The sequence below is a fragment of the Malus sylvestris genome, chromosome 2 (assembly GCF_916048215.2).
Source record: "Malus sylvestris chromosome 2, drMalSylv7.2, whole genome shotgun sequence".
Lineage (NCBI taxonomy): Eukaryota > Viridiplantae > Streptophyta > Magnoliopsida > Rosales > Rosaceae > Malus > Malus sylvestris.
Genome location: NC_062261.1, coordinates 23,142,517 through 23,214,605, shown reverse-complemented (window position 1 = coordinate 23,214,605; position 72,089 = coordinate 23,142,517). Strand labels below are relative to the sequence as shown.

At 36.0% G+C, this 72,089-nt stretch overlaps 1 long non-coding RNA gene across 1 annotated transcript; it reads left to right on the top strand.

The window, feature by feature from the left end:
* Positions 1–16,882: 16,882 nt before the first annotated feature.
* On the top strand, positions 16,883–36,922 carry LOC126613833 (uncharacterized). Its single transcript, XR_007620201.1, has 3 exons — positions 16,883–16,895; positions 28,734–28,867; positions 36,887–36,922. It is a non-coding gene; the product is annotated as an uncharacterized LOC126613833 (long non-coding RNA).
* Positions 36,923–72,089: the final 35,167 nt, after the last annotated feature.

The following is a 72,089-nucleotide window of genomic DNA, read 5'->3' as shown; positions in this document are numbered from 1 at the left end:
CTCAAATGAACGCTACAACCTTGTGAGACTTGAGCCTAAACGTTTATTTGGAGAGTTAATAATCTGTGCATCATTGTTTTCTAAAGTCGTTGCATGATCTCATTATTCTTTGCTTGGTTGCTACTTAGAAGGCGTTTCATCATTTAGTTCGAAATGCTAGAACTCATGCCTATTTCATTCAAAGCATGCTACTGATTTGCATAACACATATTCAAGATGAAGTTGTGTAGTGACCACCAAAGCCAAATTGCCGTGCCCCTATTTCATTATGTGTTTAAGTTTGACCCCGTTGAGCCTTGTTAAGCCTATGTTCTTTGTTAACCCACACTATCCTTACCTAGCCTAGTTTTAGGATCATCCATACCCTTGTTCTTGAAGCATAGTAAAGCATGACCTAAAATGAACTCCTTTTTTATCAATGTATTGCAGAATGCAAGTGTGGGGGAAGTGATTCTTGTGTGTGTGTGTACCAAAGTCCTTAATAAGGCACGGGTAGAGAAAAGAAAATAAATAAATAAATAAAAAAGAAGAATTGAAAAGAGTATGAAAAAGAGCTCTAAAATGTTGTTTGTTAAAAAAGGGTCCAAAACATTGAATTCGGCCCTAAGTGTTGCATGAATCTTCCCTTTGTATGTAAAAGTTGATTCTGCATTCTAAAGTGAATTCCAAGTGTCTATTTCATTGTTTTGCTTGCTATCGCTTTAAGAACGTTTGTTATTCCTATCATTTCTTTGTTAGCCATTACCCCCAAGCCCTGTTACAACCCTTGACTTCAATCTTGAGTGTTGTGCATTTCAATTTGTGGAGTTCGAAATTGGTATGAGCATATGGTGTCACTGGTTCTTGTATCTAAGTAGTAGCATACCATTCATGAGATCATATCTAAACATGTTTAATAACTCCAGAAAATTGCTTCCTTTGGTATAACATATGTGAGTCCCAGTCTCTAGTGTAGGGTGTGTAGTCAGAAAATGTGTGTGAAAATAGAGAGTATCTTGTAAGGAATTGAGCAAATTCTCTAAGGCATATTTCTACATTCAAAACATTGTTTTAATTGGTTAATTGTGAACTAGTAAGTAGTGGCTGTGATTAAGTTTGTGCTCAAGTGTGAAGATAACCAAAATCTGTGGGAATGATGATTTTTAACATGTCATGTGCATTGGAAATCCCTGAGGCAAATGTTGGAAGGTTAGGTTATGTTTTGTTTGTTTTGTTTCGTTTTGTTTCTTTTGTTTTGCTCGAAGACTAGTAAAAGCTAAATGTGGGGGAATTTGATAGGAGCATATTTATGCAACTTAGTTAGCTTGTTTCTTGCCATTTACTTAGTTTAATTCTAGTTATTTTAGTACTTTAAGCTATTTTCGTGTGTTTGTAGGTTCAAATAACAAAGTTGGCAACAAAGTGCTATTTGGAGCATTTTGGAGCATTTTTGGGCCAAGATTGGATAGTGCAAGCATGAAGACATGAGGATGGACATTTTTGAAGATTAGAAGGCTAGAAATCAGCTTGTGTGTGTGCAAGTGTGTTGACCTACAACTACAAACATCCATCCACTACACCCATTACATCCACTCATTACCAAACATTCACCCACTACACCCATTACATCCACTCATTACCAAACATCCACCCACTACACCCATTACATCCAGTCACTACCAAACATCCATCCACTACACCCATTACATCCACTCATTACCAAACATCCACGGGTGGGTTGACAAATGCTAGATGCATCAGCGGGTGGGTTGACAAAACCCCAATTGCAGCCAAGATCTTAATAGCCAATTGAGCCTTGAATGCACAACAATACGAAGGAATTGGACAAAGAGACACCCCATGGCAACATCAAGTGAATGAGGTAAGTGCAATTTCCGAACATCAATCTCAAATGCCCAATCTCACTGTTATGTTGTCACAGTTTGTTGAAGGATCGAAAGTGCAAGGAAATACAACTTATGGCGTGTGCTCTATACAAGGACACCTCTCTGAGAAATGCCCTCAATTGATAGAAAATGGGGGATGGGAAAGTGCCAACGCCATTGGGTTCCAAGGCCAACATCAGCCACAATATAATCCATACGCCAACATTTACAATCCGGGCTGGAGAGTGTTGGAAATATGCCCTGAAAGTCAATCTTTGGAAGAAATCTTTCAGGACAAATGAATCGATGTATGGATGATTCTTATACATCAAATGGCAAAGATACTAATTAGGACTATCTCAATAAACGAAATATGTCCTGAATAGTGAATCCATGGACAATGGATCGATTGAAGAAGTAATCTAATGATGTTAGACTACAGAGACCTTCTTCACATAAACAGATGTCCAAAAAGGTTCCTGGTCATTGGATTGTCGGAGGGATACTGACAATGCGTAGACCGGTACATACTATGTCTGCTTCAATTGGAAGGATGGAAAGTCTCATCCCATTCGTGTTGTGACACTAAGACAAGTATGTAGGTGCTCATTAAGGGAATGAGTTCACTGAACACAATCGAACGGGAGTACTTGCATGGAGGTCTACTCACATGTCAAGCAAGTAACTCTAATGGTTGGAAAGATGTAAGTAATCCTTAGACCTGAGGCATCGTCGTTGTCTTGTGGTTAAGTACTTAATCTTTGATTATGTCAAAGTCTCCCCATTCGAGGGTGTCCACGGCATAATTGGGGTTAAGCCACTTAGTCATGAAGGCAAGTGTATGCGCAACAAGGAATCTCTAATCCTCGATAAGAGAGGAAGAATACTCTAAGATATGATTCGGGAATCTTCGGCCGAAGTATCGAGCGTAATAAAGGAAAGCGTTCCTAAACGACTCAATTGGATCATATAAGAAGGAATAATCACATTAGGGGTTTGACATGATATATCCATACCCTAATGATGTGATTGAGAGTATTGTATTAGAGAAGGATTGAATTACATTGTAATTCCAACTGACTAGGTTCTCCGAATAAACTTCTACATTAGCTTGGGTAGCTATGACATATGGTTAGATGTCACTCATAGCTTGTGAGTTCTTCTAGATGATTAGATGTAGTCGTCAAAGAAGAAAGGTGAATTAAAATGAGGTTTTAATTCACTAAGTGATTGAATTAAATATAAGCAATTGGATTAATGCCAATCACCTCACTGCCTTGCTAATTAGAACCTAAAAGGTTGTTCACCAATACACTATTGTAGTGAGTAATTAATGGATGATGGAAACAATTAATTGGATTAATTATGTGTTGTGATTAATTTAGAAAAGTCTAAAGAAATCATAAAAGCGATAAAGATCGTTTTGGGCTTAAAGAAACGTTCGGGTTTAATTAGGCCCATTGGGCCTAAACCCATTGGGCTTTTATTCAAGCATTGGATGACTTGAAATAATAAAAGCCCAAAGCCCAAAAACAACACAAAGGGGCCGGCCACTTTAGGTGAAGAAAGGAGAGATATTTAGTCAAGTGTTGACTAGGTTTCTTTTGTCTATATAAGGAACTTTATAAGATATTGTTCATTAGGGTTTTTGTGAGTTTTGAACAACAAAAGAGGCAAAAGAAAATAGCTCTCTTGAACCACAAAAGCCGGCCACCAAAGGGGAGTTTTTACTAACATCTCTTACACCCTTTTGGTTATTCCTTCATCCTTCTCACTACACTAGTGGGTGAGGATCTTTAGAGGTTTCCTACTTTGGGAACTTGAAGAGAACCTAGGAGCACTCATTGTAACAAAGTGGAGGAGGCAAGGAGGGAAGCTAGGCTCAAGGATTTCAAGGAGCAAAGGCCTTGGAGGTGGTCCATCCTTGGTCTTAAGTCTAGATCAAGAGGTATAAGACTAACCTTCACTTTGTTCTTGATTCTAAAAATTGTTTTGATGCATTATATATATAAACCTATGAACCTTGAAGGGGATTTGCATGACTATAGCTTTGATAATATGTTATAAATGCTTCCGCTGCTTTCGTATATTAAATTTTGATTTGTATATGCATGATAGTCATTATGAAATCCCATGATAGAATCTCATAATTTTCCCTTCAGAGAGATCACCCAAACATGAAGTGGAGGGAGCCTCAACAACCTCAACAACAAAGAGGATTTCTACAACCACCCCCTATGATGTTTCAAAGGCCATTCGTACCAATGCAACCTCAACCACAATCTGCCCAACTAAATTCAGGTTCGTCAATGGATAGTGATACAATTCTTAAATTACTAACCTCTTTGACGCAGAGTGTACATAATCAAGCCAAAGAGGTGGGCGAATTGAAAAATCAAATTGATGGAGAGGTGCGCGAAATGAAAAATCAAATAGGGCAAATAGCGGAATTCATGGGACAGTTTAGAAAACAAGGCAAACTGCCTAGTTCAACAACTGTGAATCCGAAGGAAATATTTGAAACTGCCAACGCTATCACATTAAGAAGTGGCAAGGAGGTTGGAACCAGCCCTAAAATGTCAAAATCTAGCTAAAAGCAGGATGAAAAATTGCAACAAGAAGAAGAAACATTGGATAAATCCACGGCAAGGGTAGAACAACCCTTGCCGCAGCCTCCTAAGCCTTTATACCCTCCAAAACAACCAAGGTAAGTTCAAATTCAATTCCTTCTAACGTTATTCCACCAAATGTGCCTTTTCCTAGTAGATTTATGCAAGCCAGGAATGAAGAGGATGAAAAAGACATTTTGGAGACGTTTAGGAAGGTGCATGTCAATATCCCGCTCCTTGATGCTATAAAGCAAATCCCGAAGTACGCTAAGTTTTTGAAGAAGCTTTGTACAACAAGGAACCAAATTCGAGAGAAAGAGGTGGTACATGTAAGTGAGAATGTCTTTGCAATGTTGCAAAGAAAGTTGCCAACTAAATGCAAAGATCCAAGTAGTTTCACTATCCCTTGTCTAATTGGTAATACAAGGTTGGAACATGCTATGCTAGATTTAGGTGCATCAATTAATGTCATGCCATATTTTGTTTATGCATCTCTAAATCTAGGAAAGCTTAAAATGATGGTGTTATTATCCAATTAGCCGATCGATCTAATGTATACCCGAAAAGAGTGTTGGAAGATGTTTTAGTGCAAGTAGACCAGTTGATTTTTCCTGTAGATTTCTACATGCTTGACATGGGGGACTCAGGCCACTCTTCATCATTGCCACTCTTGCTTGGACGACCTTTCATGAAAACTACCCACACCAAGATTGACGTAGCCAAGGGAGCCTTAACTATGAAGTTTGGTGGTAATATGATTAACTTTAAAGTTTTTGAATCTATTAAGAATCCTAATGATGTTCGTCCTTATTTTTCCATTGATGTAATTAGAAATGTAGGGCAGAAACATTCAGCACCAATCACGAAGGATGTATCTAGAACCACCAATGAAGAGGGAATTAGAGTGGAGCACAAGGAATACGCCACAACCCTCAAACCATCAAATATGGCCGAGAGCACCCCTTGTGCATCTGTTGACTGTGCTGCTGATACGACCAATATTGCATACATTTTAATGCCCTTTAGTTTAGATTTTTGTTATGTTTTTGAGTGAATTTAGTTTGTTTCATTTAGTTTTATGTTTTTCTTAGATTTGAAGAGTGAAGATTAAGAAAGAAGAAAAATGAGCATTTTGGCGATTGAAGTGAGTTATGTGCCCTGGAAGCAGAAGCTGTTTGTGCAGATCATCCAACTTGACGGAATAAACTGTACTTCCTCAGAATGAACCAGCTGTTGAGCCTTATACCATTGGAAAGATATGGATGTTAGCTTTCAGAGGAATTTTACGGACTGTGATTTCGAGTTTCCTAGACGATGTTATGAAAGTTTTTGTACAAGACGTCGGTCAGCCAAGTCTACGCGGAAATTGCAAAGTCTGTTGGGTTTTTTCAAGTCATAATTCAGTCGAAGCCCAAAGCCCAAGATAGAAAACGTTGGAGATGATTTTAGTCCTATTTCAAATGGGTCTGGAGTAATTTACTTGGGAAACTTACCTGCCACATCATCAATTATCCAATACAAATGAGGAAAAGATTAAAAAAAGACCTAAGGATGCTAGGATTTTGACGAATCTATAAGGGAGAGATTGTAGGAAGCAAAGGGGGGTTCTCTGTGGAGGGATTCTCTGCGTGTTTTTGGAGGAGCAGCAGCCGCTTTCCATTTTTGCCTAAGTTTTTCATGTTCTTAATACTTTTAATTATGTTTTCTTATTTTATGAGTAACTAAACTCTTTTTCTTGGGTTAGGATGATGCCCTAGCATGAATGTCTATGGTTTTTAATGTTATTCATTGGATTTCTAGTTTCTTTTAGATGAATGCTTAATCACTGTTTGAACTGTTACTGTTTGTTTGAGTTCTTTGATTGATCACCTTAGGACTTTGCATCTAGTAAGATTGGAAGATGAATTTGAGGCTGAACTAGCAATATAATTCAATTAGCTTCTTGTGGTTAAGTGTGGTAAATTACATTATTGCTTGACAAAGAATAATGGTTTGCTTGGTTCCCTTGTTTTCTAGAGCGTAAAGAGTCCTACTTGTTAAATTTATGCCTTAACCAGGATAGACTGCATGTTAGGATATACGACCTCTGCCTGAACTAGGAGAGAATCATTCACTTAAGGAAAACTATGGTCTAATGTGCCTGACAAGGACTTAGATACGAGAATTATCATCTAAAGAATTGAAAGATCCATTGAATGCATTGAAACCTAAATTAGATTGCTTGTGGTTGATTCCGAATCCCTAGACTTTTCATCACTTGCCTTAAAACACAACATTTTCTTCTCTTTAATTTCAGTTTTTACTTAAGGTTCTGTTTTTGTTCGTTTATAAAATCATCACAACAAATTCTTCACATCCTTGATTGATTTTATTAATTAAGATCGAGTCTAGTCCGTTGTTTGAATTTATAGTTTTGTGTTTGTGTGTTATTAATATTATTAGATTTGGTTTAGTTTATCGAATTGGAGATTGAATTAGAATCCTCGTGGGAACGATACTTGGACTTGCAAAACGCTATATTACAACTACTTTGTGCACTTGCAAGTTTACACCAGCTGCCACTTCATCGTAGCACATTGGTGAGCAACCTATTCGCATTCCAATTCCCATTTCAAATAATAGGTTGTTACCTCCTTTGGTGCAGGTACCTAATCAAATTCAAGGTGGTTGGAGAGTTCACATTGACTTAAAGAAGCAAAACACCACAATCAGGAAGGATCACTATCCTTTTCATTCAAACATCCAAAGTATAAAGTGTTTCGAGGGGTAGGTTGTGGAGGAAATACCCTTCCATGCCGTGGGCTCCAATGAAGCTTAAAAAGGATGTATCGTCCAGCTGGAAGATGTTAAAGCAAGCACTTCTTGGGAGGCAACCCATGCGTTCAAATAAAGAAGACCTAGGAATCTTCGGCTCCATAACTAGATTTGCGTTCTTAAACTCTACTCTTTATTGCTTTTATTTTGCCATAATTGTCGTGATTGTTAGTTGTGTTGTTTGCTTGCTTACATGTGAGTTTATGTTTGAAACATTGAGGATAATGTTTGGTTTAAGTGTGGGGGGGGGGGGGTAAACAAGCTGTTTTTACATGATTTTCGTGGGATTTTACCACCTAGCACCACTAGGGTTGTTTCTCACTATTTTAAAGTGTTTTTAGTGTGTTTTGAAGCATTTTAGTGTGTTTTGAAAGAAAATACGAAAATTTGAAAAAAAAAAATAGAAAACGTTTTGAAAAACCCAAAAAGAGTCATTTTAGAGTCGTTTTTGTGTGTTTGTTTGTGTCTTAGGGTACCTTCCAACAAAATGATGAGGATTTGGTTTTTAATTACATGACTATTAAAGAAAGTTACAAACATGGATGGAAGTTTGATATGCTCTTTGGTTTATGCTTGGTTTTAGTTGTCATTTACGAATTCACATGTAATCACAAAGGAAAAAAATCAGTTTTAGTAACCCTGAGAGACTTGAGCCTAAACATTGTTAGGAGAGTTATTAATCTTTGAAGTTCTTGTTTTCTAAAGTCGTTGCATGATCTCATTATTCTTTGCTTGCTTGCTACTTAGAATTCATTTTATCACTTTAGTCCCAAATACTAGAACTCATGCCCGTTTCATTCAAAGCTTAAAATTGAATGCGTAACATATAACGAGATGAAGTTGTTTAGTAGTTACCAACAGAGCCAAAAAGTCTTCATCCCAGGCATTTGTTTTGTAGGTTTAACCTCTTTGAGCCTTATGTAGCCTATTTTCGTTGTTAACCACATTACCCCGACCTAGCCTAGAATAGGACTATCCATACCCTTGTTCTTAAAGTATAGTAGAGCATGACTTAGAGGGAATTCCTTTTGATCAAACATATTGCAGAAATCAAGTGTGGGGGAAGGATATGTACACGGGTAGAAAGAAAAAAAAAAGAAGAAAAAAAGAAGAAGAAAAGAAAACGTGAAAAAAGAAGAAAAAGTGGAAAAAGGAAAAAAAATTGTGAATATGACCCTAAGTATTGGTTGTTGAAGAAAGGGTCCTAAAAGTTTGAATATGACCCTAAGTATGTACGAAATCCCCTTAGTGTTTCAAGTTATTTGCTGCATTCAAGAGTGAATTCTAAGTTGATTTCATTGCTTTGCTTACTATTGCTTTAAGAACGTTTGTCTATCCTTACCTTTCTTTGTTAGCCAATACCCTTAGCCTCGTTACAACCCTTAGAATTTTATCTTGGTTGTTGTGTGTTTCAATATGTGGAGTTTAATATTGGTATGAGCATATGGTATCCCTGGTTCTCGCGTCTAAGTAGTGGCATTTTGTTCATGAGATCATATATATATATGTTTGTACCATACTTGACCAATCCCGAAACTACTGAGCACCAGTCAACGTTATACCGTCAAGGACTCAGAAGAGTTTCCCTCTAACCAGGAGGCTAATCACAACGCAACATGTGTCGACATCAGAAGCCAATCATAGTGCAACACGTGTCAACATTAGAAGCCAATCATAACACGACACGTGTCAAAGTCAGAATGAAACTAGAAACTCTCTTCTATAAATAGAGATCATTCTCTCACAATATGTCCTAATGTCATTGGTAGTAAATCATTCACTAGTACTTACTAAAGGAAAGCTTGAACCTATGTACTTGTGTAAACCCTTCACAATTAATGAAAACTCCTCTACTCCGTGGACGTAGCCAATCTGGGTGAACCACGTACATCTTGTGTTTGCTTCCCTGTCCCTATCCATTTACATACTTATCCACACTAGTGACCAGAGCAATCTAGCGAAGGTCACAAACTTAACACTTTTTATTGTACCAAAGTCCTCACTGATTTTGTGCATCAACAATATACATGTATTAATAATTCCAGAAAGTGCCTTCTTTGATTATAACATATGTGAGTGGCTAGTCTACATGTTTACATCAATCTTCTCACATATACCTAGTATAGGGAATGTGGTTAGAAAATCTGTGTGAAAATAGAGAGTATATCCGGTGAGGAATTGAGGGAATTCTCTAAGGCATGTTACTACCATCAAAAAAATATTTTAAATTGATTAAATGCGAGCTAGTGAGTGGTAACTGTGATTAAGTATGCACTCGAGGGTAAGGATAACTAAAATCTGTGGGAGTAGTGATTTTTAATGTTTCATGTTGCATTGGAAATCCCTGAGGCGAATGTTGGAAAGTCTAGGTTATGTTTTGTTTGTTTCGTTTTGCTTGAGGACTAGCAAAAGCTAAGTGTGGGGGAAGTTGATAGGAGCATATTTATGCGACTTAGTTAGCTTGTTTTCTTGCATTTTCATAGTTAGTTTCTGTTTTTATAGTGATTTAAGCTATTTTCGTGTGTTTGTAGGTCCAAATGACAAAGTTGGCAAGAAAGTGCAATTTGGAGCAACTTGGAGCAGTTTTGGGCCAAGAATGGATAGCACATGCATGGAGTTTTGGAAATGTGCCCTAAAACCAATCATATGATGATACTTTACGGACATTTCACATGTTAAACTAATCTAGTTTAATATCAAGGGCAAAGATTATTATTTAAGCCGTCTCATATAAATGTTATATGCTTAAACGATAAGTCCAAGGATTATGTGATTGGGAGAATACGATCTAAAGAAGTTAGATTCATGAGACCATTCTTTCGTAGACACATCCTAAACGTTCCTGATCATAGGATTGCCAATTGGGCATTGACAGTCCGTTAAGATCAGTACGTGCTGTGTCTTCTCTCAGGGAGAGTGACTAGTCTCGAGTCATTGGTGTGTGTGACATCAAGACAAGTACGTAGGTGCTCAATAGAGAATGAGTTCACTGAACACGATCAACGAAGAGTTCTCATATTCATGTCACATGAGAACTCATGGTTGGGATAATGCAAAGTAGTCCTTTGACCTGAGGCATCACAGTTATCTTGTGGTTAAGTCCTTGATCTTTGATTATGTCAAAGTCACCCCATCCGCGGGTGTCCACGGCATCGTTGGGGTTAAACTACTTAGCCATGGAGGCAAGTGAGTGAATGCGCAACAAGGGATCTCTAACCTTCAAACCGTTTGAGGGAGAATACTCTATGATATGATTAATAATCTTTGGCCAAAGTATGAATGAGATTTAGGAAGGCGTTCCAAATCACATTCAAGGTAATCATATAAGCACACGAATCACATTGGATAGTAGACATGAATAAACTATCAAACCAAACAATGTGGTTAAGAGTATTGTATTAGAGAAAGACCATATTGCATTTGTAATCCTAAACTGAATAGGTTCTCCACCTCTTCTGATTAGCTTGGGTAACCATGATATGCTGCTAGGTGTCACGCATGGTTTGTGGAAGCCCTAAACGTGTATAATCACTAAAGGGAGAATTGAAAGTAAGTTTCAATTTACAATCGATTTGAAAGAGTTTTAATCGCCCACTGCCTCGCTAAAAGGAACCTAATGGATCGTACACCGTGTAAGGTGGAGATTGAAGAAACAATGGAGATGAGTAAGAATAATTAAAGGGTTTAATTATTTATGGCAAGGATTAATTAATATGTTAATTAATCAAACGAATAAGTTCGTTAAAGACCTCGGGATAGTTTTGGACCTTAAAGCCCAATGGGCTTCGAACGTCAAGCCCATTGACTTAAGTTGTATGACAATTTAATGAATAAAGATTCACAAAGGCCCAAAAGCCCAAATCCCTAATGTGGCCAGCCATATGTGTTGAATTAGGGTTTTTTGGTTCTTTAGGTTATTTATAGAAGTGACTATATAAAGAACTTTATAGCCTAAAATTCATTAAGGGTTCTTTTGGAGAAAATTGGTGAGAACTTGTCTCTCATTTTCTCTCTAGGAGGCCGGCCCCCTTGGAGGGTGGATCTAGCAATCCCACTACTCCAAGGTCACTCATTCCTTCTCCAATCTCTCCTTGGTGTGGAGACTTAGAGGTTCTCAATTTTGGGAACTTGGAGAAACCTTTTCATCCATCCAAATCCAAAGATTTTAGATGCAAGGAATGAAGGCCCTCTCCTTGGGTGATTAGCCTTTACTTATGCAAAGAGGAATCTACAAAGGTATAAATCTCAACTCACTTTGTTTTGAGTTGATTCTTGGTTCACCAATCTACTAGGCTTTGAATTTCATGGGTAATGTTTTGTTTTTGAATGCATGCAAGCATGATTCCGCCTTTTAATTGTTAAATGCATGCTATAGATGTTATTCAAATGAACATGTTTTCACAAAATAATCCTTCATGGAGCACTTTGGATGGACATTTTGAAGTTCAAAAGGCTAGGAATATGCTGAAGAAATGAAGAAAATAAAGTCAAAACAAAGAAGATAAGGAATCAGCCAAAAAGAAGGAACATTATCCAAAACCTTATCCAACCTTATCTTATCCTATCCTAATCTTATCTTACCTTATCTCCAGCTGCAAAATGAGTCCTTATCCTATTCTAAATCCTTCCCATCTGAATTTAGGAGTCTTAATCCATCTAAACACATTAATTCTTTTCCTCGCTAGAATCTGATGAGAAGTGTTTTCTTTCCTTGCTAATTTGGAGTCCTAATCCTCTTCAATGACTTAAGGAAAATCTAAGGGTTAATTAGTGCTTTTCACGGTTAATCTGGGGCGTCGAGGTTCATGGTTTATTGGAAAAGCAACTGGAAATCAATTTGTATGCAAGTGTGTCATGTGTGGAGAAGAACCCTCTAGCTAGCCATTCACAATCACCAATTTCGTCCAAAGTTATTTAGAGTCTTAAATCTGTTTAGTTTTACTTTAAATTCATCAAAAATCCAATCCCCTTTACTTTGTTGTGTCAAGTTAGTTAGAAACTGTCCAATTTGTGTTTTTAAGTGTGAGTCAAGTTAAAATCAATTTTCGTCCAATTCACCTTCTAGTTTGTAGTTTGAGTCTATTTGATTGTTTTGTGCTGTTTTAAGTAGTTTGAGTCATTTTTGGGTTATAAGAGTCTAGTTTTGTGTTTTTGAGTCCAGTTTAGTGTTTTAGAGTTTAATTTGTGTAGATTAGCAGCCCTTCTAATCCCCGTCCTAAAACGATCCTTACTTTCATATACTACAATCATAGGGTTTTAATTTGTGTGTCAAGTAATTTTCACATCACAGTGATTTCTATCAAAAATTGACAAGTGTTGTGCAATTGCTTTACAAGGACTGGTGTCAACTTATCATGTTTAAGGGTCGCTGGTTTGATACAAACCCACGTTTAGTTCGGGGTGTTAAGGGAGATAATGGTTTGTTATCAGTCAACACTAACAGATGTTGGTATAACGATGACCCCTACATTTTGGCAACGATGGTGAAACAAATTTTCTATATAGATGACCCTAAGGGCAAGAAGGGATGGGAAGTAGTTGAAAAGACTGAGCACAAAGGGTTGTATGATATTTTGGATCGAGATCCTGCTGTCGATGACAATTATGTTGACGTTGCTAACCAACAATTGGAGACTTCAATGACAACTGGTGCAGATACACTATGAGATATGACTATTGTACAAGAACCGTATCAGGTAGCGGAGGTCTTGAAATCGAAATACCGATCGACTCCATTATGATTGACCCCGGGGATCTACCGCGATACAATGTACCTGAGCACGCAAACAACTATGTTGACATGCCTACAGACGAGGAGGAATGGGAGTCTGAATCTCACGATAATGATGATATTTATTCTAGTTTAGACGAGGATTAATGAAAAATTGTGATGTAAATGTAATGATATGTATGGAATGGTATTTCTTTTGTGTATACAAACAAAAGTTTCATTTAAAATTTGTAAAAAAATTATTTAATTATTTAAACCAAAAAATAAATTAAATTTACAGTTTTGTGTGACGACGTTTTATAAATGTTTGTCGTGCAAATATTTTAAAATTCATTTTTTTTTAACTAGTGGCACGGCGAAAGTTTAAACACCCTCGTCGTGCAAACATGTAAAAATTTGATTTTTTTGCCAAAATTGGGCGCGTTTTTAATTCAGCACCTTAATTAACTATCTCTTTCTCTATCTCAGACTCACTTAATCTCTCTGTCAATTCTGTTTGCTTCTCTCAAGCTCCTCTCTCCCTCTCTCGCTCGATTCTCTCAAGCTTCTCTCTCCCTCTCTCGCACTCTTTCTATCTTATACTCACTATCTCAAGCTCATTTTTCCCTCTTTCACACTCTCTCTGTTTCTTTGTCTCTCTGTCAATCTCCCTATCGCATCCGCCGTACTCCAACTCACACCCTCTCTCTACCGCCGCAACATTACTAAGTATTCCTAACTTTGACCTTACCTTTTTGGCAATCAAATTCGCATGCACAAATTCAACTTGTTACGAAGTTACAAGCTCAAGCAAGGAAGATAAGATTCGTCTCAAATCTAATCTTACAAATTCACTCTTTCACTTGATTCCTAGGGCTTGCTCTCAACAAGTATATGGGAGTGAGGTTATGTAATGGAAAGCAAAATATTCTCACACATAATTCAATTATAAACAAAAGAACTTTCTGGACAAGATCTCATGAAAGGAATCAAATACTAAGAATAGGATAACACACATACTTACTAACACCCATGAATACATCCTTAAAGATTAGCTAGGTCTTTCATAAGGTTGTAATGTAAGGTTTTTAGGATAAGGGCTATGAAATGATGGATAAGGAATAATAGAACTTGAGATATACCAAAGTGTCTTCCTTACAAAACCAGCATGTTTTCCTCTTGAATTGATCATCTTCACTTGTTCTCGACATCCAGAACCCATGGATTTAGAAATTGCATCTTCTTCTCTCTCTCTTTTTTGTTTTTTCTCTTCTTAAAACGTTTCTTTTTCCCATTTTTATTTTTTTATATTTTGCAATTCCAACCCATGTTACCTCGGTACATGCCACTTTCTTAGTTTAAAGCTCAAGCATTTTGTCCTCATCACTTTGGTATTCCCAAAGCTATAGGGAATGGCTATTATGGGGGAAAATGGGTGTAGGGTTTAGTGTGGGTGATGAAAGATATGGCTGTGTTTGGCTTCAAAATGGGTAATGTCTCACACAACAAAAGTAAGGAATTAGGCCATTTACTAGTTAAAACATGCGTAGCCTAACATCGTCTCAATGAATTTATTCATGGGTGATAATAAGCACAAGTATCCACAAAAGAGAATAACTCGTAGTTTTCAATCAAAAATGAATAATGAGATCATCTGAAATGAATTTGAAAGAAAAGTATAGGAGGAGTAGAAATAGTTTAATCCCTCTAAAAGAAGCAAATAGGCACAAAATTTCACAAAAGAGTCTCCACTATCGTTCTTCTAAGGATTGAACTAGTAACTTTTCACAAGTATTCTTAGAACTAAGAGCAGTGGTATTATATAGCAGATACAACAACTTTCAAAGCATAGCCAAAGTTACAATTGCAAGACTAAGTTAAACATGTACATTCCCATTATTTAATTTCAAATAGCTCTAATCATGACTCAAAAAGACTAAAAATTCAATACCACACACTTTGTAGCTGCTCTAAAGCAATGGGCTGTTTTAATGGATTGAAAGACATACAACTAAAAAATAAATAAAAAATTTAGTTAGTAAGCTAAACTAAAAGGAATTACAAAGTTCTTTAAGCGCAGTCCCCGACAACGGTGCCATTTTATTGAAGTTCCTTTCAAGTGCAAATATAAGGATAGTATAGCGGCACAAGTAAGGGTATCGAACCACAGGAACTGAGAAGCTGATGCGAATTTTAACTTAACACACAAATTAAACCCTCTTGTTGTCAAATTGTAGTATAAATGCAAGTAGGGATCGTTCTAAACCGGGGATTATGAGGGCATGCTAAAACCTCTAAACTGACTTTAAAACATATAAACAAAGTTAAAAACACTAAACTAGACTCAAAGAACTTAAAACAAACTCAAAGGACTCAAAACAAGCTAAAAACGATCAAATCTGCCTAAAAACACAAACTGGGCAGATTTGGACTCTAACACATTTTTGGGACACCTAAAAACGCAAATCAAAATAGATTTTGACTAATAAAACACTTTAAAGTAAAGGGGGTTTTGGTTTTGACGAATTTGAAAACAAAACAAGTAAATTAAAGAACTAATGAAATCTGCATGAATTTGAGTAAATTGAATGGATGGAAGGCTAGCTAAGAGGTTCTTCTCCACACATGACATACTTGCACATAAACCAATTTTCAGTTGTTCTTTCGATCAATCATGAAACTCAACACCCCAGGTTAATTAAGTCCGCTTAAATTAACCTTCAAGTTCTCCTTAAGTTATTGAATTGGATGGGAAAGCGCATACAACAATTCAAGGATTCTTCAAAAGTTCTTTACGTGAACAGCACAATAACGATACAATCAAAGATCATTAAGCATTATGAAAACTATAAGTATTGACGAGGCATTCGTTACTATGATGAGCATGAAACTCATGCCAAGAATTTATTTAATGCGATCGTTTATAAGCGACCTCCACTACTTGTGAATATAAGTTTGTAACTATTAGGTGAAACTCCCTTATACTCTAACATCATATTCATGCATTTCTTTAACGCGATCGTTTATAAGCGACCTCCACTACTTGTGAATATAAGTTTGTAACTATTAGGTGAAACTCCCTTATACTCTTGCATCATATTCATGCAAGCAAGCTAAGTGTGCACTCTTAATAAACATACACGAATAAGTTATCAATCAAGCAGTTAAACAAATTGAATTCACAACTTATGAAATCATAACTGAAGGTAATCAAATCATATTGCAAGCATGAACATGGTTTCGAATTCCCCCTAGCTAAGAGGGGTTTAGTTCTTCATACTCACAAAGCAAAGATAAACAAATTTAGACATTGAAAACAAAAGAATGAAAACACCTAAAAACGCTCCAACAATCCAACTTGAATTGCAAGCACGTCCAAGGGTCCTCCTTCTTCTCTTTGTTGCAGCACAAGGTGTGGTTTGATGGATGAGTGGTAAATTATGGTGGTGGATGGATATAGGTGAGTTATGGTGAAGGGTGGATGGGTGGATTGTGTTCTCCCGGCCAAGGAATGAAAGTGTAAGTGTATGGAGTTGTGAGATGTGAATGTAGTGTCTTTTGATGAATCTTTTCTCCTCCTTTGCTCTTGTTATGGTGAAGGGTGGATGTATTTATAGGCTAGGGAGAGGACTACCATCTAATTAAGGTGGTAGTGGTGTATGTTGTGGTAATGAGTGGATGTAATGGATGTAGTGGGTGAATGTTTGGTAATGAGTGGATGTAATGGGTGTAGTGGATGAATGTTTGGATGTAATGGGTGTAGTGGGTGAATGTTTGGTAATGAGTGGATGTAATGGGTGTAGTGGATGGATGTTTGGTAATGAGTAGATGTAATGGGTGTAGTGGATGGATGTTTGGTAATGAGTGGATGTAATGGGTGTAGTGGATGAGTGTTTGGTAATGAGTGGATGTAATGGGTGTAGTGGATGGATGTTTGGTAATGAGTGGATGTAATGGGTGTAGTGGGTGAGTGTTTGGTAATGAAGGAAATTTTGTGAAAAACATGTTGATTTAAGCAACATCTATATAGCATGCAATTAACAATTAAAGGCGGAAACATGCTTGTATGCACTCAAAACAAAACATTACCCATGAAATTCAAAGCCTAGTAGTTAGGTGAACCAAGACTCAACTCAAAACAAAGTGAGTTGAGAAATTTATACCTTTATTGATTCCTCTTTGCAAAAGCAAAGGATAATCACCCAAGAGATAGGGCCTTCATTCCTTGCTTCTTAGCTCCATGGATTTGGATGGAAGAATTGGTTTCTCCAAGTTCTCAAAGTTGAGAACCTCTAAGTCTCCACACCAAGGAAGGATTGATGAAGAAATGAGTGACCTAGAGGAAGTAAGATTGCTAGCTATGTTCCTCTAGGGTGGCTGGCCTCTTAGAGAGCAAAGAGTGCTTTTGTTCTCATCTTTTCTCCCAAAAGAAAACCCTAATGAAGAAAAGGCTATAAAGTCATATTTATACCTACCTTCATTGGAGTGGCAAACTTGTAATAAGTCCAAAACCCACTCCATTATCAATATGGCCGGCCATAGGGTGTTATTGGGTTGTTTGGGCCTTTGTGAATATTTAGTCATAAAGTTGTCATACAACTTAAGTCAATGGGCTTGACGTTCGAAGCCCATTGGGCCTTAAGGCCCAAAACTAACCCTAGGTCTTTTAACGAATTTTATTTGTTTGATTAATTAACATATTAATTAATCCTTGCCATAAATAATTAAACCATTTAATTATTCTTACTCATCTCCGTTGTTTCTTCAATCTTTACCTTACACGGTGTACGATCCATTAGGTTCCTTTTAGCGAGGTAGTGGGCGATTAGAACTCTTTCAAATCGATTATGAATTGAAACTTACTTTCAATTCTCCCTTTAGTGATTATACACGTTTAGGGCTTCCACAAACCATGAGTGACACCTAGCAGTATGTCATGGTTACCCAAGCTAATCAGAAGAGGTGGGGAACCTATTCAGTTTAGGATTACAATGCAATACGGTCTTTTTCTAATACAATACTCTTGACCACATTGTTTGGATTGATAGTTTATTGATGTCTACTATCCAATGTGATTCATTTACTTATATGATTACCTTGAATGTGATTTGGAATGACTTCCTAAATCTCATTCATACTCTGGCCAGAGATTCTTAATCATATCATAGAGTATTCTCCTTCAAACGGTTTGAAGGTTAGAGATCCCTTGTTGCGCATTCACTTGCCTCCATGGCTAAGTGGCTTGACTCCAACTAGGTCGTGGACACCCTCTGATGGAGTGACTTTGACATAGTCAAAGATCAAGGACTTAACCACAAGACAACTATGATGCCTCAGGTCAAATGACTAATTTGCATTATCCCAGCCATGAGTTCTCATGTGACATGAGTATGAGAACTCCTCGTTGATTGTGTTCAGTGGACTCATTCGCTATTGAGCACCTACATGCTTGTTTTGGTGTCAATCGCACCAATGACTCGAGACCAGTCACTCTCCATGAGAGAAGACACAGCACGTACTAATCTTAACGGACTGTCAATGCCCAATTGGCAATCCTATGATCAGGAACGTTTAGGATATGTATATGAAAGAGAATGGTCTCATAAATCTAACTTGTTTAAATTACATTCTCCTAATTACATATTCCTTGGACTTATCGTTTAAGCATATAACATTTATATGAGACGGCTTAAAACAATAATCTTTGCCCTTGATATTAAACTAGATTAGTTTAACATGTGAAATGTCTGTAAAGTATCATCACATGATTGGTTTTAGGGCATATTTCCAACAATCTCCCACTTGCACTAGAGCCAATCAGCTTGGTCATCAGTGATGATACCTCTTATTTAGTCATTTCAAAAATGGCTAAGTAGTAGGCCTAGACAATGGATATCTATATGTTATCCATAGAAGCAACCTTGAGAATAACGACGTCACCATTATACATGATTCTCAATCATGTGGTTCAATCTCTCATTTGAGTTCGGATCTTGATGAGACCTTGATTCCCTGGCTTGAGCTATCGCCCCATTAGTGTCGTAGTGTCGGTACACTAGAGACACTTTCTGGTTGGAACCGAATAGAGAGTTCATGAATGAACTTTCTCATCCGAACAACATTGTTGTAAGCTTCTATATGGCAATATATTTTGCATTCACAATGGAACACACTAAAGTCATTACTTTTAATGTTTCCATCCAAATATCTCTTTAGTCATAATAAAGAGATATCTGATTATCTCTTCATTCATAATGAAAAAACATCCAATGATGGATTAGATTCATAATCTAATACATTTACGCTTCCATTACGTTATTCTAATTCTTCCTCATTCTGTGAGGAATCTATCCTTTAGTATTTCTTAAATACTTAAGGACTCACTTGACATTTGCCATGGTTCTGATCCTGGGCTTGCACTAATATCGTCTTGTACCTTTCTAGGTACAACTCATATCAATGTTTTCATACAATATGAAATACATAAATCACCTTTCTGCGTATGTATAAAGGATTCTATTTACGCATTATTTCTTTGGGAGTCAAAGGGTATGTTCCCTTTGAGAAGAGCTACCTCCTAGTCTTACTAGCGTTGTTCTTCTGATTGAAGTTTATCATCATATGAGAAACTTCCTAGCATCTTTTGTCTATCATTAGGGCTTGATATAATCCAATTATATCCTGAAATCTATCATTATAGATTTACATCCCATGTTTATAGACTATGTCTCCCATATACATTCTATCGTTGTAGAATGTTTAAAGTTATAACTTTAACGAAGAAGTATTCTTTTTCATTTCCAAAATTAATATATCATATATTTGTATATATATATTCAAATTTAGGAACATGATTAACTCCCACTAATCTTTTGTAAACCTAGTAAACAAAAGATTCATTTACATCTTTATGAGAAATCAAACGATTTGATCTTTCTCTCATAAGACATTTATATAGCTCCCACTAGCTTGCTAAGATCCATGATGGATGGATCTCTACAACTTACATGTCTTGTGATTCATAGTTTTAGACATATATTATCAAGACTATCTTAATAATGGTTTCGGAAACCCATATTTTGTCCAAACATTGAATCACCATTTAGTTATAACTAGCAATCTTCGAATTAATTGAAACCAAGACTACGTCAAAGATGGTTTCTTCCAAGTCAACCAATCTCTTTAATTGTAGTCACCTTAAGCTACCAATTAGCTATAAAGGTTTCATTATTTCGGGTCAAATGGTACTTTACCATTTCCTTGAGTATATGTCGTATATGAACTTAATGTAGTCATAAGGATTTTCATTCTTATTTCTTTCGAATTAAGAGGTGTAACTTATGACATAGTCATAAAGTTCAAACCATTCAACTGAGACAGTTTATAAATCCTTATCGACTACCTTGGAGCTTGTGTCGTAGGAACTAGGTTGTTATATTTGTTGATTATCATCTTGTCTCTCAAAGAACCCATTCTTTGAGTTCTATCTCTCATTCATTTGCGTTAGGCAAATCATATTGTAGGATTACAATGAACTACCCAACAAACAACATTTGTTAGTTGGTTTATAGAAGTGATATTCAAATGTTAATTTAAGGATACCCACAAGATAATTCTTTAAAAAAATATTGCTTATTAGCACACAATCCCAAATCTTAACATGATTAAGATTTGTCTTTCTTTCCAACTATATCCTATGGACTCATGAAAATTTTGGAAGATCTTCTAATTGACAATCATATTGTCTTAGAATTATATATCCTATATATGGGCAATTGATAACATCCAACGAACTAAATCTTATTTCGAGTTCGTTCTTCTCTTAATGGAGAAATCCATTATCATATGATGCTTCTTTCCTTGATATCTTTCAAGGAAACTGTTCTAAAGTGTTACCTTTCCTTGGATCAAATATAAGGAGGTAAATACTTTAGACATCTTACTCATCAACTTACATTTCTTGAATTCTTTGAAACCTTTTGCAAAGTATTCGGACTTGTGTTTATTCAAAATAAATGATAGTCCAACCGAGAGCGATCTTCGGTGAATGTCATACAACATGAGTAGTATTATGTTGTGGACAAGTGCCACTAACATCTAAGTGAATTAACCTCAACAACTTTGTGTTTCTTTCTTCTGATGCGAAATATATAAGCACACAAATTAAACCCTCTTTTGTCAAATTGTAGTAGAGATGTAAGTAGGGATCGTTCTAGACCGGGGATTAGGAGGGATTGCTAAACACTTGGAAACTGACTTAAAAACTCAAAAACAAAGTTTAAACCACTAAACTAGACTCAAAGAATGCAAAACTAAAGGTTAAAACACTTAAACAAACCTAAAACTCAAAACAGCAACCTAATGACTCAAAACTGCCTAAAAACCACTTTCTGGGCAGTTTTGAGAACCTAACAAGAACTTGGACGAATTTGAGTGAAAACTTGAATCAAAACACTTAGAAACACAAATCAAAACACTTTCTAACTAATCTAAGACTTCAAAATAAAGGGGGATTTGTTTTGGACGAAAATTGAAAACAAAACAGAAACTTAAAACTAAACAGATTGTAAAACGTTTTTGGATGAAAAGGATGGATAAAAGGCTAGTTAGGAGGTTCTTCTCCACACATGTCACACTTGCAAACAAAACGATTTTCAGTTGTTCTTCCAATAAATTATGAATACTCAACGCCCCAAATTAACCGTGAATTGCACTAATTAACCCTCAGTTTTTCCACAAGTTATTAGGTTGGATGATTGCATACGACAACCCAAAACATTCCCTACAAGTTCCCTACATGAATTGCATAATAGAGATACAAGCACGAATCATTACGTTCTATGAAAAACATAAGCATTGACGAAGCATTTGTTACTATGAATTGCATGAAACTTATGCTAATAATTCATTCAACGCGATCGTTTTCAAGCGACCTTCACTACTTGTGATTATAAGATTGTAACTATTAGGTGAAACTCCCTCATAATCTAGCATCATATTCATGCATGAAAACTAAGCGTGCACTCTCAATCAACATACACAAATAAATTATCAATCAAATAGATGAACGAATTAAATCCACAACTTATGAAATAACAACTGAATGTAATCAAATCATATTGCAAGCATGTACATGGTTTCGAATTACCCCCCAACTAAGGGGGTTTAGTTTCTCATACTCACAACACAAAATTTATTGAATTGAAATATCGAAGACATAAGAAAGATTACACCTAAAACGCCCAAGAATTCCACTTTGAATTTCTGCACGTCAAGCTCCTCTTCTTCTTCTCCTTGCTGCGGCAGAGATGGTTAAGGGGACTTTTGGATGTGATTTTGGTTTAGGAAGGGAATTAGGATGGTATGGTGGTGCGGCAAGAGGTGTGGATGGTGTATGGAGATGGAGAATGGTGGCTGGAGTAGAGGGATGGCTGCGGCAAGGTGTATGGGTGTGGCTGGAATGGATGAAGGCTGCGGCAAGGTGTATGGGTGTGGCTGGAATGGATGAAGGCTGCGGCAAGGTGTGGGAATAGGGTTTAGACGATTTCTGATTTGTAGAATGGGAGATTTTCGGCCAAAGGAGTAAAACACACATATATAGGCACCTAAAACCCTAATGAAATCAAATTGAAACAATGGGCTAGGGTTAAGGTTTGTAAAATAAGGCTTCTAGGATGAAAAGGTGCGGCATGGGCTTAGGGTAAATAATCAGATTTTTGCATGTGAACAAGACCTAGGTGCGGCTGATTAAGTGGCTAGGGTTAGGGTTTAGGTGCGACATAGGTCCAAGAAGTAAGGATGGGTCATCCAAAAGCCCAAAGCCGAGAATAGAAACTCACGAAAATGGAAACCTCCAAGAATAGAAACTTCCAACTTTAGAAACTTTGGTTGCCAATTCCGATTTAGGAAAGATCAACCCAAAATGGAAACTTTTAGGCTTAGCTTTCCTACTTCAAGTAGGAAACCTCAAATCTTCAACTCTTCAATTCCATCCCAACCTTGTGTTCCAAGCATGTCCTTTTCAATCCAAGCTCATATTTTGCTCCAAAAGCTCCAACTTGCATCATTTCATGTAATATGTCCTTTAAACCTAAAAACACATGAAAGTAGCTTAAAAGACTACTTTAACGAAGAAAACATAACAAAGATGCATAAGAACTAGCTAACTAAGGCGCATAAATAAGCTCTTATCATCTTCCTTTCCAAAAGAATAAAGATTCGAACATTTCGCCTCTATACAATTTTAATAAGAAGGTATTGGATCCGAATCTAACGATCCAAAGCATCCATCTATGACCAACTTGTAATTTATGTTTTAGAGGTATCATAACTCAGTTGGGATTAGTCACTACCTTGCAACCTTTTGGGTTTTAAGCATCGTTATTTTCTAAACAGTTAACACTACCATATCATCTCTACTATAGAGACAATCAATTAGATTACAATAATCTAATCATTCATTAATAAAGAACAATGTTTTGTCAAACAAAACATTCATCCATCCCTTAAAGTGATGGAATTAAGTTCCTTAAAATTGGAATGTAAAGACAATCTATGGTTTTTCCAATTTCTTTGGTAGTTCATATGAGGAAGTAAGTACCATCTGCTTTCGTAGAGATCTACATTTGATTCACATTCCGAATGTGAAGTACTTTCTCTTCTCTCATTAATCTTCTACTTTTTATTAGCCACACTTTTACAACGATTGTAAAACATAGTTACTAATACGGAATCAAGCATTCAAGTAGAAGAACCAACTGTTTTGAACTTTTCAAGAACAATTTACAACACCTTCGAAAGGTGTGTTCTTGACACTTGCAAGACATTTCTTGCAAATACCCTTTCCAATGTCCATCCTTTCATAAAGAAAGTTTGTTCCCTTGGAGTTTATTTCGCTTTCTTCATTTGACTTCTCCTTTGACTACAATAGTCATGGTCCCTAAACTTCCACTATCTCTCTTGAAACTTATTTCAATTGTGTTATACACATCAAACGATTTGGAGAGTGTGTGGTTATTGTTCACTATATAGTTTACAATAAACTTAGTGAACCATTTGGATAGGGACACAAAGGTGAAGTCCTTGCCTAGTTTCCGTTTCTAGAAGTGGTTTAACACTTCAACACTCAATGATTCAAAATCATCATTAGTCCATGTTGATGGACTATTTTTTTCAACCAATCATTATGTTCTAAACATAATTACAAACTTTCAAGAGTTGTTCAAGGCAACTCTCATTTCTTCATACAACAATTTGTAAGTGAAGAATCATGGCACATAAAGTGTCCATGCCCTTATGCTTTCTTCTCAAGTTCTTTGTTCATTTAACAAAGAAACAAGCACTAGTGTTTGCATTAGCTAAGGGTTGTTCAAAGCAACTCTTATTTCTTCATACAACGATTTGTAAGTGAAGAACTATGACATTAAAAGTGTTGTCCTCTTTATAATAGACTTATGTAACATGTTGTTCCAATGATACATTATCAATAGGAAGATTGTGAGGATTAGACTACTTAGGTACATATACAATCCATTTAAGACAGTCTTTGGGATTGTGGTACCAAGTCCTGAAACTAAAGCATTTGGCTTTTCTTTGTCAAGTTTTGGATAGCGTTTGCAAATATATTGGTAAACAAATACATAACGAATATAAATTGATTGATTTTAAGCCATTTGATTCGGGTCTTTAAATCAAATAGCACCACCCACTATTTTTGGCAAATTCCATATCCCTCATCGGAATTCGAGAGTTTTGGAGGAAACTCTTAGTAGGGTATGGGAGACTCATCATTACCAAGCCCACCTCACAATGATATGATGTTGGCTAGCATCAATAATAATGAGAGAGTACACTTACTCGTTGGCATCTCTTGCAAGTACCCATCTTATTTGGCCTCTAGAGAATGAAGCCTCACAATGATATGATGTTGGCTTCATTGCATTTAGTTAAGTCATTCCCACCATGCAAGTTCGAGTAGGGGTTCAAGAACAACCTCACAATGATATGATGTTGGCTATTCTCATTGCCTACCTTCACAACATCATGTATGCATATAGAACTCCTCCTGAGTGTAAGCACGCACTTTGTACTCCCCCATGATAGGGTGAAGTCGGTGTATGAGTCACAAACGATCGGAGCCTACCACGGTGGAAGGCCACGAAAGAGTGTTCAAAGCACTCTCACGCTTATCAACTTAATAATAGTTTGGTTGAGGGTTTTAGGTCTCATCACATATAAACATACATTTTAATCTTATTAAAACAATTTGGTCCTATTACAACTATTGGTCCATGTGATTGATTTAGTAGTATATAATACTCCCACTAAGCTTGTAAAATGGTTTTTAAAGCAAGAGTATATGGTACTACTAACATAAGGTTTGCATTCATTGAGGGACTATATAGTTACCTTAGGGCCTTAGGATGACTATGAACCTTTGATTAGATCCAACACGAGTCTAGTGTTGAATCTTGGTCTAGGGATGGTGATTGATTTTAGTTACGCATTTAACCATATTAAGGCGTGTTTTTCCTATTGGGCGTTGGACCCAACTACTCCAATTTCATGCATATCAAATAAAACAAGAAAATGAGTACTTCAAAGTAAAGAAGAGCTTATGCTCTTTTACAACATTTGATCAAAACAAATTACTTTAAAGTAAAGAAGAGCTTATGCTCTTTTACAACATTTGATCATATCAAATTACAACCAAAATCTAATCTACACATTCCCATGGTTCAAACAGATTTGAGACGGCCTTTCACATAGCTCAATTATCATAGGCTTAGGTTCATAATCACCCTTTAATTAATTACCGCTTTAACTAATTAAACTTGAATGCAACATTGTCATTTGGTTTTTATATCCATAGAATTGATTTAGATGGAGCTAAATGAAATGAAAATCCAATTCTCATTTAAAGAGACAAAACCATTTTGTTCTCTACCTAATTTGGGCCGAAATGCAATAACCTCAACTTTTTGGGCTATATTGCAAAACATAAACTTTTGGGGTCACTTTGTAAAAACACAAAAGTCCACTACTTCATGTAATTACAACTAGAACCCAAAAATTTCAATAAATTCAAAAACTTCATTAAAGGAACAAAACAATTTGTCCTTTAGTGATTTTGGGCCTTTACGTAAAAACGTAAACTTTTGGGTCAAACTGCAAATACACAAAAGTATCAAAACTTTATGTAATTGCATAAAAGCCCCAAAAGTACCCTACTTGTCGGGTGGCCGGTTTTGGTGAGAGTGAAGCCACAAAAATTTTGAAATTTTTTTCAACAAAGTCATAAAGCCATGCAAGTAGAAATGGGTTGGTGGGAAACATGTGTGTAAGAAAATATATCAATTATGTACATAAATTCAAACACTCTATCAACATTTCAATCACCTTTTCAAATAAATGTCTTGTTGATAGATAATTCACACCAACCAACACAAAACAAAGACTCTATGAAATTAACTAAACTTTGAATCAAAACAACAAACTTTTTGTTATTGTTAAGAACCTCAAGAACAATGAAGAACATTCATGAAAAACCCATAAGAGCTCCATGAACATTTTCAATCAATAAAACTCAAATTTTGACTACTCAAAATGGGGTTAACATCCTAGGGTACTTAGGGGTTCCAAAAGTCATCTTAAAACACTTTTAACAAGACAAACAAGAACCCAAAAATCCACCCTTTGGATTTGGCCGAATTTCCCCAAAAACATGGCACCAAATTTTAGCTCCAAAATTCATGCTCATATGAACTACATCTACAACATTTGAGATGGCAAATGTTCTAACAAAATTTACATTCAAAAGGCAAGAATAAGGCTTGTAACAATTACAACATTCAAATCATAAACTATGAACTACAAAACCCAAAAGGATTCACCAACTACTAGACCTAGGCTCTGATACCACTTGAAGGAAATTTTGTGAAAAACATGTTCATTTGAGCAACATCTATATAGCATGCAATTAACAATTAAAGGCGGAAACATGCTTGTATGCACTCAAAACAAAACATTACCCATGAAATTCAAAGCCTAGTAGTTAGGTGAACCAAGACTCAACTCAAAACAAAGTGAGTTGAGAAATTTATACCTTTGTTGATTCCTCTTTGCATAAGCAAAGGATAATCACCCAAGAGATAGGGCCTTCATTCCTTGCTTTTTAGCTCCGTGGATTTGGATGGAAGAATTGGTTTCTCCAAGTTCTCAAAGTTGAGAACCTCTAAGTCTCCACACCAAGGAAGGATTGATGAAGAAATGAGTGACCTAGAGGAAGTAAGATTGCTAGCTATGTTCCTCTAGGGTGGCCGGCCTCTTAGAGAGCAAAGAGAGCTTTTGTTCTCATCTTTTCTCCCAAAAGAAAACCCTAATGAAGAAAAGGCTATAAAGTCATATTTATACCTACCTTCATCGGAGTGGCAAACTTGTAATAAGTCCAAAACCCACTCCATTATCAATATGGCCGGCCATAGGGTGTTATTGGGTTGTTTGGGCCTTTGTGAATATTTAGTCATTAAGTTGTCATACAACTTAAGTCAATGGGCTTGACGTTCGAAGCCCAATGGGCCTTAAGGCCCAAAACTAACCCTAGGTCTTTTAACGAATTTTATTTGTTTGATTAATTAACATATTAATTAATCCTTGCCATAAATAATTAAACCATTTAATTATTCTTACTCATCTCCGTTGTTTCTTCAATCTTTACCTTACACGGTGTACGATCCATTAGGTTCCTTTTAGCGAGGCAGTGGGCGATTATAACTCTTTCAAATCGATTGTGAATTGAAACTTACTTTCAATTCTCCCTTTAGTGATTATACACGTTTAGGGCTTCCACAAACCATGAGTGACACCTAGCAGTATGTCATGGTTACCCAAGCTAATCAGAAGAGGTGGAGAACCTATTCAGTTTAGGATTACAATGCAATACAGTCTTTCTCTAATACAATACTCTTGACCACATTGTTTGGATTGATAGTTTATTCATGTCTACTATCCAATGTGATTCATTTACTTATATGATTACCTTGAATGTGATTTGGAATGACTTCCTAAATCTCATTCATACTCTGGCCAGAGATTCTTAATCATATCATAGAGTATTCTCCTTCAAACGGTTTGAAGGTTAGAGATCCCTTGTTGCGCATTCACTTGTCTCACTGGCTAAGTGGCTTAACTCCAACTATGCCATGGACACCCTCTGATGGAGTGACTTTGACATAGTCAAAGATCAAGGACTTAACCACAAGACAACTATGATGCCTCAGGTCAAAGGACTACTTTGCATTATCCCAACCATGAGTTCTCATATGACATGAGTATGAGAACTCCTCGTTGATCGTGTTCAGTGGACTGATTCACTATTGAGCACTTACATGCTTGTCTTGGGCTCAATCACACCAATGACTCGAGACCAGTCCCTCTCCATGAGAGAAGACACAGCACGTACTGATCTTAATGGACTGTCAATGCCCAATTGGCAATCCTATGATCAGGAACGTTTAGGATATGTATACGAAAGAGAATGGTCTCATAAATCTAACTTGTTTAAATTACATTCTCCTAATTACATGTTCCTTGGACTTATCGTTTAAGCATATAACATTTATATGAGACGGCTTAAAACAATAATCTTTGCCCTTGATATTAAACTAGATTAGTTTAACATGTGAAATGTCCATAAAGTATCATCACATGATTGGTTTTAGGGCACATTTCCAACAGGTAATGAGTGGATGTAATGGGTGTAGTGGATGGATGTTTGGTAATGAGTGGATGTAATGGGTGTAGTGGGTGAGTGTTGTGGTAATGAGAGGATGTAATGGGTGTAGTGGGTTAGTGTTTGGTAATGAGTGGATGTAATGGGTGTAGTGGATGGATGTTTGGTAATTGTAGGTCAACACACTTGCACACAAACATGCTGATTTTTAGCCTTCAAATCTTCAAAAACGTCCATCCTCATGTCTCCAAGCTTGCACTATCCAATCTTGGCCCAAAAATGCTCCAAATAGCAGTTTGTTGCTAACTTTGTTATTTGAACCCACAAACACATGAAAATAGCTTAAAGTACTAAAATAACTAGAATTAAACTAAGTAAATGCCAAGAAACAAGCTAACTAAGTTGCATAAATATGCTCCTATCAAATTGCCCCACACTTAGCTTTTGCTAGTCCTCGAGCAAAACAAAAGAAACAAAACGAAACAAAACAAACAAAACACAACCTAACCTTCCAACATTTGCCTCAGGGATTTCCAATGCACATGACAAGTTAAAAATCATCATTCCTACAGATTTAGGTTATCTTCACACTTGAGCACAAACTTAATCACAGTCCCTACTCACTAGTTCACAATTAACGAATTAAAACAATGTTTTGAATGTAGTAACATGCCTTAGAGAATTTGCTCAATTCCTTACAAGATACTCTCTATTTTCACACACATTTTCTGACTACACACCCTACACTAGTTATATGTGAGAAGATTGATGTAAACATGGAAGACTAGTACTCACATATGTTATAATAAAGAAAGCAATTTCTGGAGTTAATAAGCATGTTTAGATATGATCTCATGAATAGTATGCTACTACTTAGATGCGAGAACTAGTGACACCATATGCTCATACCAATTTCGAACTCCACAAATTGAAACACACAACACTCAAGATTGAAAGTCAAGGGTTGTAACAGGGCTTGGGGGTAATGGCTAACAAAGAAATGATAGGAATAACAAACGTTCTTAAAGCGATAGCAAGCAAAGCAATGAAATAGACACTTGGAATTCACTTTAGAATGCAGAATCAACTTTTACATATAAAGGGAAGATTCATGCAACACTTAGGGCCGAATTCAATGTTTTTGGACCTTTTCTTCAACAAACGACATTTTAAAGTTCTTTTTCACAACTTTTCTTCTTTTCATTCTATTTTCCACGAATTTTTCTTTTTATTTTTCTTTCCTACCCTTGCCTTATTAAGGACTTTGGCACACACACACAATAAGAATCACTTCCCCCACACTTGTTTTCTGCAATACATTAATAAAAAGGAATTCATTTTGAGTCATGCTTTACTATGCTTCAAGAACAAGGGTATGGATGGTTCTAATCTAGGCTAGGTGAAGACAGTGTGGGTTAACAAAGAACATAGGCTACACAAGGCCCAACGGGGTTAAACTTAAACATATAATGAAGTAGGATACACGGCAGTTTGGCTTTGGTGGTGGTCACTGCACAACTTCATCTTGAATATGTGTTATGCAAATCAATAGCATGCTTTGAATGAAATGGGCATGAGTTCTAGCATATGGAGCTAAATGATGAAACGCCTTCTAAGTAGTAACCAAGCAAAGAATAATGAGATCATGCAACGACTTTAGAAAACAAGAATGCATAGATTATTAACTCTCCAAATAAACATTTTAGGCTTAAGTCTCACAAGGTTGTAGCGTTAATTTGAGTTCCTTCCTTCAAGCATGTTACAAAACTGATTTTTCTTTTATGATTGCATGTGAATTCATAAATTTAAACCACAACCAATCATACACCAAAGAGTAAATCAAATTTTCATCCATGTTTATAACTCTCTTTAACAGTCATGTAATTAAAAACCAAATCCTCATCATTGTGTTGGAAGGTACCCTAAGACACAAACAAACACATAAAAACAACTCTTTTTGGGTTTTTCAAAACAATTTTCAAATGTTTATGAGATTTTCGGATTTTTATGTCAAAACACACTAAAACACTCCAAAACAGCTTAAAAACACTTAAAAACATCAAGGAACAACACTTAGAAGTAATGGATGATAAACTCCCAAGAATTTCATGCAAAACAACTTGGTTACCCCCCACACTTAAATCAAACATTGCCCTCAATGTTTCAAGCATAAACTCACACAAAAAAAAAAAAAAAAAAAAAACAAGCAAACAAACAAACAAAGAATAAACATGACAAGTATGGCAAAGTAAAAACCAGACAGAGTAGAGTTTAAGAACACAAATCTGGTTTTGGAGATAGATGATCTTGTTGTCTTTCCACAGCTTTGATCTCGAACTGGTTTGGAATTCTGAGCGAGGAATATGAGAGTTCCTTGGTTTCAAATCAGATTCCTTCTGCTGGGTTGATTTGATTGTGCAGTCTGCATTCTTCTCTGCTTGTTTCTTCTGCCCGGCAGGCAGGCACGAGGTAAAGGTGTTGGTCTGTTTCCTTCTTCAATCTTTACAAGTGCCCACCTCTTGCTTTGTTTCTCCTTGTCCCTAGCTGAGGATGAATTGGCAAATTGTCTCCACATGCTTCGAGGTATCATTTTCACTTCCCTTATCTGTTCCCCAGGCAGATGTGGTAGACGAAGAGGAAGCATAAGATGATGAATATGAGTACTCGAGAGCAAGGTTAGGTAAGCAATCAGGATGGGGTTCCAGGCAATCGGTTCCAGATCTGAAGATTGATACCAAGTGCTGGTTGATTGCTCTATTTCTCCTTGTCCCAAAACAATGACAAGGAGAAGAACAGGGAGAAAGCATGATATGAGATACTCTTGCTTTCAACCTTCACGATATGAAATACTTTTTCTTTCGATGGGTTGTTTGCAGAGGTACCCCAAGGAATAAGGAACACTGAGTGACTCGAGAAGGTTTGTTGGAAAGGCATTCTCGGAGAAGAAAATGGTTATGTATGTTTTCCTTGCAATGGAGGGTGAAGGGTGACATTTATAGGAATTAATAACCGGTACTATTCTTTCACTCTTGTCAGCAATCGTTGGATGATTTAATAGTAAACTTCACGTGCTTTCTACTTCACAAGAGATCTTCGATAGATTGCCCGTAATTTTCGCAAGGCTGAGTGTGCATGTGACAGGCTCTGACACGTCTGGAAAAGCAAGTGCCTCTTCGATATCTGGAATCGACGCTTCGACAAACTACCCGTGATTTTTGCAAAGCTGACTCTGCATGTGACAGATGCTGACACGTCTGGAAAAGCAGATGCCTCTCTGATATCTGGAATTGGCGCTTCGACAAACTGCCTGTGATTTCCACAAAGCTGACTCTGCATGTGACAGATGCTGAGACGTTTGGAACAGCAGATGCCTCTCCGATATCTGGAATTGGCGCTTCGACAAACTGCCCGTGATTTTCGCAAAGCTGACCTACATGTGACAGATGCTGACACGTCTAGAAAAGTAGATGCCTCTCCGATATCTGAGCTTGCCTCTTCAATCTTTGAAATCCCGTCGAGTGCAGGGGTTGCATGTGACAAGTGAGGATAAATCTGGAAAAGAAGATTGGTTGTGGTTTCTGAGCAAGCCCAGCTTTTGAGAAAGCTAGCGCCTCTTCGATTTTTGAGTTGGCCTCTTCGATTTCTACGCTTGCCTCTTCAATCTCTGAAATCCCGTCGAGTGCTGATTTTATAGAGGTACGCAGGACGTTCAAAGCACACTTGAATTTCTACCTGTAGAAACTCCCTTCTTACACTTCTACAATCTTGACTTGTCCGACCTCTTCTGTCTTTAACACCTCTGAAAATGTCTGGCCCCTCCGACCGTCATTTTCACTTGAACCTTGGTGAAGAGGTAGTCCTGCCTTCTCCAGATAACATATGGCGCCTATCCTTCATATCCCCTACTGGTCCCCTTACCGTTGGGGATTCGGTGATGAAGAATGATATGACAGCTACGGTGGTGGCTAGGAACCTTGTCACTCTTAAAGATAACAGACTACTTGCCAAACGGTCTGATGAGTTGGCTGTTAAAGATTCTCTGGCTCTCAGTGTGCAGTGTGCAGGTTCTGTGTCTAATATGACCCAACGCCTATTTGCTCGAACCCGTCAAGTTGAATCATTGGCGGCTGAAGTGATGAGTCTCAAACAGGAGATTAGAGGGCTCAAGCATGAGAATAAACAGTTGCACAGGCTCGCACATAACTATGCTACAAACATGAAGAGGAAGATTGACCAGATGCAGGAATCTGATGGTCAGATTTTACTTGATCATCAGAGGTTTGTGGGTTTGTTCCAACAACATTTGCCTTTGTCTTCTGGGGCTGTACCACGTAATGAAGCTCCAAATGATCAACCTCCGATGCTTCCTCCTTCTAGGGCTCCGCCGACTACTGAGACTTTTCCGAAGCAGCCTTTATGAAGGTTCCCTCTTGTAGCTTTTTTCTGCTTAATGTTCCTTTTTTTTTTTTATGAAAATGAATGTAAAAATACCTTGCATAACTGTCAGTGTTTTAAAAATAAACCCACACCAAAAACAATTAAACAATCAACAAATACAAATGACAATCATGGCAAAATAAAACTACAGAAAAGGGAAGGTTTTTAGGAATGCAAAACCAATCGTGGAGCAATTCAAAAATCTTCCTTATTTGAATACATGGGTTGCCTCCCAAGAAGCGCTTGCTTTAACATCTTCGAGCCGGACGAAACTTCCTTCTAAACTTGGATAGGGCCCATAACATGGAATTGATCCTTGAATAGACGGTGATACTTGACGTGATCCGGCAGTGGTTTAAATTCTAGTGTAGATGCCTGAATCATCAAAATCAGCAAGTTAGTATATAATAAAATCGAAGTTGGAGAAGATGGCTTACTTGCTTGCTCCAACACAAACTCAATTACGAACACCACATCTTTGAAGGTTGCAAGGATATGGAACTTGGCCAGATTTGGTGTTTTAAGAGTTATGACTTGTCCCGTGTCATAAAATCCAATTTCTTTGGGAATTTTCGTCTCAAGTGTATCTTCTTTGATGAATTCTAGACATTCCCCATCCACTTCTTGCTCTTGATTCGTTGGAAAGGTTTCGAAGATGCCTTTCTCACCCTCTTCTTCCTTGGATTGCATGATCCTGCAAGGAATAAGGACATTTGGTGAAATGGGGTCAGGACAAATGAATTTAGGCTTACCTTGGTTGTAGTGGACGACATAGAAGGCATATGGGGCTGCAGCAAGGGTGGTTCTTCCCTTGCCGTGGCCTTGTTATTCTCCTTTTCTTCGAGCAGCAGCTATTCATCCATGTTTTGGCTTGGTTTGGATATCTTGGGTTCACCTCCAACCTCCATAGCACTTCCCAAAGTGATAGCATCATGGATTTCAAAATCTTCCTTCAAATTTTCAATAGTTGAGTTGGAGAGTTCACTTTGCTCTTGAATTTGTGCCATGAACTCCATAATCTGCCCAATTTGCTTTTCCAATTCTCCCATCTTCTTGGCTTGATTTTGCATCTCTTTGTTTCCATTTTCTACTTCCTGGTTCAAAGAGGTGAGTAACTTATTAAACATATCATTATCCAAAGACGTACCTGAATTGAATTGGGCAGATTGTTGTGGTGGCTGTGATGGTTCATATGGCCAGTGATAAAACTCATCTGATGGCGGCAAATATTCTTGTTATGAGCCCTGCGTCAACGAGGTTAGTACATCAAGAATTTCATCATAACTCATAGGCATACTTGAATTTGATTGGAATTGTTGTGGAGGAGGTTATGGTGGCTGCATAGGTCTTGAATAGAATTCCTATTCTTGCTGTCAATATCCATCTTGTTGGAATTGTTGAGGTTCTCCCCACATGTAATCTGAATAATCTCTCTAATCTGAATTGTAAGCGTTGGAAAACCAGTTGTCCCATGAGTGGCTATGGCCTTGATAACCCCAAACATCTTCATTCGCAGCAAATTGAGAACATTGATGAGTTGGATATCCTTGCCCATAGGACACACCATATGTAGGGACACTTTGCATTGTGGTCCTTTCAGGATATTGTGACAATTGAGAAGTAAGTTTCGCCAATTGAGCTTGAATGGTAGCAAAATTCATGTCTTACTTCTCTAGTACCTGAAATCAAGGAAACAAAACTAAATCAAATATCAAAAGTAAAACAAACAAAAAAAAAAAAAAAAACACAAACAGAAACAAAGTTAGTAACTAAAAACAAAAGACACGAAAATATACAAAAAGAAATAACAAGGGATTAGCAAAGTTGCTAATCCCCGGCAACGGCGCCAAAAATTTAATGCGAATTTTAACTTAACACACAAATTAAACCCTCTTGTTGTCAAATTGTAGTATAAATGCAAGTAGGGATCGTTCTAAACTGGGGATTAGGAGGGCTTGCTAAAACCTCTAAACTGACTTAAAAACATATAAACAAAGTTAAAAACACTAAACTAGACTCAAAGAACTTAAAACAAACTAAAAGGACTCAAAACAAGCTAAAAATGCTCAAATCTGCCTAAAAACACAAACTGGGCAGATTTGGACTCTAACACATTTTTGGGACACCTAAAAACGCAAATCAAAAAAGATTTTGACTAATTAAACACTTTGAAGTAAAGGGGGTTTTGGTTATGACGAATTTGAAAACAAAACAAGTAAATTAAAGAACTAATGAAATCTGCATGAATTTGAGTAAATTGAATGGATGGAAGGCTAGCTAGGAGGTTCTTCTCCACACATGACATACTTGCACATAAACCAATTTTCAGTTGTTCTTTTGATCAATCATGAAACTCAAAACCCCAGGTTAATTAAGTCCGCTTAAATTAACCTTCAAGTTCTCCTTAAGTTATTGAATTGGATGGGAAAGCGCATACAACAATTCAAGCATTCTTCAAAAGTTCTTTACGTGAACAGCACAATAAAGATACAATCAAAGATCATTAAGCATTATGAAAACTATAAGTATTGACGAGGCATTCCTTACTATGATGAGCATGAAACTCCTGCCAAGAATTTATTTAACGCGATTGTTTATAAGCGACCTCCACTACTTATGAATATAAGTTTGTAACTATTAGGTGAAACTCCCTTATACTCTAGCATCATATTCATGCATTTATTTAACGCGATCGTTTATAAGCGACCTCCACTACTTGTGAATATAAGTTTGTAACTATTAGGTGAAACTCCCTTATACTCTAGCATCATATTCATGCATACAAACTAAGTGTGCACTCTTAATAAACACACATGAATAAGTTATCAATCAAGCAGTTAAACAAATTGAATTCACAACTTATGAAATCACAACTGAAGGTAATCAAATCATATTGCAAGCATGAACATGGTTTCGAATTCCACCCTAGCTAAGGGGGGTTTAGTTCCTCATACTCACAAAGCAAAGATAAACAAATTTAGACATTGAAAACAAAAGAATGAAAACACCTAAAAACGCTCCAACAATCCAACTTGAATGGCAAGCACATCCAAAGGTCCTTCTTCTTCTCTTTGTTGCGGCACAAGGTGTGGTTTGATGGATGAGTGGTAAATTATGGTGGTGGATGGATATAGGTGAGTTATGGTGAAGGGTGGATGGGTGGATTGTGTTCTCCCGGCCAAGGAATGAAAGTGTAAGTGTATGGAGTTGTGAGATGAGAATGTAGTGTCATTTGATGGATCTTTTCTCCTTCTTTGCTCTTGTTATGGTGAAGGGTGGATGTATTTATAGGCTTGGGAGAGGACTACCATCTAATTAAGGTGGTAGTGGTGTATGTTTTGGTAATGAGTGGATGTAATGGGTGTAGTGGGTGAATGTTTGGTAATGAGTGGATATAATGGGTGTAGTGGGTGAATGTTTGGTAATGAGTGGATGTAATGGGTGTAGTGGATGGATGTTTGGTAATGAGTAGATGTAATGGGTGTAGTGGATGGATATTTGGTAATGAGTGGATGTAATGGGTGTAGTGGGTGAGTGCTTGGTAATGAGTGGATGTAATGGGTGTAGTGGATGGATGTATGGTAATGAGTGGATGTAATGGGTGTAGTGGGTGAGTGTATGTAATGGGTGTAGTGGGTGAGTGTTTGGTAATGAATGGATGTAATGGGTGTAGTGGATGGATGTTTGGTAATGAGTGGATGTAATGGGTGTAGTGGGTGAGTGTGTGGTAATGAGTGGATGTAATGGGTGTAGTGGGTGAGTGTTTGGTAATGAGTGGATGTAATGGGTTTAATGGATGGATGTTTGGTAATTGTAGGTCAACACACTTGCACACAAACATGCTGATTTCTAGCCTTAAAATCTTCAAAAACGTCCATCCTCATGTCTCCGTGCTTGCACTATCGAATCTTGGCCCAAAAATGCTCCAAAATGCTCCGAATAGCACTTTGTTGCTAATTTTGTTATTTGAACCTACAAACACATGAAAATAGCTTAAAGTACTAAAATAACTAGAATTAAACTAAGCAAATGCCAATAAACAAGCTAACTAAGTTGCATAAATATGCTCCTATCAGAAGCAACTTAGTAAAACCTTTTACTCTTACAAATTAGCATTAGTTAAAGACTCCTATGACTTAAAATGGGGGGTTTGAGTAATTTTGGAAAAGAAATAAAGACAGAAAGAAAAGAGAAAAATTAGAACTATCTAAAAACAAACCTAAGACATAGAATAGGTTAGAAACGTTTTAAGACATAAATCTAACATCAAATGAACAAAGGCCTTCCCCTAAACATTCCTTAATCAGTGATATGATATTTTAAGTGATCCCTTTCAAATGCATAACTAAGATGTTCATAAATCTAGCATGGCATATAACTAGATTGTATGAATCCTCTCTTACTTTGCATGTTAGATGCATGGCATATACATAAAACTTATATTTGTAAGTGCAACCAAGCATGGCATATACTCAGATTTATCACCTAGAAACTCATTAAGAACGAAGAGGATTACGAACATCACATGAACCCTAGAACATGGCATTTATCCTAGAACTTCATGGAATCAGCTTACATGATTAGTTCTAAACCTAACTACATGTTGCTAATGAATGACAGAAGATATGGCAGTCATCCTTATCATTCTCAATAGAAAGAAAACATAAACAAGGTAGTTAAGCTTGAAAATATGTGCTTGAAACAATTGAGACAGAAAACTGATTCTAGCTTGCAAATGAAATTGATAAACTAAAATTGCACCATAACATTAATTCAATCATATCTAAGGCTTCAAATTAGCCCTAAGTATCCATAAAAACAAAATACATAAAAAGTCAAGAAAGCTAGAACCTAGAAAACGGCTTAAGGTTGAAGACTCTTGCTCTCTCCCTAGATTCTCCTCATTCTATTGAGTTTTTGTCTCCTATTAAAAGGCTTAGGACTTATCTAACATCTGGTATATTTACATCCTTGAATTGACTCTCATTTAATACTCATAACAACCAGCTTTTTAATATTAAAGTAACTGAAAACTAGCTATTATCAGAATTTGTGACCGAACAGCTCATCTTTATTCTGTAATAACTTCTTGCCAAAACCTCCAAATCACAAGTTGTAAAGACCATCCGAAAGAAGACTTCTAGGGCTTTCCAACCATATATGGCCCATTTTATAATTCATTTTGAGCACTTCGGGGAAAAGCTCACAAGTTGGCTGTTCTGCAAGGGCCTTTTCTGGCAGATCTTGGGCCACTTGTTACAATATTCAAAATAAGATGATTTATTCAAGCCCTTACTTTCATCCTAAAATACAATACAAACAACAAAATACCTTGTGATGCATAGAGATTTTAAGTCAAAAACCTAAGTAAAAGAGGGCATATAATTATAACTTTATGCACTCAACAACAATTTCTACATTGAAAGGCCAAAATTGTCACAAAAGGAGAACCTCTGCTGAATCTTTGATGACTAATATGCTGCTAAAGCTCTCTTCAAAGAACGTATAACCAAAGCTGAAACTTTCTTTCAATCAAAACCGAAGCATTCCCTAGAAGAATCAACAAGTACTTGTGCTGATTCCTTCAAGACTTTGTTGCAAGCTCAAAACTTGTAACAACGTTTCTTTCAAGATCAAGTTGCCAAGACCATTGAATCAATGAAATCCTACATCAACACTACCTTTGCTGCAACTTTGAGATGAAGACTACCCATGCATTGTTCCAAGCTCAAAACTTGAAGCAATTGTTCAATCGTTCGTCCGAGATCAAGTCATCCCGACCCTTAGATCAACAACCTATTCAACTACATCAAATTTGAAGACTGAATAAGGGGAAAATTGTAAAAAGAGACTGTAACCCTATAAATTCATCAAAACAAATCTACTTTGTACACATGTTCTTATTTCATTCGTAACAGAATTTTTGTGTTTACAAATTTGGCACGCCCAATGCCACCTCTCTGCCTTCAAATTCATAAGAAACACATAGGGCATCAAGAAATGATCAAGTTGTTCCCATAATCAACGTGAAGAAGGAGAACATCATTGCCGCAAGTGGTGGCACTTTGGGCGTCACAACCCCAAGCAAGGCAAAAGTTTTCTTTGCTGTGCCTTCTAACTGAAGGAACAAGAGCACCCGAGGCATAAGCCCCTGATCATCTTGGCCTCGCTAAGAGCACCAAGGGAAGAAAGCTTGAAAATGTACTTTAAGTCGTTGACTTCTGATGCCGACTCAAGAGCAGCTCGTATCTTGTAGCCATGCAAGTTATGACTACTGGTGCGACGTCCATCAAAGAATAGCTAGCACAAATGAGAGAAAGGCTGAGAAGGATCGTGGAGGAAAATAAATTGCATATTGCTATACTAGTCAACTGTTTGGAGGCACAGCACGATGAGAAAGCTGACCCAAAGGTTGATCCACCTAAGAACGAAACCGATGAAGAATATAAGCCTTTGGTGGAGAAAGTCGAGGAGAAGCTAAAGGTGGACCAAGCTGCGACTCTCATGGGATATTTCTCCTTCTAATAGCTACAAGAGATTATTATAAGCACTATCAAAGCATAGTAGGAAGGAAGCTCGCATGACTCCGTTCTGTATTTAAAACCCTACTCCAAAAAGATTGACGCCTTGAGGATGCCAAGGGGTTATCAGACGCTAAAATTTATGCAATTCGATGGAAAAGGCAATCTTAAGCCATATATTGCCCATTTCATCGAAACCTGCAACAATGTTGGGATGGATGAAGACTACCTTGTCAAGCAATTCATACGCTCATTGAAAGGTAATGCCTTTGATTGGTATACGGACCTTGAGCTCGAGTCCATCAACAGTTGGGATCAGCTTGAAAATGAATTCCTCAACTGCTTCTACAACACCCGCTACACAGTAAATATGCTGGAGTTGACAAGTATAAAGCAAAGGAATGATGAACCTATCGTCGACTACATCAATAAATAGTGCTCGTTCAGTCTGGATTGCAAAGATCAGCTCTTTGATACCTCTACCATTGAGATATGTGTTCAAGGCATACACTGGGGGCTACATTGCATCCTCTAAGGTATAAAGCCGAGAATATTTGAAGAGTTGGCAACTTGATGAAGGATTATTTTGTGAAAACATGTTCATTTAAGCAACATCTATAACATGCAATTAACAATTAAAAGGCGGAATCATGCTTGTATGCACTTAAAAACAAAACATTAACCATGAAATTCAAAGCCTAGTAGATTGGTGAACCTTGACTCAACTTAAAACAACATTTGTTAGTTGAGAAATTATACCTTTGTAGATTCCTCTTTGCATAAGCAAAGGCTAATCACCCAAAGAGAGGGCCTTCATTCCTTGCATCTTAGATCTATGGATTTGGATGGATGAAATGGTTCTCCAAGTTCCCAAAATTGAGAACCTCTAAGTCTCTTCACCAAGGTTAGATTGGAGAAGAAATGAGTGACTTTGGAGGAGAAATATTACTAGCTAATCCCTCCAAAGGGACCGGCCTCTTAGAGAGAAAAGAGAGAGATATGTTTTCTCCAATTCTCTAAAAGAAACCCTAAATGAATTTTGGCTATAAAGTCATATTTATACCTTTATTCATTGGAGTGGCAAACTTGTAATTAAGTCCAAAACCCACTCCTTTAACAAAATGGCCGGCCATAGGGTTTCATTGGGCTTTTAAGGCCTTTGTGAATTATTTGTCATTAAGTTGTCATACAACTTAAGTCACTGGGCTTGACGTTCGAAGCCCATTAGGCCTTGAGGCCCAAAACTATCCCGAGGTCTTTAACGAACTTATTCATTTGATTAATTAACATATTAATTAATCCTTGCCATAAATAATTAAACCATTTAATTATTCTTACTCATCACCATTGTTTCTTCAATCTCCACCTTACACGGTGTACGATCCATTAGGTTCCTTTTAGCGAGGCAGTGGGCGATTAAAACCATTTCAAATCGATTGTGAATTGAAACTTACTTTCAATTCTCCCTTTAGTGATTATACACGTTTAGGGCTTCCACAAACCATGAGTGACACCTAGCAGCATATGATGGTTACCCAAGCTAATCAGAAGATGTGGAGAACCTATTCAGTTTAGGATTACAAATGCAATACGGTCTTTCTCTAATACAATACTCTTGACCACATTGTTTGGTTTGATAGTTTATTCATGTCTACTATCCAATGTGATTCGTGTGCTTATATGATTACCTTGAATGTGATTTGGACCGACTTCCTAAATCTCATTCATACTCTGGCCAGAGATTTTTAATCATATCATAGAGTATTCTCCCCCAAACGGTTTGAAGGTTAGAGATCCATTGTTGCACATTCACTTGCTTCCATGGTTAAGTGGCTTAACCCCGACGATGCCGTGGACACCCTCCTGATGGAGTGACTTTGACATAATTAAAGATCAAGGACTTAACCACAAGACAACTATGATGCCTTAGGTCAAAGGACTAATTTGCATTATCCCAACCATGAGTTCTCATGTGACATGAGTATGAGAACTCCTCGTTGATCGTGTTCAGTGAAGGGATTATTTTGTAAAACATGTTCATTTGAGCAACATCATATAACATGCAATTAACAATTAAAGGCGGAATCATGCTTACATGCACTCAAAAACAAAACATTTACCCATGAAATTCAAAGCCTAGTAGATTGGTGAACCAATAATCAACTCAAAACATAAGTGAGTTGAAATTAATACCTTTGTAGATTCCTCTTTGCATAAGCAAAGGCTAATCACCCAAAGAGATAAGGGCCTTCATTCCTTGCTTCTTAGATCCATGGATTTGGATGGAAGAATAGGTTCTCCAAGTTCCCAAAATTGAGAACCTCTAATTCTCGACACCAAGGTTCGATTGTAGAAGAAATGAGTGACCTTGGAGTAGTAGGATTGCTAGATGTACCCTCCAAGGTGTTGGCCTCTTTAGAGAGAAAATGGAGAGACAATTCTCACCTATTTTCCCCAAAAATAAACCCATTTTTCACTTAATTCACTTAATGAATATTTGGCTATAAAGTCATTTATATAGTCACTTCTTTAAGTGACCTAAACAACCAAAAACCCTAATTCATCTTCATGGCCGGCCTTACTAAGGGATTTGGGGTTTTGGGCTTTAATGAATCTTTATTCATTAAATTGTCATACAACTTAAGTTAATGGGCTTGACGTTCGAAGCCCATTGGGCCTTAAGGTCCAAAACTATCCCGAAGTCTTTAACGAACTTATTCGTTTGATTAATTAACATATTAATTAATCCTTGCCATAAATAAATGATTAAACCATTTAATCATTCTTACTCATTTCCGTTTAATCTCCAATCTCCACCTTTCACGGTGTGCGATCCATTAAGTTCCTTTTAGCGAGGTAGTGGGCGATTAAAACCATTTAACATCGATTGTGAATTGAAACTATTTTCAATTCTCCCTTTAGTGATTATACACGTTTAGGGCTTCCACAAACCATGAGTGACACCTAGCAGCATATCATGGCTACCCAAGCTAATCAGAAGAGGTTAGAGAACCTATTCAGTTCGAGATTACAAATGCAATACGGTCCTTCTCTAATCTAATACTCTTGACCACATTGTTTGGTTTGATAGTTTATTTTCTCATGTCTACTATCCAATGTGTGTCTTGTGCTTATATGATTACCTTGAATGTGATGAGGAACGCATTCCCTAATCTCATTCATACTCTGGCCAGAGATTCAAATCATATCATAGAGTATTCTCCCTCAAACGGTTTGAAGGTTAGAGATCCCTTGTTGCGCATTCACTTGTCTCCATAGCTAAGTCACTTGACCCCATCGATGCCGTGGACACCCTCCTGATGGAGTGACTTTGACATAATCAAAGATCAAGGTCTTAACCACAAGACAACTATGATGCCTCAGGTCAAAGGACTAATTTGCATTATCCCAACCATGAGTTCTCATGTGACATGGAATATGAGAACCCTTCGTTGATCGCGTTCAGTGAACTCATTCTCTATTGAGCACCTACCGTACTTGTCTTGACGTCACACACACCAATGACTCGAGACTAATCACTCTCCCTGAGAGAAGACATAGTACGTACTGATCTTAACGGACTGTCAACGCCCAATTGGCAATCCTATGATCAGGAACATTTAGGATGTGTCTACGAAAGAATGGTCTCATGAATCTAACTTCATTAGATTACATTCTCCCAATCACATATTCCTTGGACTTTATCGTTTAAGCATATAACATTTATATGAGACGGCTCAAACAATAATCTATGCCCTTTATATGTTAAACTGGATTAGTTTAACATGTGAAATGTCCGTAAAGTATCATCACATGATTGGCTTTAGGGCACATTTCCAACAATCTCCCACTTGCACTAGAGCCAATCAGCTTGGTCATCTTGATGATACCTCTTCTGTAGTCATTTCATAAATGGCTGAATAGTAGGCCTAGACAGTGGATATCTATATGTGTTATCCATAGAAGCAACCTTGAGAATAACGACGTCACCATTATACATGATTCTCAATCATGTGGTTCAGTCTCTCATTTGTGTTCGGATCTTGATGAGACCTTGATTCCCAGGCTTGAGCTATCGCCCCATTAGTGTCATACACTTTCTGGTTGGAACCGAATAGAGAGTTCATAAATGAACTTTCCCATCCAAACAACATTGTTGTAAACTTCTATATGGCAATATATCTTGCATTCATAATGGAACACACTAAAGTCATTACTTTAATGTTTCCATCCAAATATCTCTTTAGTCATAATAAAGAGATATTCGTTTATCTCTTCATTCATAATGAAGAAACATCCAATGATGGATTAGATTCATAATCTAATACATTTACGCTTCCATTACGTTACTCTAATTCTTCCTCGATCTTTGAGGAATTTATCCTTTAGTATTTCTTAAATACTTAAGGACTCACTTGACAGTTGCCATGGTTCTGATCCTGGGCTTGCACTGATATCGTCTTCTGTAGTCATTTCATAAATATGAAATACATAAATCACCTTTCTACTTATGCATAAAGGATTCAATTTACGCATTATTTCTTTGGGAGTCAAAGGGTACATTCCCTTTGAGAAGGGCAACTTGCTAGTCTCACTAGAATCGTCCTTCTTATTGAAGTTTATCATCATATGAGAAACTTCCTAGCATCCATTGTCTATTATTAGGGATTGATATAATCCAATTATATCATGAAATATATCATTATAGATTTCCATCCCATGTATATAGACTATATCTCCCATATACATTCTATCTTCATATAATGTATTAAAGTCATAACTTTAACGAAGAAGTATTCTTTTCATTTCCAAAATTAATATATCATATATATTAAATTTTAGGAACATGATTAACTCCCACTAATCTTTTGTAAACCTAGTAAACAAAAGATTCATTTACATCTTTATGAGAAATCAAACGATTTGATCCTTTTTCCTCATAAAATGCAAATAGCTCCCACTAACTTGCTAAGATCCATGATGGATGGATCTCTACAACTTACATGTCTTGTGATTTATAGTTTTAGACATATATTATCAAGACTATCTTAATAATGGTTTCGGAAACCCATATTATGTCCAAACATTGAATCACCATTTAGTTGTAGCTAGCAATCTTCGAATTTATTGAAACTAAGACTACGTCAAAAATGGTTCCTTTAGAGTCAACCATTCTATTTGATTGTAGTCACCTTAAGCTACCAATTAGCTTTGAAGGTTTCATTATTTCGAGTCAAATGGTACTTTACCATTTCCTTGAGTATATATCGTATATGCACTCAATGTAGTCATAAGGATTTTCATTCTTATCGACTACCTTGGAGCTTGAGGTATAGGAACTAGATTGTTATATTTGTTGATTACTTTCTTGTCTCTCAAAGAACTCATTCTTTGAGTTCTATCTCTCGTTCATTTGCTTTTAGGCAAATCACATTGTAGAATTACAATGAACTTCCCAACAAAACAACATTTGTTAGTTGGTTTATAGAAGCGATATCCAAAAGTTATTTTAAGGATATCCTACAAGATTGTTATCAAACAAATATTGCTTGTTAGCACACAACCCCAAATCTTTAACATGCTTAAGATTTGTCTTTCTTTCCAACTACATCTTATGGAGTCATGAAAATATTGGAAGATCTTCTCATTGACAATCATATTGTTTTAGAAGTATATATCCTATATATGGGTAATAGATAACATTTAACGAACTAAATCTTATTCAAGTTCGTTCTTCTCCTAATGGAGAAATATATTATCTTATGATGCTTATTTCCTTGATTTCTTTCAAGGAAACTCATCTAAAATGTTACCTTTCCTTGGATCAAATCTAAGGAGGTAAATACTTTAGATGTCTTACTCATCAACTTACATTACTTGAATTCTTTGAAACATTTTGCAAAGTATTCGGACTTGTGTTTATTCAAAATAAACTATAGTCCAACCGAGAGTGATCTTCGGTGAATGTTATTCAACATGAGTAGTATTATGTTTGTGGACAAGTGCCACTAACATCTCAGTGAATTAACCTCAACAACTTTGTGATTCTTTCTTCTTTCCAAAAGAATAAAGATTCGAACATTTCGTCTCTATACAATTTTAACAAGAAGGTATTGGATCCGGATCTAACGATCCAAAGCGTCCATTTATGACCAACTCGTAATTTATGTTTTAGAGGTATCACAACTTTAGTTGGGATTAGTCACTACCTTGCAACCTTTTGGGTTTTATGCATCATTATTTTCTAAACAGTTAACACTACCATATCATCTCTACTATAGAGATAATTAATTAGATTACCATAATCCAATCATTGATTAATAAAGAACATTGTTTTGTCAAACAAAACATTTATCCATTTCACATAGTGACGGAATTTAGTTCCTTAAAATTGGAATATAAAGACAATCTATGTTTTTCCAATTTCTTTGGTAGTTCATATGAGGAAGTAAGTACCATCTGCTTTCGCAGAGATCTACATTTGATTCACGCTTCGAATGTGAAGTACTTTCTCTTCTCTCATTAATCTTCTACTTCTTATTAGCCACACTTTTACAACGATTGTAAAACATAGTCACTAATACGGAATCATGCATTCAAGTAGAAGAACCAACTGTTTTGAACTATTCAAGAACAATTTACAACACCTTCGAAAGGTGTGTCCTTGACACTTGCAAGACATTTCTTGCAAATACCCCTTCCAATATCCATCCTTTCATAAAGAAAGTTTGTTCCCTTGGAGTTATTTATCTTCTTTATTTGACTTTCACCTTTGACTACATTAGTCATGGTCCCTAAACTCCCACTATCTCTCTTGAAACCTTTTTCAATTGTGTTATACACATCAAACATTTTGGAGAGCATGTGGTTATTTTTCACTACATAGTTTACAATAAACTTAGTGAACGATTAGGATAGGGAAACAAAGGTGAAGTCCTTGCCTAGTTTCCGTCTCGTTAAGTGGTTTATCACTTCAACATTCAATGATTCAAAATCATCATAAGTCCATGTTAATGGATGTTGGAAATGTGCCCTAAAGCCAATCATGTGATGATACTTTACGGACATTTCACATGTTAAACTAATCTAGTTTTACATATAAAGGGCATACATTATTGTTTGAGCCGTCTCATATAAATGTTATATGCTTAAACGATAAAGTCCAAGGAATATGTGATTGGGAGAATGTAATCTAATGAAGTTAGATTCATGAGACCATTCTTTCGTAGACACATCCTAAACGTTCCTGATCATAGGATTGCCAATTGGGCGTTGACAGTCCGTTAAGATCAGTACGTACTATGTCTTCTCTCAGGGAGAGTGATTAGTCTCGAGTCATTGGTGTGTGTGACATCAAGACAAGTACGTAGGTGCTCAATAGAGAATGAGTTCACTGAACGTGATCAACAAATAGTTCTTATATTCCATGTCACATGAGAACTCATGGTTGGGATAATGCAAAGTAGTCCTTTGACCTGAGGCATCACAGTTGTCTTGTGGTTAAGTCCTTGATCTTTGATTATGTCAAAGTCACCCCCTCGGGGTGTCCACGGCATCGTTGGGGTTAAGCCACTTAGCTATGGAGACAAGTGAATGCGCAACAAGGGATCTCTAACCTTCAAACAGTTGAGGGAGAATACTCTATGATATGATTTGGAATCTCTGGCCAGAGTATGAATGAGATTAGGGAATGCGTTCCAAATCACATTCAAGGAAATCATATAAGCACACGAATCACATTGGATAGTAGACATGAATAAATAAACTATCATACCAAACAATGTGGTCAAGAGTATTAGATTAGAGAAGGACCGTATTGCATTTGTAATCCCAAACTGAATAGGTTCTCTATCCTCTTCTGATTAGCTTGGGTAACCATGATATGCTGCTAGGTGTCACTCATGGTTTGTGGAAGCCCTAAACGTGTGTAATCACTAAAGGGAGAATTGAAAATAGTTTCAATTCACAATCGATGTAAAATGGTTTTAATCGCCCACTACCTCGCTAAAAGGAACCTAATGGATCGCACACCATAAAAGGTGGAGATTGAAGATTAAACGGAAATGAGTAAGAATGATTAAATGGTTTAATCATTTATTTATGGCAAGGATTAATTAATATGTTAATTAATCAAACGAATAAGTTCGTTAAAGACTTCGGGATAGTTTTGGACCTTAAGGCCCAATGGGCTTCGAAGGTCAAGCCCATTAACTTAAGTTGTATGACAATTTAATGAATGAAGATTCATTAAAGCCCAAAAGCCCAAAATCCCCTAAATGGCAAGCCATAGTGTGATGAATTAGGGTTTTGGTTATTTAGGTCACTTAAAGAAGTGACTATATAAATGACTTTATAACTAAATATTCATTAAGTGATTAAGGGTTTATTTTGGGGAAAATTGGTGAGAATTGTCTCTCCATTTTCTCTCTAAAGAGGCCAACACCTTGGAGGGTACATCTAGCAATCCTACTACTCCAAGGTCACTCATTTCTTCTACAATCAAACCTTGGTGAAGAGACTTAGAGGTTCCCTATTTTGGGAACTTGGAGAAACCTAATTTTCCATCCAAATCCATGGATCTAAGAAGCAAGGAATGAAGGCCCTATCTCTTTGGGTGATTAGCCTTTGCTTATGCAAAGAGGAATCTACAAAGGTAATAATTTCAACTCACTTTGTTTTGAGTTGATTATTGGTTCACCAATCTACTAGGCTTTGAATTTCATGGTAATGTTTTGTTTTTGAGTACATGCAAGCATGATTCCGCCTTTAATTGTTAATTGCATGCAATATGATGTTGCTCAAATGAACATGTTTTTCAAAATAATCCCTTCAAGTGGTATCAGAGCCTAGGTCTAGTAGTTGGTGAATCCTTTTGGGTTTTGTAGTTCATAAGTTTGTGATTTAAAAGTTGTAATTGTTACAAGCTTTATTCTTGCTTCTTTGAAAGTAAATTTTGTTGGAAAATTTGCTATCTCAAATGTTGTAGATGTTGTTCATATGAGCATGAATATTGGAGCTAAAATTTGGTGCCATGCTTTTGGGAAAATTCGGCCAAATCCAAAGGGTGGAATTTTGGGTTCTTGTTTGACTTGTTAAAAGTGTTTTAATGTGTTCTTTGGAATCCCTAAGTACCCTAGTTTGGTTAGATGTTATTTCCCTTAAGTAAGAATGGTTTTGGAATGTTTTTGGGTGAAAAAAGTTCATGGAAAAATTTGGGTTTTTCATGGATGTTCTTCATTGTTCTTGATGTTCTTGCCAAGAACAAAAAGGTTTGGTGTTTTGATTCAAAGTTTTGATTTATTTCATAAAGTTTATGATATATGTTTTTCAAATGATTTATCATGTATTTAAAGTGTTAAATATTTGTATAAATGATGATGGAAACATCAATCATCAAAACATATATTATTTTTATGAAAGTATTTAAAGTGTTAAATATTTGTATAAATGATGAAAGAAATATCAATCATCAAAACATATATTATTTTTATGAAAGGTGAAAGCACTACTTGATTGTTTTTGACAAAACTAATAAATCAAAACATCCACCACTCCTTTTTATCCCTAAAAACCGGCCACCCTAATAAAATAGGGTATTTTTGGGGCTTTTATGCAATTACATAAAGTTTTGATACTTTTGTGTATTTGTACTTTGACCCGAAAGTTTACGTTTTGACGTTAAGGCCTAAAAACGCTAAAGGACAAATTGTTTTGCTCCTTTAATGAAGTTTTGAATTTATTTAAATTTTGGGTTCTAGTTGTATTTACATGAAGTAGAGACTTTTGTGTTTTTACAAAGTGACCCCAAAAGTTTATGTTTTCGCAATATGGCCCAAAAAGTTGTGGTTATTGCATGATGGCCCAAATAGGATGAGAACAAAATTGTTTTGTCTCTTTAAATGAGAATTGGATTTTCATTTTGTTTAGCTCCACTTAAATCAATTTTATGGATACAAAAACCAAATGAAAATGTTGCATTCAATTAATTAGTTAAAGCGTTAATTAATTAAAGGATGATTATGAACCTAAGCCTAATATAATTGAGCTATGTGAAAGGCGTTTCAAATTTGTTTGAACCATGGGAATGTGTAGATTAGATTTTGGTTGTAATTTGATTTGATCAAATGTTGTAAAAGGGCATAAGTCCTTCTTTACTTTAAGGTAATTTGTTTTATGCAAATGTTGTAATGAGCATAAGCTCATCCTTTACTTTGAAGTATTTCTTTCTTGCTTTATATGATATGCATGAAAATGAAGTAATTGGGTCCAACGCCCCTAAGACAACACGCCTTAATGTGATTAAACGCGTAACTAAAATCAATCTCCATCCCTAGACCGAGATTCAACACAAGGCTCGTGTTGAATCTAAACAAAGGTTCATAGTCATCCTAAGGCCCTAAGGCAACTATATAGTCCATCAAATGAATGCAAACCTTATGTTAGTAGTAACATATACTCTTGCTTTAAAAACCGTTTTAAAAGCATAGTGGGAGTATTATGTACAACTAAAACAATCATATGGACCAATAGTTGTAATAGGACCAAAATTGTTTTAATAGAGATTAAAATGTATGTTTATATGTGATGAGACCAAAAACCCTCAACCAAACCAATATTAAGTTGATAAGCGGAGAGTGCTTAGAACACTCTTTCGTGGCCTTCCACCGTGGTGGGATCCAATCGTTTATGACTTGTACACCGGCTTCACCCTATCATGGGGGAGTACAAAGTGCATGCTTATACTCAGGAGGAATCCATACACATATGATGAGGTGAGTGTAGGCAACGAGGATGGCCAATATCATATCATTGTGAGGCTATTCTTGAACCCCTTCATGAACTAAGCATGGTGGGAAGAACTTAACTAAGTGCAATGGAACCAATATCATATCATTGTGAGGTTACATTCTCTAGAGGCCAAATAAGATGGGTACTTGCATGAGTTGCAAATGAGTAAGCGTACTCTCTCATTATTATTGTTGCTAGCCATATATCGTATCATCGTGAGGTGGGCTTGGTAATAGTGAGCCTCCCATAACCTACTAGGAGTTTCATCCAAAACTCTCGAATTCCTATGAGGGATATGGAATTTGCCAAAAAATAGTGGGTGGTGCTATTTGATTTAAAGACCCGAATCAAATGGCTTAAAATCAATCAATTTATATACGTTATGTATTTGTTTACCAATATATTTGCAAACGCTATCCAACACTTGACAAATAAAAGCCGAACGTTTAGTTTACGGACTTGGTACTACAAAACCATAGATTGTCTTTAATGGCTTGTAAATGTACCTAAGTAGTCTCATCCTCACAATCTTCCTATTGATAATGTATCATTAGAAGAATATGTTAGAAAAGGTCTATCATAGAGAGGACAACACTTTTAATGTCATAATTTTTCAATTACAAATTGTTGTATGAAGAAATAAGAGTTGCTTTGAACAACCCTTAGTCAATACAAACACTTAGTGCTTATTTCTTTGTTAATTGAACAAAGAACTTGAGAAGTAAGCACAAGGGCATGGACACTTTATGTGCCATGATTCTTCACTTACAAATTGTTGTATGAAGAAATGAGAGTTGCCTTGTACAACTCTTGAAAGTTTGTAATTATGTTTAGAACATAATGGTTGGTTGACAAAAATAGTCCATTAACATGGACTTATGATGATTTTGAATCATTGAATGTTGAAGTGATAAACCACTTAACGAGACGGAAACTAGGCAAGGACTTCACCTTTGTGTCCCTATCCTAATGGTTCACTAAGTTTATTGTAAACTATGTAGTGAACAATAAACCACATGCTCTCCAAAATTGTTTGATGTGTATAACACAATTGAAAAAGGTTTCAAGAGAGATAGTGGGAGTTTAGGGACCATGACTAATGTAGTCAAAGGTGAAAGTCAAATAAAGAAGATAAATAACTCCAAGGGAACAAACTTTCTTTATGAAAGGATGGACATTGGAAGGGGTATTTGCAAGAAATGTCTTGCAAGTGTCAAGAACACACCTTTCGAAGGTGTTGTAAAATGTTCTTGAATAGTTCAAAACAGTTGGTTCTTCTACTTGAATGTATGATTCTGTATTAGTAACTATGTTTTACAAATCGTTGTAAAAGTGTGACTAATAAGAAGTAGAAGATATATGAGAGAAGAAAAGGTGCTTCACATACGGAACGTGAATAAGATATAGATCTCTGCGAAAGCAGATAGTACTTACTTCCTCATATGAACTACCAAAGAAATTGGATTATAGTAATCTAATTGATTGTCTCTATAGTAGAGATGATATGGTAGTGTTAATTGTTTAGAATATAATGATGCTTAAAACCCAAAAGGTTGCAAGGTAGTGACTAATCCCAACTAAATTGTGATACCTCTAAAACATAAGTTACGAGTTGGTGAAACAAGGATGTTTTGGATCGTTAGATCCGGATCCAATACCTTCTTGTTAAAATTGTATAGAGGCGAAATGTTCGAATCTTTATTCTTTTGGAAAGAAGAAAGAATCACAAAAGTTGTTGAGGTTAATTCACTTAGATGTTAGTGGCACTTGTCCACAACATAATACTACACATGTTATATGACATTCACCGAAGATCACTCTCGGTTGGACTATAGTTTATTTTGAATAAACACAAGTCCGAATACTTTGCAAAAAGTTTCAAAGAATTCAAGAAATGTAAATAGATGAGTAAGATATCTAAAGTATTTACCTCTTTAGATTTGATCCAAGGAAAGGTAACACTTTAGATGAGTTTCCTTGAATGATATCAAGGAAAATAGCATCATAAGATAATGTATTTCTCCATTAGGAGAAGAACGAACTTGAATAAGATTTAGTTCGTTAAATGTTATCTATTACCCATATATAGGATATATACTTCTAAAACAATATGATTGTCGATGAGAAGATCTTCCAATATTTTCATGACTCCATAAGATGTAGTTGGAAAGAAAGACAAATCTTAAGCATGTTAAGATTTGAGGTTGTGTGCTAATAAGCAATATTTGTTTGATAACAATCTTGTGGGATATCCTTAAATTAACTTTTGGATATCGCTTCTATAAACCAACTAACAAATGTTGTTTTGTTGGGTAGTTCATTGTAATTATACAATGTGATTTGCCTAAAAGCAAATGAACGAGAGATAGAACTCAAAGAATGGGTTCTTTGAGAGACAAGATAGTAATCAACAAATATAACAACCTAGTTCCTATACCACAAGCTCCAAGGTAGTCGATAAGAATGAAAATCCTTATGACTACATTTAGTGCATATACGATATATACTCAAGGAAATGGTAAAGTACCATTTGACTCGAAATAATGAAACCTTCATAGCTAATTGGTAGCTTAAGGTGACTACAATCAAAGAAAAATGGTTGACTTTGAAGAAACCATCTTTAAGATAGTCTTAGTTTCAATTAATTCGAAGATTGCTAGCTACAACTAAATGATGATTCAATGTTTGGACATTATTAAGATAGTCTTGATAATATATGTCTAAAACTATGAATCACAAGACATGTAAGTTGTAGAGATCCATCCATCATGGATCTTAGCAAGCTAGTGGGAGCTATTTGCATCTTATGAGAAAAAGATCAAATCGTTTGATTGCTTATAAAGATGTAAATGAATCTTTTGTTTACTAGGTTTACAAAAGATTAGTGGGAGTTAATCATGTTCCTAAAAATTTAAATATATATGATATATTTATTTTGGAAATGAAAATAATACTTCTTCGTTAAAGTTATGACTTTAATACATTATATGAAGATAGAATGTATATGGGAGATATAGTCTATATACATGGGATGGAAATCTATAATGATATATTTCATGATATAATTGGATTATATCAATCCCTAATAATAGACAATGGATGCTAGGAAGTTTCTCATATGATGATAAACTTCAATAAGAAGGACGATTCTAGTAAGACTAGCAAGTTGCCCTTCTCAAAGGGAACGTACCCTTTGACTCCCATAGAAATAATGCGTAAATTGAATCCTTTATGCATAAGCAGAAAGGTGATTTATGTATTTCATATTGTATGAAAAACATTGATATGAGTTGCACCTAGAACGGTACAAGACGATATCAGTGCAAGCCCAGGATCAGAACCGTGGCAACTGTCAAGTGAGTCCTTAAGTATTTAAGAAAAACTTAAGGATAGATTCCTCAAAGAATGAGGTAGAATTAGAGTAACGTAATGGAAGCGTAAATGTATTAGATTATGAATCTGATCCATCATTGGATGTTTCTTCATTATGAATGAAGAGATAAACAAATATCTCTTTATTATGACTAAAGAGATATTTGGATGGAAACATTAAAGTAATGACTTTAGTGTGTTCCATTATGAATGCAAGATATATTGCCATATAGAAGTTTACAACAATGTTGTTTGGATGGGAAAGTTCATTTATGAACTCTCTATTCGATTCCAACCAGAAAGTGTATGACACTAATGGGGCGATAGCTCAAGCCTGGGAATCAAGGTCTCATCAAGATCCGAACACAAATGAGAGACTGAACCACATGATTGAGAATCATGTATAATGGTGACGTCGTTATTCTCAAGGTTGCTTCTGTGGATAACACACATAGATATCCACTGCCTAGGCCTACTATTCAGCTATTTATGAAATGACTACAGAAGAGGTATCATCAAGATGACCAAGCTGATTGGCTCTAGTGCAAGTGGGAGATTGTTGGAAATGTGCCCTAAAGCCAATCATGTGATGATACTTTACGGACATTTCACATGTTAAACTAATCTAGTTTTACATATAAAGGGCATACATTATTGTTTGAGCCGTCTCATATAAATGTTATATGCTTAAACGATAAAGTCCAAGGAATATGTGATTGGGAGAATGTAATCTAATGAAGTTAGATTCATGAGACCATTCTTTCGTAGACACATCCTAAACGTTCCTGATCATAGGATTGTCAATTGGGCGTTGACAGTCCGTTAAGATCAGTACGTACTATGTCTTCTCTCAGGGAGAGTGATTAGTCTCGAGTCATTGGTGTGTGTGACATCAAGACAAGTACGTAGGTGCTCAATAGAGAATGAGTTCACTGAACGTGATCAACGAAGAGTTCTTATATTCCATGTCACATGAGAACTCATGGTTGGGATAATGCAAAGTAGTCCTTTGACCTGAGGCATCACAGTTGTCTTGTGGTTAAGTCCTTGATCTTTGATTATGTCAAAGTCACCCCCTCGGGGTGTCCACGGCATCGTTGGGGTTAAGCCACTTAGCTATGGAGACAAGTGAATGCGCAACAAGGGATCTCTAACCTTCAAACAGTTGAGGGAGAATACTCTATGATATGATTTGGAATCTCTGGCCAGAGTATGAATGAGATTAGGGAATGCGTTCCAAATCACATTCAAGGAAATCATATAAGCACACGAATCACATTGGATAGTAGACATGAATAAATAAACTATCATACCAAACAATGTGGTCAAGAGTATTAGATTAGAGAAGGACCGTATTGCATTTGTAATCCCAAACTGAATAGGTTCTCTATCCTCTTCTGATTAGCTTGGGTAACCATGATATGCTGCTAGGTGTCACTCATGGTTTGTGGAAGCCCTAAACGTGTGTAATCACTAAAGGGAGAATTGAAAATAGTTTCAATTCACAATCGATGTAAAATGGTTTTAATCGCCCACTACCTCGCTAAAAGGAACCTAATGGATCGCACACCATAAAAGGTGGAGATTGAAGATTAAACGGAAATGAGTAAGAATGATTAAATGGTTTAATCATTTATTTATGGCAAGGATTAATTAATATGTTAATTAATCAAACGAATAAGTTCGTTAAAGACTTCGGGATAGTTTTGGACCTTAAGGCCCAATGGGCTTCGAAGGTCAAGCCCATTAACTTAAGTTGTATGACAATTTAATGAATGAAGATTCATTAAAGCCCAAAAGCCCAAAATCCCCTAAATGGCAAGCCATAGTGTGATGAATTAGGGTTTTGGTTATTTAGGTCACTTAAAGAAGTGACTATATAAATGACTTTATAACTAAATATTCATTAAGTGATTAAGGGTTTATTTTGGGGAAAATTGGTGAGAATTGTCTCTCCATTTTCTCTCTAAAGAGGCCAACACCTTGGAGGGTACATCTAGCAATCCTACTACTCCAAGGTCACTCATTTCTTCTACAATCAAACCTTGGTGAAGAGACTTAGAGGTTCCCTATTTTGGGAACTTGGAGAAACCTAATTTTCCATCCAAATCCATGGATCTAAGAAACAAGGAATGAAGGCCCTATCTCTTTGGGTGATTAGCCTTTGCTTATGCAAAGAGGAATCTACAAAGGTAATAATTTCAACTCACTTTGTTTTGAGTTGATTATTGGTTCACCAATCTACTAGGCTTTGAATTTCATGGTAATGTTTTGTTTTTGAGTACATGCAAGCATGATTCCGCCTTTAATTGTTAATTGCATGCCATATGATGTTGCTCAAATGAACATGTTTTTCAAAATAATCCCTTCAATGGACTATTTTTGTCAACCAACCATTATGTTCTAAACATAATTACAAACTTTAAAGAGTTGTACAAGGCAACTCTTATTTCTTCATACAACAAATTGTAAGTGAAGAATCATGGCATATAAAGTGTCCATGCCTTTGTGCTTTCTTCTCAAGTTCTTTGTTCATTTAACAAAGAAACAAGCACTAAGTGTTTGTATTGACTAAGAGTTGTTCAAAGCAACTCCTATTTCTTCATACAACAAATTGTAATTGAAGAATTATGACATTTAAAAGTGTTGTCCTCTTTATGATAGACCTTTTCTAACATATTCTTCTAATGATACATTATCAATAGTAAGATTGTGAGGAAGAGACTACTTTGGTACTTTTACAAGCCATTAAAGACAATCTATGGTTTTGTAGTACCAAGTCCGTAAACTAAACGTTCGGCTTTGTCAATTGTTGGGTAGCGTTTGCAAATATATTGGTAATCAAATACATAACGAATATAGATTGATTGATTTTAAGCCATTTGATTCGGGTCTTTAAATCAAAATAGCACCACCCACTATTTTTGGCAAATTCCATATCCCTCATTGGAATTCGAGAGTTTTGGATGAAACTCTTAGTAGGTTATGGGAGACTCACTACTACCAAGCCCACCTCAGAATTATATCATGTTGGCTAGCGTTAATAATAATGAGAGAGTACGCTTACTCATTTGCAACAACCTCTTGCAAGTACCCATCTAGTTTGGCCTCTAGAAAATGATGCCTCAGAATTATATCATGTTGGCGTCATTGTACTTAGTTAAGTCATTCCCACCATGCCTAGTTCGTGTAGGGGTTCAAGCATAGCCTCAGAATTATATCATATTGGCTAAACTCGTTGCCTACCTCACTTCATCATGTATGTATATAGAACTCCTCCTGAGTGTAAGCACGCACTTTGTACTCCCCCATTATAGGGTGAAGCCGGTGTACGAGTCACAAACGATCGGAGCCTACCACGGTGGAAGGCCACGAAAGAGTGTTCAAAGCACTCTCCGTTTATCAACTTAATATTGGTTTGGTTGAGGGTTTTAGGTCTCATCACATATAAACATACATTTTAATCTCTATTAAAACTATTTTGGTCCTATTACAACTATTGGTCCATCTCATTGTTTTAGTTGTACATAATACTCCCACTAAGCTTTTAAAACGATTTTTAAAGCAAGAGTATATGATACTACTAACATAAACTTTGCATTCATTTGATGGACTATATATAGTTGCCTTAGGGCCTAAGGATGATTATGAACCTTTGTTTAGATTCAACACGAGCCTTGTGTTGAATCTCGGTCTAGGAATGGTGATTGATTTTAGTTACGCGTTTAATCACATTAAGGCGTGTTGTCTTATGGGCGTTGGACCCAACTACTTCATTTTCATGCATATCATATAAAGCAAGAAAGAAGTACTTCAAAGTAAAGGTGAGCTTATGCTCATTACAACATTTGCATTTAACAAATTACTTTAAAGTAAAGAAGAGCTTAAGCCCTTTTACAACATTTGATCAAATCAAATTACAACCAAAATTTAATCTACACATTCCCATGGTTCAAACAAATTTGAAACGCCTTTCACATAGCTCAATTATATTAGGCTTAGGTTCATAATCACCCTTTAATTAATTAACACTTTAACTAATTAAATGAATGCAACATTTTCAATTGGTTTTTGTATCCATAAGATTGATTTAAATGGAGCTAAACAAAATGAAAATCCAATTCTCATTTAAAGAGACAAAACAATTTTGTTCTCATCCTATTTGGGCCATCATGCAATTAACCTCAACTTTTGGGCCATATTGCAATAACAAAAACTTTTGGGGTCACTTTGTATAATACACAAAAGTCACAACTTCATGTAAATACAACTAGAACCCAAACTTTTAATAATGCAAAAACTTCATTAAAGGAACAAAACAATTTGTCCTTTAGCGTTTTTGGACCTTAACGTAAAAACGTAAACTTTTGGGCCAAAGTGCAAATACACAAAAGTATCAAAACTTTATGTAATTGCATAAAAGCCCCAAAAGTACTCCCTTTGAGGGAGTGGCTGGTTTTGGGGAGGGATAAGGTTGGTGTGTGTGTTGATTAGTGAGTTTTGTCAAAAACATGCAAGTGTATGTAAGATAAGTTTATGAAATAATTCAATCACAATTATTTCAATCATCATTTATACAAATATCTAACACTTTAAATACATAATAAATCATTTAAAAACATATCACATATACTTTATGAAATAATTCAAAACTTTGAATCAATACACCAAACCTTTTTGTTCTTGGCAAGAACATCAAGAACAATGAAGAACATTCATGAAAAACCCAAATTTTTCCATGAACTTTTTCCACCCAAAAACATTCCAAAACCATTCTTACTTAAGGGAAATAACATCTAACCAAACTAGGGTACTTAGGGGTTCCAAAGAACACATTAAAACACTTTTAACAAGTCAAACAAGAACCCAAAAATTCACCCTTTGATTTTGGCCGAATTTTCCCAAAAGCATGGCACCAAATTTTAGCTCCAATATTCATGCTCATATGAACAACATCTACAACATTTGAGATAGCAAATTTTCCAACAAAATTTACTTTCAAAGAAGCAAGAATAAAGCTTGTAACAATTACAACTTTTAGATCACAAACTTATGAACTACAAAACACAAAAGGATTCACCAACTACTAGACCTAGGCTCTGATACCACTTGAAGGGATTATTTTGTAAAACATGTTCATTTGAGCAACATCATATAACATGCAATTAACAATTAAAGGCGGAATCATGCTTACATGCACTCAAAAACAAAACATTTACCCATGAAATTCAAAGCCTAGTAGATTGGTGAACCAATAATCAACTCAAAACATAAGTGAGTTGAAATTAATACCTTTGTAGATTCCTCTTTGCATAAGCAAAGGCTAATCACCCAAAGAGATAAGGGCCTTCATTCCTTGCTTCTTAGATCCATGGATTTGGATGGAAGAATAGGTTCTCCAAGTTCCCAAAATTGAGAACCTCTAATTCTCGACACCAAGGTTCGATTGTAGAAGAAATGAGTGACCTTGGAGTAGTAGGATTGCTAGATGTACCCTCCAAGGTGTTGGCCTCTTTAGAGAGAAAATGGAGAGACAATTCTCACCTATTTTCCCCAAAAATAAACCCATTTTTCACTTAATTCACTTAATGAATATTTGGCTATAAAGTCATTTATATAGTCACTTCTTTAAGTGACCTAAACAACCAAAAACCCTAATTCATCTTCATGGCCGGCCTTACTAAGGGATTTGGGCTTTTGGGCTTTAATGAATCTTTATTCATTAAATTGTCATACAACTTAAGTTAATGGGCTTGACGTTCGAAGCCCATTGGGCCTTAAGGTCCAAAACTATCCCGAAGTCTTTAACGAACTTATTCGTTTGATTAATTAACATATTAATTAATCCTTGCCATAAATAAATGATTAAACCATTTAATCATTCTTATTCATTTCCGTTTAATCTCCAATCTCCACCTTTCACGGTGTGCGATCCATTAAGTTCCTTTTAGCGAGGTAGTGGGCGATTAAAACCATTTAACATCGATTGTGAATTGAAACTATTTTCAATTCTCCCTTTAGTGATTATACACGTTTAGGGCTTCCACAAACCATGAGTGACACCTAGCAGCATATCATGGCTACCCAAGCTAATCAGAAGAGGTTAGAGAACCTATTCAGTTCGAGATTACAAATGCAATACGGTCCTTCTCTAATCTAATACTCTTGACCACATTGTTTGGTTTGATAGTTTATTTTCTCATGTCTACTATCCAATGTGTGTCTTGTGCTTATATGATTACCTTGAATGTGATTAGGAACGCATTCCCTAATCTCATTCATACTCTGGCCAGAGATTCAAATCATATCATAGAGTATTCTCCCTCAAACGGTTTGAAGGTTAGAGATCCCTTGTTGCGCATTCACTTGTCTCCATAGCTAAGTCACTTGACCCCAACGATGCCGTGGACACCCTCCTGATGGAGTGACTTTGACATAATCAAAGATCAAGGTCTTAACCACAAGACAACTATGATGCCTCAGGTCAAAGGACTAATTTGCATTATCCCAACCATGAGTTCTCATGTGACATGGAATATGAGAACCCTTCGTTGATCGCGTTCAGTGAACTCATTCTCTATTGAGCACCTACCGTACTTGTCTTGACGTCACACACACCAATGACTCGAGACTAATCACTCTCCCTGAGAGAAGACATAGTACGTACTGATCTTAACGGACTGTCAACGCCCAATTGGCAATCCTATGATCAGGAACATTTAGGATGTGTCTACGAAAGAATGGTCTCATGAATCTAACTTCATTAGATTACATTCTCCCAATCACATATTCCTTGGACTTTATCGTTTAAGCATATAACATTTATATGAGACGGCTCAAACAATAATCTATGCCCTTTATATGTTAAACTGGATTAGTTTAACATGTGAAATGTCCGTAAAGTATCATCACATGATTGGCTTTAGGGCACATTTCCAACATTCAGTGGACTCATTCATTATTGAGCACCTACATGCTTGTCTTGATGTCATACACACCAATGACTCGAGACTAGTCACTCTCCCTGAGAGAAGACACAACACGTACTGATCTTAACGGACTGTCAATGCCCAATTGGCAATCCTATGATCAGGAACGTTTAGGACGTGTCTACGAAAGAATGGTCTCATGAATCTAACTTCTTTAGATTGCATTCTCCCAATCACATATTCCTTGGACTTATCGTTTAAGCGTATAACATTTATATGAGACGGCTCAAACAATAATATTTGCCCTTGATATTAAACTAGATTAGTTTAACATGTGAAATGTCCGTAAAGTATCATCATATGATTGGTTTTAGGGCACATTTCCAACAATCTCCCATTTGCACTAGAGCCAATCAGCTTGGTCATCAATGATGATACCTCTTCTGTAGTCATTTCATAAATGGCTGAGTAGTAGGCCTAGACAATGGATATCTGTATGTTATCCATAGAAGCAACCTTGAGAATAGTGACGTCACCATTATACATGATTCTTAATCATGTGGTTCAGTCTCTCATTTGAGTTCGGATCTTGATGAGACCTTGATTCCCTGGCTTGAGCTATCGCCCCATTAGTGTCGTAGTGTCGGTACACTAGAGACACTTTGTGGTTGGAACCGAATAGAGAGTTCATAAATGAACTTTCCCATCCAAACAACATTGTTGTAAGCTTCTATATGGCAATATATTTTGCATTCATAATGGAACACACTAAAGTCATTACTTTTAATGTTTCCATCCAAATATCTCTTTAGTCATAATTAAGAGATATCTGATTATCTCTTCATTCATAATGAAGAAATATCCAATGATGGATTAGATTCATAATCTAATACATTTACGCTTCCATTACGTTACTCTAATTCTTCCTCATTCTTTGAGGAATCTATCCTTTAGTATTTCTTAAATACTTAAGGACTCACTTGACAGTTGCCGTGGTTTTGATCTTGGGCTTGCACTGATATCGACTTGTACCTTTCTAGGTATAACTCATATTAATGTTTTTCATACAATATGAAATACATAAATCACCTCTCTGCATATGCATAAAGGATTCTATTTACGCATTATTTCTTTGGGAGTCAAAGGGTACGTTCCCTTTGAGAAGGGCAACTTGCTAGTCTCACTAGAGTCGTCCTTCTAATTGAAGTTTATCATCATATGAGAAACTTCCTAGCATCTCTTGTCTATTATTAGGGCTTGATATAATCCAATTATATCCTAAAACCTATCAATATAGATTTCCATCCCATGTATATAGATTATGTCTCCCATATACATTCTATCTTCATATAATGTTTTAAAGTCATAACTTTAACGAAGAAGTATTCTTTTCATTTCCAAAATCAATATATCATATGTTTGTATATATATATATATATATATATATATATATATATATATATATATATTCAAATTTAGGAACATGATTAACTCCCACTCATCTTTTGTAAACCTAGTAAACAAAAGATTCATTTACATCTTTATAAGAAATCAAACGTTTTGATCTTTCTCTCATAAGACGTTTACAGCTCCCACTAGCTTGCTAAGATCCATGATGGTTGGATCTCTACAACTTACATGTCTTGTGATTCATAGTTTTAGACATATATTATCAAGACTATCTTAATAATGGTTTCGGAAACCTATATTATGTCCAAACATTGAATCACCATTTAGTTGTAGCTAGCAATCTTCGAATTAATTGAAAACAAGACTACGTCAAAGATGGTTTCTTCAAAGTCAACCATTCTCTTTGATTGTAGTCACCTTAAGCTACCAATTAGCTATTTAAGGTTTCATTATTTCGGGTCAAATGGTACTTTACCATTTCCTTGAGTATATATCGTATATACACTCAATGTAGTCATAAGGATTTTCATTCTTATTTCTTTCGAATTAAGAGGTGTAACTCTATGACATAGTCATAAAGTTCAAACCATTCAACTGAGACGGTTTATAAATCCTTCTCGACTACCTTGGAGCTTGTGGTATAGGAACTAGGTTGTTATATTTGTTGATCACTATCTTGTTTCTTAAAGAACCATTCTTTGAGTTCTAACCCTCGTTCATTTGCTCTATCTTGGGCAAATCCTAGTGTAGGATTACAATGAACTACCCAACAAACAACATTTGTTAGTTGGTTTATAGAAGTGATATCCAAATGTTAATTTAAGGATATCCACAAGATAATTCTCAAACAAATATTGCTTATTAACACACAACCCCAAATCTTAACATGATTAAGATTTGTCTTTCTTTCCAACTACATCTTATGGAGTCATGAAAATTTTGGAAGATCTTCTAATTGACAATTATATTGTCTTAGAAGCATATATCCTATATATGGGTAATTGATAACATCCAACGAACTAAATCTTATTCAAGTTCATTCTTCTCCTAATGGAGAAATCCATTATCTTTTGATGCTTATTTTCTTGATATTTTTCAATGAAACTGTTCTAAAGTGTTATCTTTCCTTGGATCAAATCTAAGGAGGCAAATACTTTAGACGTCTTACTCATCAACTTACATTTCTTGAATTATTTGAAACCTTTTGCAAAGTATTCGGACTTGTGTTTATTCAAAATAAACTATAGTCCAACCGAGAGTGATCTTCGGTGAATGTCATACAACATGAGTAGTATTATGTTGTGGACAAGTGCCACTAACATCTAAGTGAATTAACCTCAACAACTTTGTGATTCTTTCTTCTTTCCAAAAGAATAAAGATTCGAACATTTCGCCTCCATACAATTTTAATAAGAAGGTATTGGATCCGGATCTAACGATCTAAAACATCCATCTATGACCAACTCGTAATTTATGTTTTAGAGGTATCACAACTTTAGTTGGGATTAGTCACTACCTTGCAACCTTTTGGGTTTTAAGCATCGTTATATTCTAAACAGTTAACACTACCATATCATCTCTACTATAGAGACAATGAATTAGATTACTATAATCCAATCATTGACTAATAAAGAACAATGTTTTGTCAAACAAAACATTCATCCATCTCTACTATAGTGACGGAATTAAGTTCCTTAAAATTGGAATGTAAAGACAATCTTTGGTTTTTACAATTTCTTTGGTAGTTCATATGAGGAAGTAAGTACTATCTGCTTTCGCAGAGATCTTTATTTTATTCACGTTCTGAGTGTGATGCACTTTTTTCTTCTCTCATATATCTTCTACTTCTTATTAGTCACACTTTTACAACGATTGTAAAACATAGTTACTAATACGGAATCAAGCATTCAAGTAGAAGAACCAACTGTTTTGAACTATTCAAGAACAATTTACAACACCTTCGAAATGTGTGTTCTTGACACTTGCAATACATTTCTTGCAAATACCCCTTCCATTGTCCATCCTTTCATAAAGAAAGTTTGTTCCCTTGGAGTTATTTCGCTTTCTTCATTTGACTTCTCCTTTGTCTACAATAGTCATGGTCCCTAAACTCCCACTGTCTCTCTTGAAACTTATTTCAATTATGTTATACACATCAAACGATTTGGAGAGCGTGTGGTTATTGTTCACTATATAGTTTACAATAAACTTAGTGAACCATTTGGATAGGGACACAAAGGTGAAGTCCTTGCCTAGTTTCCGTCTCTAGAAGTGGTGTAACACTTCAACACTCAATGATTCAAAATCATCATAAGTCCATGTTGATGGACTATTTTTGTCAACCAACCATTATGTTATAAACATAATTACAAACTTTCAAGAGTTGTTCAAGGCAACTCTCATTTCTTCATACAACAATTTGTAAGTGAAGAATCATGGCACATAAAGTGTCCATGCCCTTGTGCTTTCTGCTCAAGTTCTTTGTTCATTTAACAAAGAAACAAGCACTAGTGTTTGCATTAGCTAAGGGTTGTTCAAAGCAACTCTTATTTCTTCATACAACGATTTGTAAGTGAAGAACTAACAATACTAAAAGTGTCCTTGTCTTTATGCTAATCTTCGTAAGTTCCTTTGTTCATATAACGAAGGAATAAGCATTGGTTGTTTATATTATCCTCTTCATGATAGACTTATCTAACATGTTCTTCCAATGATACATTATTGATCACTCATATATTTCATACATTTATACCATCCATTTCTAAAGTCTTTGTGACGTTTTTGTGTTAAATTGTGGTACTTTACCTTACCTTGTGTTAATGTACAATTAAATTTGCTTTAAGATTAATTTCAAGTAAAGTGGAGAAAAATAAAAAAAGAAAGGAAAGGACACTTTGTGTTTTGTATAACGAAACACAATTCAGTCCGTTATTATGTGCAGATGGGTTCAAAATATACCGATTTCAATTATCTTTATCTAAAGTTGCAGACCACTACAATACCACTACATCTTAAAGCTTAAGTGAGGAGTGCACTGACAGAGGAACAAAGAGACTAAAAACAGAAAACAAAGGAAATGGAACAAAAAGAAAGTAGAAAATAAAGAGCATGGCAGAAAAGGAAATGTGAATGGAATTGGGTTGGTGAAGCTAATGGACGAAGAGAGCGCAGAAAGAGGAGTTGCCTTGCGGGGAAAGAGGTCAGAAGCAGAAAATATAAAGGGAGTTCAGAGGGAAAGGCACGGACAGACAGAAGCACATAAGCACGGCAGATCTTCTCTCTCGGTTAAATCTTTCCAAACTTATATTTTATTTCTAATAATGTGTAACTAAATTTATTTTGGCTAGAGGTTAATTCAAAGCCATGAATATATTTGTAATATGAATTGATTACCTTCAGTTGTGATTTATAAGTTGTGATTTAATTTGCTTAACTGCTTGATTGATAACTTATTTTTGTATGTCGATTAAGGATGCATACTTAATTTACATGCATGAATTTGATGCTAGAATATAAGGGAGTTTCACCTAATCGTTCTGAACTTATATTCACAAGTAGTGAAGGTTGCTATTCACAATCACGTTAAGTAAATTCTTGGCATAAGTTTCATGCAAATCATAATAACGAGTGCCTCGTCAATGCTTATGTTTTTCATAGAACTTAATGATTCTTGCTTGTATCTCTATTATGCAATTCATGTAGGGAACTTGTAGGGAATGTTTTGGGTTGTCGTATGCAATCATCCAACCCAATAACTTGTGGAAAAATTAAGGGTTAATTAGTGCAATTCACGGTTAATTTGGGGCGTTGAGATTTACAATTTATTGAAAGAACAACTGAAAATCAATTTAGGTTGCATATGTGTCATGTGTGGAGAAGAACCCTCTAGCTAGTCTGTCACCTATCCTTTCACCTTAATATCATGCTTTTGTCAATTCTGTAATTTATTTAAGTTTAATTTACTTCTCGTTAAAACCAAACTACCCCCCATTATTAAATTATATTATTTAGTTAGTTTTCATTGTTGTTAGTCTTTTAATTCAATTTCCGTCCATTTCAGTTCCTAGTGTCTAATTTGATTATTTTCATTATTTTGAGTCATTTTAAGTGTGTTTCGAGTTATTAGAGTTTTTAGCCTAGTTTTGTGTCCTTGAGTCTTGTTTAATATTTTTAAATTAATTTAGAATAGATTAGCAATCCCTCCTAATCCCCGGCCTAGAACGATACCCTACTTACATCTATACTACAATTGTCAAAAAGAGGGTTTAATTTGTGTGTCAAGTAATTCTCGCATCAAATTTTGGCGCCGTTGCCGGGGATTAGCAAACTTTGCTAATCCCTTTATTTTTGTTTTTGTTTATGTTTATATTGGTGTTTGTGTATTTTACTTTTGATATTTGATTTATTTTTCTTTCTTTGATTTTAGGTACAAACGGAGCGAGACATGGCACTTGCGACCATTCAAGCTCAATTGGCACAGCTCACTGCTCAATTGACTCATAATGCCGAACGGACCACAATGCCAAGTGTCCCTACACTTGATGTGCCCTATGGGCAAGGATATCAAAGTCCTCAATTTTCTGCCAATGAAGATGCTTAAAATTGGAATACAAAGACAATCTATGTTTTTCCAATTTCTTTGGTAGTTCATATGAGGAAGTAAGTACCATCTGCTTTCGCAGAGATCTCCATTTGATTCACGCTTCGAATGTGAAGTACTTTCTCTTCTCTCATATATCTTCTACTTCTTATTAGTCACACTTTTACAACGATTGTAAAGCTTTGTTACTAATACGGAATCATGCATTCAAGTAGAAGAACCAACTGTTTTGAACTTTTCAAGAACATTTTACAACACCTTCGAAAGGTGTGTTCTTGACACTTGCAAGACATTTCTTGCAAATACCCTTTCCAATGTCCATCCTTTCATAAAGAAAGTTTGTTCCCTTGGAGTTATTTTAACTTCTTTATCTGACTTTCACCTTTGACTACATTAGACATGGTCCTTAAACTCCCACTATCTCTCTTGAAACCTTTCTCAATTGTGTTATACACATCAAACAATTTTGGAGAGCATGTGGTTATTGTTCACTACATAGTTTACAATAAACTTAGTGAACCATTAGGAAAGGGACACAAAGGTGAAGTCCTTGCCTAGTTTCCGTCTCGTTAAGTGGTTTATCACTTCAACATTCACTGATTCAAAATCATCATAAGTCCATGTTAATGGACTATTTTTGTCAACCAACCATTATGTTCTAAACATAATTACAAACCTTCAAGAGTTGTACAAGGCAACTCTCATTTCTTCATACAACAATTTGTAAGTGAAGAAACATGGCACATAAAGTGTTCATGCCTTTGTGCTTTCTTCTCAAGTTCCTTGTTCATGTAACAAAGAAACAAGCACTAAGAGTTTGTATTGACTAAGAGTTGTTCAAAGCAACTCCTATTTCTTCATACAACAATTTGTAATTGAAGAATTATGACATTAAAAGTGTTGTCCTCTTTATGATAGACCTTTTCTAACATATTCTTCTAATGATACATTATCAATAGTAAGATTGTGAGGATGAGACTACTTTGGTACTTTTACAAGCCATTAAAGACAATCTATGGTTTTGTAGTACCAAGTCCGTAAACTAAACGTTCGGTTTTGTCAAGTGTTGGATAGCGTTTTCAAATATATTGGTAATCAAATACATAACGAATATAGATTGATTGATTTTAAGCCATTTGATTTGGGTCTTTAAATCAAATAGCACCACCCACTATTTTTGGCAAATTCCATATCCCTCATAGGAATTCGAGAGTTTTGGATGAAACTCCTAGTAGGTTATGGGAGGCTCACTATTACCAAGCCCACCTCAGAATTATATCATGTTGGCTAGCATTAATAATAATGAGAGAGTACGCTTACTCATTTGCAACTAATGCAAGTACCCATCTTATTTGGCCTCTAGAGAGTGATGCCTCAGAATTATATCATGTTGGCGTCATTGTACTTAGTTAAGTCATTCCCACCATGCCTAGTTCGTGTAGGGGTTCAAGCATAGCCTCAGAATTATATCATGTTGGCTAAACTCGTTGCCTACCTCACTTCATCATGTATGTATATAGAACTCCTCCTGAGTGTAAGCACGCACTTTGTACTCCCCCATTATAGGGTGAAGCCGGTGTATGAGTCACAAACGATCGGAGCCTACCACGGTGGAAGGCCACGAAAGAGTGTTCAAAGCACTCTCCGCTTATCAACTTAATATTGGTTTTGTTGAGGGTTTTGTGTCTCATCACATATAAACATACACTTTAATCTCTATTAAAACTATTTTGGTCCTATTACAACTATTGGTCCATCCCTTTGTTTTAGTTGTACATAATACTCCCACTATGCTTTTAAAACGATTTTTAAAGCAAGAGTATATGATACTACTAACATAAACTTTGCATTCATTTGATGGACTACATAGTTGCCTTAGGGCCTAAGGATGATTATGAACCTTTGTTTAGATTCAACACGAGCCTTGTGTTGAATCTCGGTCTAGGAATGGTGATTGATTTTAGTTACGCGTTTAATCACATTAAGGCGTGTTGTTTTAGGGGCGTTGGACCCAACTACTTCATTTTCATGCATATCGTATAAAGCAAGAAAGAAGTACTTCAAAGTAAAGGTGAGCTTATGCTCATTACAACATTTGCATATAACAAATTACTTTAAAGTAAAGAAGAGCTTAAGCCCTTTTACAACATTTGATCAAATCAAATTACAACCAAAATCTAATCTACACATTCCCATGGTTCAAACAAATTTGAAACGCCTTTCACATAGCTCAATTATATTAGGCTTAGGTTCATAATCACCCTTTAATTAATTAACACTTTAACTAATTAATTGAATGCAACATTTTCATTTGGTTTTTGTATCCATAAGATTGATTTAAATGGAGCTAAACAAAATGAAAATCCAATTCTCATTTAAAGAGACAAAACAATTTTGTTCTCATCCTATTTGGGCCATCATGCAATTAACCTCAACTTTTGGGCCATATTGCAATAACAAAAACTTTTGGGGTCACTTTGTATAATACACAAAAGTCACAACTTCATGTAAATACAACTAGAACCCAAACTTTTAATAATGCAAAAACATCATTAAAGGATCAAAACAATTTGTCCTTTAGCGTTTTGGACCTTAACGTAAAAACGTAAACTTTTGGGCCAAAGTGCAAATACACAAAAGTATCAAAACTTTATGTAATTGCATAAAAGCCCCAAAAGTACTCCCTTTGAGGGAGTGGCTGGTTTTGGGGAGGGATAAGGTTGGTGTGTGTGTTGATTAGTGAGTTTTGTCAAAAACATGCAAGTGTATGTAAGATAAGTTTATGAAATAATTCAATCACAATTATTTCAATCATCATTTATACAAATATCTAACACTTTAAATACATAATAAATCATTTAAAAACATATCACATATACTTTATGAAATAATTCAAAACTTTGAATCAAAACACCAAACCTTTTTGTTCTTGGCAAGAACATTAAGAACAATGAAGAACATCCATGAAAAACCCAAATTTTTCCATGAACTTTTTCCACCAAAAAACATTCCAAAACCATTCTTACTTAAGGGAAATAACATCTAACCAAACTAGGGTACTTAGGGGTTCCAATGAACACATTAAAACACTTTTAACAAGTCAAATAAGAACCCAAAAAATCACCCTTTGATTTTGGCCGAATTTTCCCAAAAGCATGGCACCAAATTTTAGCTCCAATATTCATGCTCATATGAACAACATCTACAACATTTGAGATAGCAAATTTTCCAACAAAATTTACTTTCAAAGAAGCAAGAATAAAGCTTGTAACAATTACAACTTTTAGATCACAAACTTATGAACTACAAAACACAAAAGGATTCACCAACTACTAGACCTAGGCTCTGATACCACTTGAAGGATTTATTTTGTAAAACATGTTCATTTGAGCAACATCATATAGCATGCAATTAACAATTAAAGGCGGAATCATGCTTACATGCACTCAAAAACAAAACATTTACCCATGAAATTCAAAGCCTAGTAGATTGGTGAACCAATAATCAACTCAAAACATAAGTGAGTTGAAATTAATACCTTTGTAGATTCCTCTTTGCATAAGCAAAGGCTAATCACCCAAAGAGATAAGGGCCTTCATTCCTTGCTTCTTAGATCCATGGATTTGGATGGAAGAATAGGTTCTCCAAGTTCCCAAAATTGAGAACCTCTAATTCTCGACACCAAGGTTCGATTGTAGAAGAAATGAGTGACCTTGGAGTAGTAGGATTGCTAGATGTACCCTCCAAGGTGTTGGCCTCTTTAGAGAGAAAATGGAGAGACAATTCTCACCTATTTTCCCCAAAAATAAACCCATTTTTCACTTAATGAATATTTAGTTATAAAGTCATTTATATAGTCACTTCTTTAAGTGACCTAAATAACCAAACAACCCTAATTCATCTAATATGGCCGGCCACCTTATGGGATTTGGGCTTTTGGGCTTTAATGAATCTTCATTCATTAAATTGTCATACAACTTAAGTTAATGGGCTTGACGTTCGAAGCCCATTGGGCCTTAAGGTCCAAAACTATCCCGAAGTCTTTAACGAACTTATTCGTTTGATTAATTAACATATTAATTAATCCTTGCCATAAATAAATGATTAAACCATTTAATCATTCTTACTCATTTCCGTTTAATCTCCAATCTCCACCTTTCACGGTGTGCGATCCATTAGGTTCCTTTTAGCGAGGTAGTGGGCGATTAAAACCATTTTACATCGATTGTGAATTGAAACTATTTTCAATTCTCCCTTTAGTGATTATACACGTTTAGGGCTTCCACAAACCATGAGTGACACCTAGCAGCATATCATGGTTACCCAAGCTAATCAGAAGAGGATAGAGAACCTATTCAGTTCGGGATTACAAATGCAATACGGTCCTTCTCTAATCTAATACTCTTGACCACATTGTTTGGTTTGATAGTTTATTTTCTCATGTCTACTATCCAATGTGTGTCTTGTGCTTATATGATTACTTTGAATGTGATTCGGAACGCATTCCCTAATCTCATTCATACTTTGGCCAAAGATTCAAATCATATCAGAGAGTATTCTCCCTCAAACGGTTTGAAGGTTAGAGATCCCTTGTTGCGCATTCACTTGTCTCCATAGCTAAGCGGCTTGACCCCAACGATGCCGTGGACACCCTCCTGGTGGGATGACTTTGACATAATCAAAGATCAAGGTCTTAACCACAAGACAACTATGATGCCTCAGGTCAAAGGACTACTTTGCATTATCCCAACCATGAGTTCTTATGTGACATGGAATATGAGAACTCTTCGTTGATCGCGTTCAGTGAACTCATTCTCTATTGAGCACCTACCGTACTTGTCTTGATGTCACACACACCAATGATTCGAGACTAATCACTCTCCCTGAGAGAAGACATAGTACGTACCGATCTTGACGGACTGTCAATGCCCAATTGGCAATCCTATGATCAGGAACGTTTAGGATGTGTCTACGAAAGAATGGTCTCAAGAATCTAACTTCATTAGATTACATTCTCTCAATCACAAATTCCTTGGACTTTATCGTTTAAGCATATAACATTTATATGAGACGGCTCAAACAATAATCTATGCCCTTTATATGTTAAACTAGATTAGTTTAACATGTGAAATGTCCGTAAAGTATCATCACATGATTGGCTTTAGGGCACATTTCCAACAATCTCCCACTTGCACTAGAGCCAATCAGCTTGATCATCAATGATGATATCTCTTCTGTAGTCATTTCATAAATGGCTGAATAGTAGGCCTAGGCAGTGGATATCTATATGTGTTATCCACAGAA